Source organism: Aythya marila (genome assembly GCF_965140915.1).
Source record: "Aythya marila genome assembly, chromosome: 5".
NCBI lineage: Eukaryota > Metazoa > Chordata > Aves > Anseriformes > Anatidae > Aythya > Aythya marila.
Window position 1 is genome coordinate 41277520 of NC_139046.1, and position 72089 is coordinate 41349608.

General features: G+C 36.9%; 2 protein-coding genes across 2 annotated transcripts; both read left to right on the plus strand.

Annotated features, from left to right (window-relative positions):
* The first annotated feature begins 1299 nt into the window (after positions 1 to 1299).
* On the plus strand, positions 1300 to 6380 carry ACTC1 (actin alpha cardiac muscle 1). The gene is made up of 7 exons (XM_082761576.1): positions 1300 to 1451; positions 1808 to 1956; positions 3051 to 3375; positions 3961 to 4122; positions 4236 to 4427; positions 5520 to 5701; positions 6060 to 6380. Exons 2-7 carry the CDS (start codon positions 1828 to 1830, stop codon positions 6201 to 6203), a joined length of 1134 nt encoding a protein of 377 aa, XP_082617702.1. The 5' UTR covers positions 1300 to 1451; positions 1808 to 1827; the 3' UTR covers positions 6204 to 6380.
* A 19245-nt stretch (positions 6381 to 25625) lies between these two features.
* GJD2 (gap junction protein delta 2) lies at positions 25626 to 27476 on the plus strand. Its single transcript, XM_082762010.1, has 2 exons — positions 25626 to 26061; positions 26393 to 27476. The coding sequence occupies exons 1-2, from the start codon at positions 25991 to 25993 to the stop codon at positions 27234 to 27236; spliced, it is 915 nt and encodes a 304-aa protein (XP_082618136.1). The 5' UTR covers positions 25626 to 25990; the 3' UTR covers positions 27237 to 27476.
* Positions 27477 to 72089: the final 44613 nt, after the last annotated feature.

Consider the following 72089-nt stretch of genomic DNA (forward strand, 5'->3'; position numbering starts at 1 on the left):
GCCCCCTTTGGATACTGCTTAGAAATGAGAAGCAGTTTCCAGTTCTTGTACCTTTTGTTAGAGCCTAATCACAGTGCAAGGACAGCTCTTAAACTGAAAAACTCCAAGTTCCCCAAATCGCAGGTTGTGTTGCATTCACAGGCTCTTTGCTTTCAGCTCACTGAAGACATATACAATCATGTGATGGATGTCACGCCTTGCAGACATCTAATTAACTTGACCGGTGTTTAAGCAATTGACCTAGTTGACTGTGTTCCCCTCTTGACTTTTACATCCCACCCTCGCCTTCTACCCCAAACCTCGATTATTTTGCTTCTGTGTCTTACACAAGCAGGCACTGGGTGGTTCACATGCTGCATGCCCGAAGGACGCTGTACTCTGTGTTATAACGCAGCTCCTATGGGACACACGTTGACAACCTCTGCTTTTGCATACCAGGCCAAGCCCACTCAAGGGATGCCTCTCCTGTCTATTTTTAACTGGGGGGAAAAAAAAAAAAAAAAAAAAGAACAAAAAAAAAGAACAAAAAGCAAAAACCAACAAAACCTTTGAAGATACATGGATTTTCTAGGTTCCATGGTTAGAACAAATTATCAATGTGGATGTTTCAACAGCCGAGCAGGAAAACAACTGCCACATTACATTAATAACACCGCTCTTTTTTTTTTTTTTGGTCCAAGCTATTCCCATCTTTCCACCTCTGCCTTACACATATCGCTACGCATTACTGGCCCAGCGTGCATTTCAGGAGCAAACCTGGAGAATTTAAGTATCTGCATGTTAATGTAAATGAACAGCTCCTGCTTTGCGCTGTAGATGTTGCCAGCCCAAAGCTGACAGAAGCACGAGCTTTTTGCCTGCGTGTGTTCATCAAGGTTCAAAAGAAATTGTGTGCTCTGCTCCTTCCTGAGGAGACGTGCATCAGTGGGTACCACCAAAGTGGTAACTCTTGGGCTGTCGTTTAAACAGCAGCTTGGCCAGATTTGGGTTTTCACGGAGAAAAGAAATAAACGAAAGGCAAGACCCCAGCATCCTCAGCACCTGGAAGGGGACACTAGCAGGCCCACCTGGGCTGGGCAGCGGGAGGGCGCACAGCCCGGGGGCCACACACGGGAGCCTGCGGGCCACACAGGGGGGCCGAGGGCCTCCCTCATGGGCCTCCCTCCCTCTGTCGGCGTCCCCCCGGCAGCCCGGTGCCGGCCCTATTTGGCCATGCGGCGGCCGGGGCCGCGCAGCCCTGCGCCTGCCTTACATGGGCCGTGCGGCCGCACCGCGCCTTGCTCCATTCATGGCCGCGCCGCGCCGCCATGTCGCGGCGCCGGCCAAATAAGGAGACGGCGGCGGCCCCGGCCCCGGCCCGCCGCGGCCCCGGCCCCGACGGCAGCTATAAAGTGGCGGCTCTCGGCCGGGACGACACCCAGCCTCCGCTCGGCAGCCCCCCCGCCGCTCCGGTGAGTAGCGCTGAGGGACGAGGAGGCTCCCTCACCGCCCCCTTCCTTCCCCGGGCAGCGCCCGCCCCGGGCAGCGCCCGCCGCCCGACGGGGCGCGACGCTTCCGTTGAAGTCCGTGCCCCGGGGAGATGCCCTGTGTTAGCGGCCTGAAAGCCTCACGGGGGGGGGGGCTTTACGAGGCGGCTGATGGAGCCCCAGAGCGTGGCCGAGTCCCGCAGCACCCTCCCGGGACCTCCCGCTTCCGCCGCGCCGGGGAGGTGCCGGGCGCCCACGGCCGGTCGGGGGTCGGGGTTGGGGTCCGGGTCCGCGCTGCCGTGCCCGCAGGGGTCTGGAGGCGCCGCCGCGCTGTTTTGCAGGTCCGCGCCGCTCAGCTACGATGTGTGACGACGAGGAGACCACCGCGCTGGTGTGTGACAACGGCTCGGGGCTGGTCAAGGCGGGCTTTGCCGGAGACGATGCCCCCAGGGCCGTTTTCCCGTCCATCGTGGGCCGCCCCCGGCACCAGGTAAATGCCCGGCCCTCCGACGGCACCGGGGCTCGCCCCGCTCCCCAGGGGTCACCTCACCTCTCAGTTCTTCTGTCCTGCACCTAACACTCTGCCTTTCCTCCGCTCACACCTTGTACTCGCACTGCTGACGCCTTTCCAGTTCTTTCTGGGGCTTCCCTGAATTCCCCTCTTTGGTTCTCCGTTGTCTCCTTTCTATTGCTATCTCCCTTTGCCCCGGCTATTTCAGACTCATCAGCTTCCCTTCACTCTCACCCAGTCCTCTCTCCTAATGAGCCCAAACCCAGCATCATATAAAGCTGCTGCCCGCTCCATGCCTTAAGCCAGATGTGCTGCTGGTGTTAGCGCAAAGGTGTCTCTGTTGGCCCAATTCGTGCACGAAGCTGTTTGTATAAGGCCCTTCCCACCCATCTGATGCAGTGTCCCATGTACCAAACTCTTGAATCTCCTCTCTGATTGTCTGTCTCTGATCTTCCCTTCTTACCACCTTCTAAGTCTCCTTTTTTCTGTTCCCATTTCATTCTTCCCCTATTTTGTGACAAGTCTTTCAGCATATAGAAAACGGCACTCTTTGTCCTACAGTTTCCATGTTAAAAAGTTTGTCTTTTATACTATTATTTAAAACATCTGGAATTAATATTCTGTTCTTGCGAGTACTTTGCTGTTGAGCCATCATAGCAATAAAGCCATTTTGACTGTGTCTTTTTTCACTAGAAGACTTAATTCCACTCCCTATCTTTATGTTGATAAACTCTCTTTGTACATATCTGTATCTGTATTTTCTTGCTCATGATATTGTGCAGTTTACCATCAGTCAAACTTTTAGACCACAAGAGGTAATTGAAAATAAATGGTGTTTTAAACAAAAAGGGGGAAAATGCTTTCATCTGATTAAAGGAAAACAGATTTTGAGAGAGAACTTCAAATTCTGTTGACTTAATATTTTAGTGAAGCGCATTTTTCCTAAACAAGCTTTCAGTGGCACAAATGTTTGTACTTTTCTGGCAAATAGCATAGTTGTCTGAGGTGTAATTGTTTGGGCTCTGTAATGTTGTCTTCCTCAAATCATGCTTTTCTGTATTTTCTTCTTTTAGGGTGTTATGGTTGGCATGGGTCAAAAAGATTCCTATGTGGGTGATGAAGCACAGAGCAAAAGAGGTATCCTGACTTTGAAATATCCCATTGAACATGGCATCATCACCAACTGGGACGATATGGAAAAGATCTGGCACCACACGTTCTACAATGAACTCCGCGTGGCCCCTGAGGAACACCCCACCTTGCTCACAGAAGCCCCCTTGAACCCTAAAGCTAATCGTGAAAAGATGACCCAGATAATGTTTGAGACCTTCAATGTACCTGCCATGTATGTGGCAATCCAGGCTGTCCTGTCCCTCTATGCCTCCGGTCGTACAACAGGTAAAATAAACATACCATTTAGATTTTTTTTTCATTCAGGACCCCCAGCTCTCCCTTCCTTCCCACTCCAAACATGAAGAAAAAAAAATCAAATTTGCAGACTTTTTTTTAAGATTATAGTGACTAAAAATAACATTATCAGAAAAGATAGTGCAAAACAGTCTTTGGAAAGAACAGTCCATGGATTTGTCTGCATTGTGATGTGAACAAGAAAACATTACTATGAAGATACTGCAGTTAACATGAGTATTACACCAAAAGATGCCCTTTACTGGATCAGGACAATCGCTGTCACAAGCACACTTGGTGCTCAGTGTTGTAGTAGAAGGCTGTTCATATGGATTAGCTTAAAATCCATACAGAACAACTCTTTCATGGGAATGTTTGACCAAATGGGCAATGTCCATGTAAGCAAATGCAAAAGCAAATGTATGGCAGTAACTGCCTAAAACAGAATGATGCTGCTTTATGCTGCCTGAAAAATGCTATGTTTTGTTTTCAGTGTTACTGCTCACTGTGTTGTAAGGGTTTGAAGCATTTCATAGGTGATTGATTCTAACTGGTCTCTGACAATTTCTCTCCCAGGTATTGTTCTTGACTCTGGTGATGGTGTCACCCACAACGTACCTATTTATGAAGGTTATGCTTTGCCTCATGCTATCATGCGCCTGGATCTGGCTGGCAGGGATCTGACCGACTACCTCATGAAGATCCTCACGGAGCGTGGCTATTCCTTTGTGACAACAGGTCGGTCCTCCAGCTTTGCCCTTTTGTGAAATTCCTCATGTCTCCCTTGACCCATCTTCTTCCTCTAGTGTTTTGTTTCTCCAGACCTTGATTTGATTTCTATGTATCTACAGCTGAACGTGAGATTGTTCGTGATATCAAAGAAAAACTGTGCTATGTTGCACTGGACTTTGAGAATGAAATGGCCACTGCTGCCTCTTCCTCCTCTCTGGAGAAGAGCTATGAATTGCCTGATGGTCAAGTGATCACAATTGGTAATGAACGTTTCCGCTGCCCTGAAACCTTATTCCAACCATCTTTTATCGGTAAGTTTTCCCAGGAAATTCTCCTTTCAGTAGGAGGTATGAATGAATCACAAGATCTAGAAGGTGCCCCACTCCCCTTCTTCTTTATCTAAATTTGGCACAAAACCAAACTTAAATAGGGAGTTAGATTTTCTGCTCCCTGTTAGCTCTGCATAATGTGATTACCAGCTGGTAATTAGCTGAGCTGTGGGCTCTCATTGCAACTTTTAGACCAGGTTTTAGACTTACAATTTTTTAGTGAAAAAATATACATTTGTAATATTGTCATGTTGCTAATGACAAGAGCAGCTTTCAATGCTGTGTTTGTAAAGCTTACACTTACACCACTATTTGACTCCACAAAGAGGTAAAATGTCTGGGAGAGAGTAAGATGGAATGTGTATTTACACGAACTGAAATCAAACATTGACATGGCCAAGATGGCTGTCTTTGCTGCTTGTGGGTGCAGCTGACAGATAATAGCAAATGCTTACATTGTAAGTACTGAGCAACAAATGCAGTTGTTCATCAGCTGACATCTTACTGTATATCTAGTGTCAACTCTTTCAGGAAGCACCTGTTAAAATTATAAATTGGAATGCAACCTACAAACACTTGCTTCTGGTTTCTTTTTACTTATCACCAAGTACTTATAAATATCCTGGCGTATGTCTCAGTTATCTCTTCCCTTGATGTTTACAAATGGCATAGATTCTGAATTTCAGGTAGGCTGAAGAAAGGAAATTACTAGTGTCTTTTTTTAGTTCTACTTTGACTGTTTTCACTTTCTTATTGCCATTCTTACTATATTCAACTGATGCTTTTATTGAGACTGACAAAGACCAATACTCATGTTTTCTGTTATATATAACTTGCTCCCATCAGTATATAGTAAATGAATTTATCTTGTGTCTACCTCTTACTGTATGTTGTGCGTCTCCTTTGCACATGCATTATGATTCTTAACTTTTCTAAAATAATACTTGTACTGGTAAGTAATTTTGCAACAGAAAAATTAATAGAAGCTCATATTAGTAAAGAGGGGAAATACCAAGAATTCTTTTCACAAAGACCTCATGTATAATTTACTGATCTGCTGTTTTTCTTCTCAAGGTATGGAATCTGCTGGTATTCATGAAACTACCTACAACAGCATCATGAAGTGTGATATTGATATTCGTAAGGACCTGTATGCTAACAATGTCCTCTCAGGTGGTACAACGATGTACCCTGGTATTGCTGATCGCATGCAGAAAGAAATCACTGCGCTTGCTCCTAGCACTATGAAGATCAAGGTGAGGACTTTGTATTATAATATATGGATAAGGATGGGGAAAATGTCCTTGTCATTAAATTGGGATATAGGAACAAGTCAAAAGTGAGATCATCAGCTGATGGACAAATGAGAAGTTTTTCCTTTTAATCAACATAATTATATTAATGAGAAACAAATGTTGGAAAACAGGCAAGTTGGTCTGTAAATTTTCTTAAAGAATATTACATAAATTGCTTCAGCTGTTGAAGATCAGTATGCTATATCAGAGAGGCTCATACTTAAAGAAACACCTAGCAATTTGGTATGCTTGTGGTGTGGGCTGATTGTGCAGTAACGGAACTGTTAACAGGGGATTTTGCTGTTTCTCTTCATCCTAGATCATTGCCCCACCTGAACGCAAATACTCTGTATGGATTGGTGGCTCCATTCTAGCATCTCTGTCCACCTTCCAGCAAATGTGGATCAGTAAACAGGAGTACGATGAAGCCGGTCCATCCATTGTCCACCGCAAGTGTTTCTAAGCACTTTTCCCTCAATTTACTTCCCACTCAGGATGACGACAATATGCTTCTTGGAGTCTTCTGGCATCCCTTCCTGAACTCTTCAGTCATTGTACAGTTTGTTTACACACCCGTGCAATTTATTTGTGCTTCTAATATTTATTGCTTTATAAATAAAGATCTGGGACTTGCAACCTACACATGCTTCTTCTTCTTCTTTTTTTTTAATTATTTTTTTATTTTTTTATTTTAAGTGTTTAAATGGTTACAAAAATGAGTCTAAACACCCTGGGATTTGGAAACTACCGTCAAACCTGTCAATCCCTTCACTGCATGCGTCTTCTTAACTGATGTAGGCATGTTAGGTCGCAGTTTACTATTAGTATGAGTTCATGCTTCCTAGTTTTAGTTTTGAAACTTGAAACAAAAGAATAATCATTTATCGAGGCTTACAAAAGTAACCTTGAGGGTAGACCTAGTAAGTAGAAAGGAAACCTCTCACATTCACTCACTGGGTTTAGATTTTGTTGTTGTTGTATTAGTTACAACGTAAGTATATTAATATCAACATATTGAAAGCCAAAGCCTCTGAAAAAGAATTACGTTGATATGTTTAGAATGCAATTTATTGCATTAATTAGCTCAGTCCTTAAGAGTCATGCAGTTGTTTTCTGTGGGCTATAAATATTTATGACAAAACATTAATTCAAACTGACAGTTTACTCATCTTCTCCTATCTCTTCAGAGCTAGAGATAAGTGAAGCTTTTATTGTATACTAATGCAAAGAATCAAACTTTTGCCTTATAAACATACAATTTTTATTATTTTCACATCATCATTCATGTTTTAGGCAGTTTTTAATCCATGGTCTTTGCTATTCTTTGTTATTATTCATATGGCTTAGGCAGTTTTTAATCCATAGTCTTTGCTGTTCTCTGTTAGTATTTGACCCAGATACTACAATCATAAATCGCTTTTCGTGGACTTTTGTGTATTAAGAAATCTCTATGACTTAACTGTGCATTTTTTTTTAAATAAAGTTTATACCTAAAAGTTGTATCAAACTTCCTGTGTGAAGCTAAGCATGTGCTCAGCTAAAGGCCATTACATGTATTTAGAAAGATGAGATTTCATGCTGATTTTATATTGAAATGCTAATTAAAAAAAAAAAAAAAAAGGCTGTTTAGGCTGTTTACACTGCTGAAAGGAAACATTTTCTATTCCTCCCACTTATTCTCTGGAAAGGCATTAAAACTGGCCATTTGATATGATCTGCAATTAATCAAAACTGATTTTACCCTTTGACTACTGAAGATATGTTTAGTACCTGTGTCTAATTTACTTCCTAGAAAGCAGTTTACTGAGGTACCTTTGTAATTGCTTACTATTGGTCTGCATTTGAAATATTTAGATGCTTCTAGGTGTTTTTGTGTTTGGGCATAGAAGGTGGATGGTGTTGTTAAATAAATTTTAAACATAAATATGAAATACTTACCTTCACACTGCATACAATATTATTGAAATCCTTCTACAAGCAGGAATTTTCACAATATAATGCAAATTAATTAACCTGCAAATCTCTCTTAAGGCAAAGACAACATCTTCCAATGTTCTCAAGAAGTTTTCCAGAGTAGAGCATCATGTTGAAAGTCACATCATGGAGAAACTTTGTGTATTTTGAAAATATAGGAACTTCACCAAATGTTTGAACATTATTTTAAATATTTAAACTTAAATGAGATTTGCTAACGAGATTCGCCTGCTGTTGTTTAGAACCATTGCATTTTCCTTGGTCTGCCTTGCTAATTTGAAAGATTTGGCTGGTCAAAAAGGTCATTCTAGGTTTTACCGTGAATTAGCGGGGTGATACTGGACATAAATTGCAACTAATTGGAGCTTAAAACGTTAAGCAAGTATGCAAAGGGCATGTTAAGTTAGACCCCTTGGATTCCTGGCTGACTGTCTCCGACAGGTCAGGAATGGCAAGCATACAGCTGGCAGCACCTCTGGGGCTGTGGGTATGAGTTCACCCATGAACATGTGGGCACACGGAGGGAACTGAAGGAAGCCGCTAATTGCATGACTGGTGGAAAAACTATTTCCATGGACATTTTTGGTGATGTAATTTACAGTTTATGGAGATGGATGTGAGCACCAAGGATTCTGCAAAAGATAGCATGCTTAAGTATATGTAGGGTATGATGAAACAGTACCAGTGCCTTACCCTTTTTCTCTTATAGCATGTTTCTAGGTGTATTCAGTTTTAATGTGGTTATCCTGTATTTTGCCATTTTTCCCATTCAGCACAATGAAAAGTTGAGTAATTCAATGGAATATGAAATATGGTAACTATTTATGGAAGCAGAACTTGGGAATTTTTTAGACTTTTTAAACATAGATAATGCAATTGATCAGTTTGAGAGGAATTTGATTATAAAGTCACATAAGATAGGATTCCAAACTCTGTTAAGAGATGCCACTGCTGAATTTTATCCTTTGTTTACATTTAACAGCAAGCCTCAATTACAGTTGTATACATTTTGTATGGCACATAAAGATAGTAGAACAGGATACAGGAATTCATTGGAGAGCACCTATACAATAACCAGTAAGATTATTTCAGTAATTTGGCTAAAAAAGGCAAATTAAATAAAACACAGATGTACCCAAACCTGCCTGTGGTTATCTATACCAGATCAACCTACAATTCACCTCTGAAATATGGCAGAGATGGAGACATTGACATACAGTGAGAGTCTATTATTTCTGGGTTGACCATCCCCAGGCATGGAGACGTGAACATACATTACTCACTCTTTGAGTGCCTTAAGGTTCTTCCCTCCCCTCTTCTCCAGCTGCAGTTCCTGCCCCTCTACTGGAGGCTGCAGTCCCAGTAGGTGCTATCCCAGACCTAACTTTTGTCTGGTTATATTAAAGAAACTGTTTTGAATAATGTAGCCTTCTATACTGCTATACACTCCACAGTGGTTCAGTAACCTGTTGTAAAGAGACAAAGTAATGAGGACCTAATTATGTTTAAGTTGATGGCAGAGCTCACCAGAAATTGACTGCCAAGCCCTGTGTAGTCGTTCACTAGGCAGCAGAATTGTGAGAATAAAGGCTCACAGAGCACTTTTACTGTTCTTGCTGAAATTTTCTTTGGATGCAAGAGAGGAGCTTAAGGCGGTAGCCAAATATACAGACTCAATGCATGCATTTTGAAAAGCAGTATAAATACACAGTAAAATGTCTACCTGCCACACCACCATGTGTACTTTTACTCAACTTTGCAGCTCCTTTTTGCTTTATATGTAAAATACTAAGAAGATCATTCAGTGGAAGTCAGGCTGACTTGATTTTCAAGCTAGTTAAAGAGGCAATAAGGGCTAAAAAGTATTGAGAACTGCTAACATACATCAGGAAGAGCTAAGACAAAATTGTATGGTCTGTTCTGCAGCCAGAACAATATAGCCTGCTTCTGCTTTTAACTCAAGGACTTTTGGGTTTTACCACCATTTCTTGATCCACAGATCTTACAGAAAACTTTCCTTGTAGATCTTGGAGCATGTTGCCACTTAACGAGTATCGGTGGATAGGATTATGATCAGAACAGAAAGCTTGTAACGCCTCTATTAAGTATGTGCTAAGAATCCAAAGGCCGATGTTTCTGCTTAATAGGATGTCTTTTTGACAGGAAATAAGGAGATGTTTCAGAAGTCTCATGTTAGTGCTTCAAGGCTCTTTCAAAAAAATTGGTACAACAGTCATCATAAATTTGATAGTTGTCTACTTTGCACAAATCTTCTCTAAAAAGGCTGTTTTAGCTAAAGCTTTAAAAAAGCCAGCCTGGGGCAAAGCACTAATATGAAAATGTTTAGCCTGAACAATTGAATTCTATCAAGTGATAATGTTTTTAATGTAGAATAAGACAGTTTTATACTTAAAGACTTAGGTGACCATAAGTATATGTGACAGTCAGATTAATCTACGATAATAGTACAACAATAGAAAATAAATAGGGAACCCCCCTTCTCTGCTGGTTGGATAGACTGAATAGGAAGCCTGGGCAGCAAGAGATTGTTGCTTTCTTCTGCTGATAGCTGAGCCCAGCCCCATGAAACTAGATAAAGAAAAAAAAACAAAAAACATTTATAAGACAGGATGATTAGTAAATCTCACTCATTGTACTCAAGAAAGAAGCAATTCAGGCAGCTGACATGACACCAGTTATCTTTGCTATTTCTCCTGGGGAAGACTATGATTGTTGATACTTGTAAACTCAGCATACAGAAATGTTAATTGTTGGAACAAAATATTATGCTGATATATAGTTAAAAGATAGCTTTACTTTGTGATTAAGCTGTCCCATGTCAAGTGCATGAAATGAATCTAGGAGACATCAGCAAAAAAATAACATACCCGGTGACTCTCTTATTTTCCATCATGAGGTAATATAAGCTCACACATAGTGAGCTATGAAGAGCTTTGGAGTCAACTTCTGGGGTTTACAGCAGGTGATGTCAAGAAAAGGGAAGTTTAGAAGTTTAGGAGAATCAAGCCATAGCCTCATGTTTATTTAATAGATGCATTTTGGTATTGAATATTTTCAGGACATAAGTCTTCAAAAGCTAAATCTCCACTGCATCAAAAAAACAAAACAAAATAAATAATAATAATAATAATAATAAAAACAGAAAAAGAAACATTATTTTAAAGCAATAAAATTGTCCATTAGACGTACATTTTGTCTAATGATGTACTAATTGTCTATTAGATGTACTTTTTTTTATTTTTTTTTTTTGGTATGAAAAGCCCAATATTTTCTACAAAATTGTTTCTTTCAAAAGCCAGCGCAATATGCATTGCAGTGCTCTGATTCTCTGGTAAGCCAGAGGAGAGTAGAATTCTTGCAGAAATAGAAACCTCAGCAGATTTTAAGGATAAAACACTGAACAAGGCATAAGAAAAAAACAAAAAACAAACAAACAAAAAAAAACACCCACCACTTTTTACTGCTTTAGCTTGAATGATGTCTTGAATTTACCACCTAAACTGGGTGATCCTTCATTGTCAAGGGACAAGGGACTCTACTTGCAAGAAAACATTATTTTCCATCAGTTAAATCATGCCATTTTTGTGGTTGTAAATTTAGTTTGGGTTAAAGATTAAAAGGATCATCTCATCCTTTGTATTCTGTTACAGGCTTTACAGAAAACACCCCTCTTGTGCTAAACTTTTAACTCCATTATCTGATCATTTGTTCGATCAACGTTTGATCATTTGAGTAACAAATGATGTAAATTAATATCATTAGTCAAATGAGTTACTAGTTCAGAATTGTTTATGAAAACAACTTTATTATTGTACTGTTTCATTCATAATTAATACACTGAACTCATAGCAGATAGCCTGTGTGTATGCATAATGTTAACATTCTGTCATTCTTCATGATATAATCACAAAGAAATATGCAGGAGTAGTTTATTATTTTAATTGTAATTTAGCCAGTAACTCCCACCATAAAGGACTTAAAATAATCCAGTTACTTGAAAAACAGTTTTATCCTTAAATTAAGCTATGGAGAGATAAAATTACTAAGTTGTTCTTTTAGTTTACTGAAATCTAGTATGTGTTTCTTGCAGCTGGAAGTGTGAATCATGAGAAATACAATTTGTGGTTATAGGCTTATGAATATTTAATGATTTATTTGATCCATATTTTAAAAAATGTATTTGCAGTAATTAATATGTACTAGATATTTAATGTTTGTTATGACTTTCTAAACATCATAATCCATTAAAATGATATACTACAAGCTGCCCAGATATACTTTTTCATTCTGATTTTTTTTATTATTATTATTTATTTTTTTTTGTATTGTAGAAATGAAAGCCTTTAAAATGGTCTTAGGCCTTACAACACTTACTGGTGTGGAAATGATTTAATTGAATTGGAGCTATCTTGTGCAGCTCAGCTCTTTATGGTAACCAGGCAAACCGCAGTAATGCAGTAGCTTTTGGTCTCTTGCCCGTATATTTTGGCAGCTAAAACTAATGGCCTTTGAAATAGACTTATGTTGTACTGATAATTTTCCTATACATGGGAAAATGAGTGATTATATTATTGTTGGTGATAGCATTTTGCATTTGGCTCTGAGTTCTCTGAAATGTATGTAGCAATTATATGTATTTATATATATATTTGCACATAAAAATGTATATATTTACACATGTGCATTTATGTGCATACCAATATTTTCCCTAAGATATGTCTTTAATTTTGCAAAGAAAGAATGCCCCTAACTCAGAAACAAGTTTCAGAGACTATGTTTGTATGACATGGCATATGAGTATCCTCTAGAAATATAGCATAGGTTGGAGGACAAATATTCTATGCCAGACAAATTCAGAGACATTTGACTAAGACAAAACTGTGGATATTTTGTAGCCTGGTTCCTAAGACTGAAATTAATTCCCAGTTTGGTTTTCTGCTCTGAGGTAAAACCTCATAAATTTGGAATTTTGCAAATCAAAATTATCATAGAATCATATTCATAATGTGAAATGATCCTTCTTGCAGCCTGCGGTCAACAGGACACAAAAGTGTGCACATCAGATATAGCCGGAATATATCACATACTGCTGGAAGTGTAAAAAATGCCCAAAGTCATGTAGGGAACGTTTGTTTTGCCTGGTGTCACATTCAGTATTTTAAGATCTGCAGCACTAGTTTTGTAGACTTTTCCTTTCTGATCAAATATAACATAAGCAGTGGTCACCTGCTGGGTGGACAAATTTGTTTCTTCCCTTTCATTTCAACTGAGATTGTGAATTCTGCCATTGTATTGATACCTACTAGAAAAAGGAAACTATCTTTTGAACTTATTTTTCTAAATAAACAAAATACAAAATGATCAGGAATAGTACCCTGCAGGTTCTTCTTTCTGCCGTAAAGTGCACAATGGTTCCTCTGCTTGTTCAGTCCATGCACATTATACAAAGCAAATATAATATCATTTTAAGTGCTAAAAACACTATTTCTTTTAGAAGTAATAATATGAGGTGGTGATTGTCCAGTCTCCAAATAGGGTCATGTGGTGACGGGGAGACAGTGGGTGCTATTAAAAGCCTGACATTTATCACTCACAGTGGTTAAATTTATCATGGTGTTTGTGGCATTTGCCAATCTAAGTATAGAGAATGCCTCAAATACCGCAGAACAGATAACTGCTGCTGTGCAAAAACCTACAAAGTGCTGGTGGTGCAAAGTGCTTTACTAAACCTGGAGTGCTCTATGCTTTTTAAATGCATTGCAGGTATTGCTTACTAGGAATTTCCCAGTATGGAAAAAGACAGAGGTTGTTATGCTTTTTCTTCCTTTATCTTGCCTATTAAGACCAAAAGGTCTTTTGTATAGGAAATGTCTCGTTGTGTCTGTTTCTAGTGTCCAGAGCAATAGATATCCTAGCAGAGCTTGAGTGTTGTAAAGTTAATATAAATCGGGTCATGACACATCATTCACACAGAAAAAATGGAGTTTGCCCAGTACATGAAGATTAGGAAACCTTCAACTGGAAAATATGCTGTGTATTCTGTGACAAACAACCCAACATGAAGTCTTCTTGGAAAAATGGTCTTTCAAGCAGAGAGTTGTTGGACATAAATTGGACATAGCTTAAGAGCTCCATAGCTCTGCTTAAATCCCAAAGGACAGAACAGACATAATCAATCACATTGTATGCTTACTCTAAGACATACAAAATAAATAAATAAATAAAATAACCATTATTTTCTTTGCAATAACTGGAGAAAGGGCATTAAGGTAACAATGAGCAAATTGGAAATATTTTTTCTTCACCTAAAAAAAATATCTTTCATTTGGTGGTAGAGGTCATTAAGGCTTTGCCATTGTCTTACAGTGCTGAATTTCTGGAGCCCTGTCACCAAAATACTATTTACACTTTGAAAAAAAATAGTTTCTTGACTTATCTTCTCCAGGTTCAGAGGGTGAGAATGAAATGGACTGCTGCTCACAAGTCTTTAAAGCTGCAGCGGCAGTTCTGTCCCTGCTTGCTGGTGGAGGTGCTGTGGTGCTTAATAACATAGGTATTAAGTTGTGTAAAGATATTTTACTATAGCTTTAAAAATGTACCAAAAATTTGAAAGAACATAGCTATAGTTGTGGAGAAGCTGTTAATCTTTGGTCATTAAACAACACCATTAAAATGATCCCTTAATTGACTTTTACACTTTGTAGGACAGGCCTAAACCTAGAGTTATATTATGTCCCTGCCATGGAGCCATTAAGAGTGGGTCTTTGGTCATCTCTGAAGGTTTCAAATGAGTCTGGTTACAGCAGATGGCACTGAAGAGTATAATGAAACTCCTAGTCTGGGGACAAAAATTGTGTTTTACAGCTCAACCCTGTTGTCAGTTCTTGACATGAACTATTCCCTTCATTTGGCATACTCTCCCACATTCTGTGCTATTTCCACAAAAAAAATTTGCCTGGTGAAAACAGTGGAGGGAAGTATTCTAGGGAAAGAGGGTACTGTATCCAACATCAGTGCTTTTCATAACCATTAAAAATTTGCCCAACTCATAGGTAGGTTGACGTCTTTAAAAATCTCTTGAAGAGTAGAATATGGGAATGTGTTTTGCTTCAATAAATATGACTTTGGAAGATTGGAATTACTGAAATAACCTAAATGTAGAAAAGAATGTTTCACTATACTGTTCATTTCACTAAAAAAAAAAAAAATTAAGGGCCAAATTCTCAGCTTGGATCAATTGAATATCTGCTCTTTTTTTTTTTTGAAGCCAATTATACTGTCTAAAGCAGATGAAGGTATGACAAATTTCTCAAAGTTTGTTTGTTTATTTGTTTGTTTTAATTCCTATGCTGCAAATCTATGCATGCTTCTAATTAACCATTGAATATGGTGGCTGAAAAGAGTCAAGTGGATACTCTCTTTATTTTCTTAGAAGGGCACTGACTGGATTTTTTAAATTGTGCATCTTGTGCCAGGTTCTAGTGCAACTCACTGCAGGCACTGAGAATTAACATAAATGCTGGTGTGTGCAACTTCTGAATTGTTATTACACTCACCAAAATGCTGGAGGTTTTACATATTATATTAAATGCAGTGGTATACATCTGAATACACTTTTTCACTTCTGAGAAGTTTATTTTCATAATAAGCGACAAATTTAAGAAACACCTTGTGTTCTTTTAAATAATAATGTAATGCTATGCTGTCACAAGACCATTTATACATGTATACATTGATGTACCACTTTGTATTTGCCTTTTCTATTATGATTTTTCTTATTTACATATTCATGTAATTAAAAAGAAAAAATATTGTTATAAGCCATTCATAGCCATTGTGGCAGTGCACTTGGTTTGTTCCAGCCAGCTGCGAGCATACCGTGGCTCCATACCATCTCTGCAGGACAGTCATCTCGGCCCTGTGCTAATATCCCTGAGGATATTAGCACTTTCTAGTACTGGATTTTTTATTTTTATTTTTTTTTACAGTCAGAGGAAAGTAAAATTAAAAATCTTTAGGTATGTTTGGATATATTTACTCCACATATTTTTCTGACCAACCCTACCCAGTGAAAAAAAAAAAAGAAAATATCTATTATTTGTCCCATCAAAGAGAATCTATTGCTGTATTATTATTATTATTATTATTATTATTATTATTATTATTATTATTATTATTATTATTATTATTATTATTATTATTCTTTCTTTTTCAAGAACATCTTAAGAACTGAAGAAAACCTTTCTGTTTGATTTGGGAAGGGGTAACCACAAGAGGAGAAACCTTATAAAAGGGGAAACTCATTTCCTGTTCTCTGCTTGAGAATGTTTCTGTCAACTTGGCACAGTGCCACCAAATTTAGCTTAGATTCTTGGTTGCATTGTCTTTCACAGTGAAAAATGCATTTTGAATGGAAATGAATGGAAAAATGTATTTTCCATTCAACAGGAACTCTGCCTGCCTGGTAGGTCTGACTCATCCACCTGTCTAGTTGGTGTTCTTTGCATTAATTGATCTATCTTTGAGCTCATGTTTTCCCTCATGCCTTGTTTGCCTTTGTGGCAGTCATATTTGGATTTCACACATTCATTGTTGCCATACAATACTGCCCAAGGAACATTTTGCACTGACATTTCAGGTAGCATGACACTGGACTTTGATAATTAGTTGGTGTAATTAATCTGAATATGCTTCACAAATGTTTATTAAAGTCCAACAAGGACTTGGCTGTCATCTTTTTCTCTGACTGCACTAGCCTTCCTGTAAGCCTTTTTTTCTTTATAACACAATCTCTGCCCCAAAGCAGATCCTTTGCTCAAAAGAAGTACATGACATTATGAAATGTAGCAAACAACATTAATGAAATAAATCAGATCAATAATTTATCCATGTCTTCTTGATTTGCATATTGGCATATTTTTAACAGGTAAAATCTTTAAGTGTTTATCAGCACTTGCCTGATTTTTTGTCCACAAGTTACTTGCCTGTTTTTTTGTCCACTGTAATTCTAGGATGGATATACTTACGCAGTGAAATCAGGGCTGGAAACTATTGCTTTATCATCAGAAGAGGTCTGGAGTTTAAGAAAGTGCTGGGAAGCTATTTTGCAACAAGAGACCTTGAAATCCCTGTCTGAAAATGCTGAGTATTGGATAATTATATTATATAATTATATATAATTATAAATTAATATTTTAAATTCTTTTATGAAATCTAAAACTTAGAGAAGAAGATGGGGCCAACCCAGATATCCTCAAGACCTGCTCATAACAAAGCAAGTATTTGATCTGATCCCTAAATAAGTTTTACTGCTTGATTGAAAATAAATTGCAGCAGCTGTCATCACATTTTACAGTTAAGATTTTCCCTATACTCAGCTCCAAATCCAGCCCCCTAACTACCCATGCTGGTCACCTGGAGCCTGGAAGCTGTCCTGGTTTCCCAAGCAGGAAGGTAAACCTGCTAGTGCTCACTCTGCCTGGCCACGGTGAGGTTATGCAGTGCTCCCTCAAATGCCCTGGTCCTTCTGTTTTGTTGGCTCTCTGTAACCCATCTCTTTTTGAGCAGAGTGAAACTTTTGAGATGAGACAAATTGTCCATGGACTAGTTCTTAGAGGCTTCCTCAAGAAAGTCTGTCTCATCATGTGCTGAACAAGGGAATAGAGAGTAAGTCTGCATGGGGAAAGGGAGGCTTGTCGTCCCATGGCAGGAGGTCTGAACACAGACTGAGCGAGTCTGCACTGAGGAAACTGCAAAATGGAGTTATTCTGGAGGGTCTGACTGAAGAAAAAATAATTAATTAAATAAATATTTTATTTTATTTTATTTTATTTTATTTTATTTTATTTTATTTTATTTTATTTTATTTCATTTTATTTTATTTTAATTTTATTTTAGTGTCCAGCAAGTACAGACATACAAATGCCAGAGATGCTTCAAAACCTGAAAGACAGGAAAACCCAAATCATATTTACAATAAATCGTATTAACTGATGTAAAATAATAGCTGATAAAAATGTATGTTTGCATGCAAGTGTAAATATATTGCACTACTCTCATTCTGTTGTGGCCTTTAGAGTACAATTGGATAACATTTTAAACAACAGTATATACATTTACTCTTCAGGGGCTGTGTGAGGTGTCAAGCCTGACAGGAAGTGGATGATGGTGTCCTCCGGGTTCTCTGCCATCCTTTGCTGGCTGTAGAGCTGACCAAACTCTGGCAGGAGCAGTTTCCAGGGGCTGCCCCATCAGCTGGCAGGTACCTCTGTGTGCTGGGACCTGGCTGCCCACACTGGCCCCCAGCCTCCTGGGGATGCCATGAAGAAAGTGTGGGTAGGGTGAAGGGAGGTACTTTACATGCTGTGCTTCCCACTCAGTAGGAAAGATGATTTCATTTTGATTAAGGAAATTAAGGAACCAAGGTACCAAAACCTTTATTTTTATTTATTTTTATTTATTTTTTTTTTTCCCTAAAAATCGCTGCTAGTTTGGTTATGTTCCTCACAGGAATAGAGTCCCTGATTTCTTGAAGTGAAGTGTGAAAGAGGTTGCAAACAGCTACAAAGCAGAAGTCCTAAATCTAAATTGAAGAGTAAATATCTGGTTAAAAATGAGGTCAGATTTGCATAGGATTTGTGTAAATCAATGCAGCCCTAGAGCAACTGTGACCTATGTGAGAAATTACGTGGGCTTCTATGTTATCTAGAAAAATAAACTGTACCTTCCAGTACCATACTGACATTATGCATAATTATGATTTTTCTTTTTCTTAAAAGCACAGAAATAAATGACACATAATCTTAGATGCTCTACAACATCTTATGAATTTATTTTTTTCTCTTGTTTTGCCACAAATTCTTTCTTGTAGAATAGACAAAAATTCATGATTGCTGATAGATTCTGAGAAATATGAATTAATAGTTCACAACATGAAAATTATTGCAAAATCTCTATATGACTACTTCAATTTTGTGGGGAATAACAGAAGTTGAATACCATAATCACAATTTTTCAAAATTTAGGACTTCAGATTCATAGAACATTTTGAAGCTCTTAATTTGATTTTGCTTCATTTTGAAACAGAAACATAAAAATTTAAGGAATATCCTGGAAGACTTACTGTTTAGGAAAGGTTAACAAAAACAAAATCATCTTCACAAACACTCTGCCCAGCACTGAGAAGATGTGATGTGTTAATACCAGATGTAGAAGTGATAAAAAGTCCAGTTTAAATCCCCACCTGTGAAACTCCAGATGTGCGTGGCTTGGGTGGTTCTGGAAAACCATTTCCAGTTTATGAATCACTATTTTCCAGTGAAAATGTGCAGATCTGTAAACTGACTGAAGATTCTAGACTAAAGAGTTATCATCCCTTTGAATGTTTATAAAATTTAAATTTACTTGAAGAATTTCTTTTAAATATTACATGGACTGTAGAAAATATAATAATTCTTCTCTCAAACCTGTGACTATATATTCTTAATCCACATGAACTGAAGTCATTGAAAAGATAACTCAATGGCTTTTAACTTGGGTCTTACATGGAAGAAGGTCTAAAATCACGTGGAATTTGAATGCATCCTCTCCACGCAGGCCTTTTAAACTGTCTCAGCAATCTTATAGAAGAGGTTTCCTAAAAAAAAACAGGAATTCCTGTGGAATTTTCTGGTGAATATTATTTCATATTTATTTTTGTCAAATAGACACTAATCATAAAACATGCATATACATGCATTTTCATGTGTATATATGAGTGTTATCTATATTTTATATATCTGCAATGGATTGTATATCAAATGTATGGCACTCAACTTTATTGCAACTGTAAAATCATTGAATGACAGACGGGTTACAAAATTCTGCATTTCTTACTGAGCTCCTATTTGCCACTCCTGCTGACATAGTTTACTTTCAAATCAATCATTCGCCTGCCCTAGTTATTTCAAGGGACTGTTTCAGCGTGGCTTCCATTGGGATGCTTTAATGTAATGTGAATTCCCTTCTGAGACTGGTGAGGTAGGGAGGAGAGTGAGGGGCACCAGGATGCTGGAGACATATGGTGGTGTGACAGTCCAAACAAAGGAAAGCAACTCTGTCACAAACCATGTCACTGAATGGAAAGCATCTGGGAGTTTAGGGATGTAGCATTTGGATAAAGGAAAATGTAGATAAGGCAAGGCAAAACAGTAGATCTGAAAAAAATGCTTGTTGTAATACATTCATACTGAAATACTGCAGCATGGTTTCTCATACTTTTTCTTCCCTCCCCCCCTCTTTTTTTTCCCTACAGAATACAAGAAGAATCAAAAGCTGCTTGCAGTTCCAGAATACAGTACTCTCTTCAACTTATTTGGTCTTATTTTTTTTGCTGTTGCTATTATGAAGTACTTCTTTTCTAATCATTAGCATTTTGCCATTAGCAATTTTAAAATGTTCTGGTGTAAATAAAATCTTAAGAGTTTTTAAATCCTGTCCCCACAAAAGTCAGTGGGAATTGCTGTTAGTACCAGGAAAATTGACTACCATGGGACTGAGATATTATGATATAAATTATCATTAATGAAAGATGTGCATATTCTTCCCATCTTTAAAATGCAAGTGGTAGGTACTAAATCTGCTATGGAATCCTTTACACTGCTCTGTGTCTCAGGTGTTTTTGAAAGGTTCTCTTTCTTTAGTAAGTATGGAACCTTAAAACAGAAGATAAAGGGAGCCTACATGAGATTTACTCACAAATTTACACTTAACCCATCATAGGTCATAAAGCTGCAATAATAGATGTTTTAGCAGAATGTGTGCACTGTCTTGAAACTGGTGAAAGAAAGAGGAGAAAATCAGAAGACTGGGGACTGGTGATCTGGACCCTGGAATATTTTACTTTGTTTTCACTTCTGTCTGGAGCCTGTCAGTTTATAAGGATTTGGTTCAATGAAGTTTTCTTTCTACTAGCTGCAGCCTGTTTGCCAGCAAATTAGAAGCTATTCTCAGTAGTTTCCAAGGAGTGCAGACTCTGCTGTATATATGCCAGAAGTGTATGCCATTGTGATTCAGTATATATGTCCAAATTATTTCAAAGGAAATTAATTTGAGCTGTTAATTCATTCATAAGCTGGTCCTTGTGAACAGCTGACAAAACTTTACTGATAACATGCATTGGTGACATGGATCTGAGACTGATAATAGAGTTTTATTGTGATTATTAGGATAACAGAGTATTTTGTACATTTATGCATTTGGTAACTTACTCTTCTCTAGTATGGTGTATACAAATGCAGGCTGTCTTCCATTCTTACAACGAGGAACACAAATTCTTGCCTTGTTATTGACAGCTTTGATACAAACACTGTTGTCTAGATGAGAAGACTCTGCTACCTATGTCTTGGTACAAGTGACAGTGTTCTTGCTTTCTGTTGAAAGCAGATGACCTCTGACAAAGGTCACCAGTGCATCCAGATCTTGTACCTTTTAGGAAGTCTTTGTTTTTCCAAGCATAAGAAAAATGCACTCTTTTGGTGTGAAACACTCAAGTTGTTTTTTGAAGGAATCTCATATAAGAAAAAGCAGACAAGGGGATTTCTTTTTAAAATGCACACAGCAGCTGACTGCAGTGAGGATTGTACTCACAGTGAGGGGAGAATGAACACACAACTGTTCATTTTAATGAGGAAGTGTAGGTGGAAGCAGATGACCTAGATGATTTTATGAATAAAAGATATAATCTGATGCAATCATTTCATTAATACACACATGGCGCCAAATGAAAACAGAATGTAGCAGATGGCTGTGAGAGGTCTTAGATAGGCGTTTTCAGTTTAGTAGCTAACTACTTAGATTTTGGGGATTACACCAAATGCTATCAAAAATGAAGCATTCATCATGACAGCCTTTGAAAGAAAGTACTGCAGTTTTATAAAAGTAATGCTGCAATATCTCCCTTTGTGACACTACCTAGAAAGTGCAATCACAAGGCTGATGTGGGGCAATACATTTCACATAAAAAATTCTAAAAGGAAAACCTATTATTTACTTAAGTAATAGCTTACAATTGTCCATGAACAGCTCTTGCTTTGCTCTCAATTTGCTATAGTTGGTGGAAACAGTGTTTTATCATGTAATCATGAAATACAGTCAATCATCATGCAGTTTTTAAATCTAAATATAGCATTCATTTATTTGCTGTAATTATGGATCCACTTTGAACAACTGCAAAACAAAGATCACCAGGGAAGAACCTTGGTATAGTACTAAAAATGCAGAGATTTCTTCTGAGATAAAAATATTTGTAAAAAATAGTATAAATATATATCTTTAAAAGGAGGTGGTATGTGGGGGGCACTTCTGTAAGGTCTGGATCCTGTTTTTACATGAGTTCATCTCAGCATAGAGAATAATGAAGTGGGGGAACACTGTTTTCAGTACATGATGTGACAGCGGGTAGGAACAGGCCAGGTGGCTCCTTCATCCCGCCCCAGTCACGCCAGCCACACTTGGCTGCAGGGAGTCTGACACCGGAGCCAAATGTGTCAGCGGGGGGTCCCCATGTGCTCAGCTCTGTGCTTGGGGAACGTGCAGCCTGAGGGATCCAATGGCTTCCTGCACCCTTTACAAAACCAGATCAGAGCAAAAGGGCTGGATTTCTTAGAGAGAATCCGTCCCATCACTTCTTAGAGACAGATTAACCTCTGTTTGGCATCTGACTGAGGACACACACAGTTTTTATTCTTCAAACCTAATCCAAGATCAGCTCTGTCTATATTATTTTAACATGAATTAATATTGAGGCAGGGTCATCTCTGAACATATACAGAAGCTGGAGCTCTAATTTCTTTTTGTAGAGGCTGTTTGAGCTCCTTTGTTATTTTGACTTTTGTATGAAATTTTTTTGCTAATGTAAGTGGAGTTTGTGAAGATTGTGTAATGAATATATATTCTTATGATAATAAGAGTATTCCTGCTGAATTTCATCTGTAAAGGAAGCCTCATTCACTTCAAATGCAAAGCAAAACAAACAAAAATACACCCTCCAACTCAAAAGCCTATGCTGGCAGTGTGAAGCTGACTTTGTTTCTTTTGTATAAAACTGATAAAACCATTGAACAGAACAGGCCTGACCCTGTTGCAAACCAGTATTGTCGCTTCAGTAGGCAATAGTTCTTTGTAAGCCATCAGCTTTGTAAAATATAAAGCTTTGATAATCCTGAATGTTTGTGAATGAAATAGAGGCATGATTTTCTAATTCACATTTCTAATGTGAATACAACACACCCATAGCATTCTTGGCAGCCTGCTGCTCTGCAAATCCTAGCTTTATCACAGGCTGAAGCATTCAGGGGAATGGTGTAAAACCCAAGATGAACCTTGAGAAGCTGAAAATCTTCTTATGTTGGTAACTCTCTCTTACAATTATGACTATACATAGTTTGAGCACTTTGTGATTTAGATAATTTGTCAGACAAGTCCACAGGTTGTCTTTATACATGTGGTGAATAATGGGAATGCAAATAATGACCTTCTTCATATGCTTTGCATTGCTACAGTAAGCACTTGGACAATATCACAATTGGTTCTTACTACTTTTATTTTGACAAATACGTAGGGGCACAAATTAATGACAACACTTCTTAGTTCCAGAACTCCTGCAGGTAAGTTCGTGATGTATCAAAGTCCTTTGAGTTTTCCAGTCAAAACTTAAAATGTGTGTAAGCATCAAGAAAGAGGTTCTTGGACTGAAATTAAGTGTTTTTGTTTTGTTTTGTTTTGTTTTTACCCAAACTCTCTAAGGTCTGAAGTTCAGTAAACTTCATTGTGTGAGGCCAAGCATCCTCCATGTGAATACGGTTGTGGTAAGACATATGAAGTCACTGTTAGAAAAGGAGAGGTCAGCAATTTCAGAATGAGATTGAACTGCTGCAAGAGCAGGCCTGAAAGTGTTTAACCATATTTAAATCAAAAACTATTTTATAACATTGCTTTTGTGTATGTAGCATTCATTTATGGTATCTCTCCTTCATGTTTCCACAGCTGGGCTACCAGTAGTAAGTATAACTCATCACATATAGCAAACACTGATTGTTCATTAAAAGGTCAGTGTTTGATTTGATCAGAATTAGATTCCTTTTTATTTACTGGTCATAAAAACTGAGATATGTGGGTGTTATATCCTGATGCTAGAGAACAGCTTCCCTTTGTAGGAATCCTTATACTTGACTGTTGACCAAAATCTCATCTCCTTTCTTCAGTAATTTCTGTCAAGGGCTTTCCCTCTCTGTTTGGTCTCCTAAATAGGATTATCATCATTAGCTTCTTAGCATATTCCCTGCCCACTCTCCTACACATGCATTACTGCTTCCTTTACTGACTTGATCTCTTTCATTTTCAGATCCATCTCCAAACACAGACTTTGGGGTAATGTTCAGGGTAGTTGGATAGATACTGGACTCCTCTTAAAAACAAAAGAAACAGCCTCTTCTTTTTAATTATGGTGTTGCTGCAGCAGCAGGTTATGCAAAATCTGTACACACAATGCAAGAAATGTGAGAACCAGCTTGAAGGAAGAACAGAGTCAGGTTTTAAGAAAAAATAGTGGTTACTCAGTGTCTCCAGTAATTCCCAACAGTATGGGAAGGAAACATTCCAGATTATTGAATGCTTCTTAACAGACTCTTGATTGGGAAAGAAGGCAGATTACTAATTTCTGGTAATGAGATATTCATTGACCTCTTATTTGATATTTTCCCAGCTCAAAGATTTGGGGATCCAATCAGGCATCTGACCCAGCATTATATGAATCAGAGACCATCTGCACACACCAAATGAAAAGACAAATCTTGGGGTGTCTAAAACACACAGATGACCTTTGCTCAGATGAAGCTTGGTCTCATCTATTTAGAAAGTACTTAACATCATTAACACGACACAGAATTGGTTGATGAGAGAGCTGCAAAAAAAACAAAGGTCTACACTGTTTACTGTGGCCTGAGCAGTTCTTCTTTGGAAGCAGATTGATTTTACTGAATTTGGCAATAGGAACATAGTGAGCAGACTGACTTGAATTTTTCTTATGTTAATTTTAATAAGATCAGTTCAGCGAAAAGAACAGCAGGTAGGAATCTGTAGTTGATCTTTAAGGAAAGGTAGAGAATACACTTCAGGCTTCACCACCAGGAAAGTGTCAGTTCCAGTTGGTGCCAGTGCCTTATGTGGGGTTGGTAGTGTCTCAGGTACAGTCTGTAAAGGGTACCGGTAAATATATATATTTTAAACACAATATAATATTTTAGGGGAATATGTAGATGGATTGTATGGTAGGAAATTCTTTAAATTACTTTATTCTCATAGTGCTTAGGGATGCTTTGTGTGAAGGTTTGGTGCCTCTCCTAGCATGAATTCAGCCTCAATCTGGGAGCTGTCTGAAATGGCTATGTATCCGCCCCATTTCTCCTTAGCCATTCTTCTCTCTGTAATCGGGTGAGAGTTAACTGTGCGGTAACTCCACTCTCTTCCAAGGGCACGCGGCTCGCTAAGGTGAGGCCACCGCTGCACGCCGCCGCTCCTTGCCAAGCCCAGGGAGGGACCGGAGCCCGGCAGCCCCCGGGAGCCCTCCTGCGGCTGGGGGTCCCAGCCCAGGGCTGCCGCCGGCTCGGGCGGCTCTTCCTCTGCCCGGCTTCCTCCTCCTCCTCCTCCTCTATTTATTCCGCGTATTCCACCGCCTTTATTTATTTATCTTCGCCGGAATAATAAAAATGAGAAAATCCGAGCGCTGCTTTTGGCTGCTCTCCACCAACCTGTCAGTGACGCAAGCGGAGACTACTTAAAGGCAGATTAGAGGCAGCAAGACATTAAAAGCCAACCTTCCTCCCTCCCCACCGCCGGGCCGCCGCGCCGCGCCGCCACACGAGCATAGCGGGCCGGGCCGGGCTGGGTCGGCCGTCGCGGGGCCCCGAGCCGGAACGAGCCGGGACGAGGCGGGCCAAGGGAAGCCGAGCCGGGTCCGGAGACCTCGGAAGGCTGCCGCGTCCCTCCGCCTGCCCGCCGCCGGACTGCGAGCGGTAGGGGGGGGGTTGCTCTTTTGTTCGTTTTTCGTCCCCACCGCCCCCTGCAACAACAACAACGACCAAACACAATTTTATTAAAAAAAAAAAAAAAAAGAAAAAAAAGAAAATAAAAGAAAAAAGAAAAGAAAAGGAGGGGAAAAAAAGCAGGAAGAAGTGAAGAGATCCGCTTGCCCAAGTCTTTGTCTCCGGATGAACAGCGATGGGGGAATGGACTATTCTAGAGAGGCTACTGGAAGCTGCCGTGCAGCAGCACTCTACTATGATAGGGAGGTAAGGGCAAGGGCCAGGGGAGACGGGAGACGCGGGGGTCCCAGCCGGGCAGGGCTCGGTTGGAGATTGGAGTGTGCGTGGGGGCGCGGGGCGGGGGGACACCACGCACGCCGCCGTTCTTGTCCCCAGGGATCCCACGGGGGTCTCCCGGCGGGGCAGCCGGGTGACGAGCCGTGCCCTCGGGCCGGGGGTCCCAGCCCCGGTACCAGTCCCGGTGGCGGTGGCGGTCCCGGGGGTCTCCCCCTTTTCGCGAAGCCGAGGCGCTCCGTGCGCGCTCAGCACCGGACAGCTCCCGGGCGGCGGCGCGCCCTGACCGGCTTGTCTGTTGCAGGATCCTGCTGACCGTGGTGGTGATCTTCAGGATACTCATCGTGGCCATCGTAGGGGAGACGGTGTACGATGACGAGCAAACCATGTTCGTCTGTAACACACTGCAGCCAGGCTGCAATCAGGCTTGTTACGACCAGGCTTTTCCTATTTCGCACATAAGGTACTGGGTGTTCCAGATCATCATGGTGTGCACGCCCAGCCTGTGCTTCATAACGTACTCTGTTCACCAGTCTGCTAAGCAGAGGGAACGGAGGTACTCCACTGTCTTCCTCACCCTGGAGAGGGACCAGGAGTCAATGAAACGTGAGGACAGTAAGAAAATCAAGAACACAATTGTCAATGGGGTGCTGCAGAACACTGAGAACTCCACCAAAGAGGCAGAGCCAGACTGCTTAGAAGTGAAGGAGATCCCCAACCCTGCCATCAGAACTACAAAATCAAAGATGAGGAGGCAAGAAGGCATTTCTCGGTTCTATATCATTCAAGTGGTCTTTCGAAATGCCCTAGAGATCGGATTCTTAGTGGGACAGTACTTCCTGTATGGATTCAATGTCCCTTCTATGTACGAATGTGACAGATACCCTTGCATTAAAGAAGTAGAGTGCTATGTTTCTAGACCCACTGAGAAGACTGTGTTCTTGGTGTTCATGTTTGCTGTCAGTGGCATTTGTGTGGTGCTCAATTTGGCAGAACTGAACCACTTGGGCTGGAGAAAGATCAAAATGGCAGTGAGAGGAGTACAGGCAAAAAGGAAATCCATATACGAAATCAGAAATAAGGACCTGCCAAGAATGAGCATGCCTAACTTTGGCAGGACTCAGTCAAGTGACTCAGCTTATGTGTGAGGCTCTGACAGACCTGAAACACGGTGCCAGGTGGAAGAGACCCAGACACTATTAGAGAAAGGTACATTGCTTAGGCAAGCATTTTATCAAACCACCAAGAAAGCCATTAAGGTATTGGATCTGCACTTACTGAACTAGCTGCAAAAATGCAGTGCTATTTAAAAGACTGAAAAAAAAAACCAGCTATAAAACCATGCTTGACCTAGCCTTACAGCTACTACTATTACTACTTTTCTTTCTAACAATTGGGTGGTACCTGTTGGAGCGGCTTTTTTTTTGGTCATCATTAGGATGAGTTCACAGTTTGGACTGTCTGACTAATTGTTGTAAACATGTAGAATGTTCATATTAAAAATCTGCAAGGATACTCTATATGGGGTGGGATGGGGTGGGGGAAACTGTTGCAATGTGCAGATGTAAGCATGTTTTAAAAGGAGGGTAATTGCACTGTAAGGAACCTGACCACAGCTCAATCAGGACATCTGCTTTCACCGATCTCACAGATGTCTGATGTTATTTTGCTTGTCTAAATCACAGAGTTTATTCCTGGTGTGTATTACTAGCTATTTTCTAACATAGTTTGTACATCAGTTAGTTATGCTAAACAATAAATGCTGAATATAATTTTGCCATTTTTTGTTTGCCTGTCCACACACACACCAGCGACCTTAATCATCATAGATTAGATGTGATCTACAAAATATATCAGTACTTTTCAGTTCATTCCCTAATATGTGCATGAATAAGATGGAGTTGGTTTGTGCCAGCCAAGTTATGTATTTACCTGCAGTTACCTATGACACACATACCAAAGGAACAGAGTACATTGCTTTTAACTGTGATTATATCACCTTCTCTCTGCTCTTATTTATATAAGTGCCATACTTGAAACATCCAACTCTGTACTTAGTCAAAAGGTTGTCTTGGGATACCAGCTGGAATAAAGTGATTTTATACTCTCCTATGTTTATTTTATGCTGTTTGTTTAGTCATTGCAGTGATGTAAGCTAAAATCTCTATTGATAAATAAAGTGCTTGCCTTTTTTTTTTTTTTTTTTTTTTTTTTTTTTTTTTTTGGTAAGCCAGAGATTTGTTTTTCTTTACTATTGCATACAATTGCAGAAACATGCAAGGTCAAAATAATTGACATAGAATTCTTCAGGGTTTAAAGTGTCTTGTTGATATTCTGAACTCTAAGTGATAAAACCTGGGAAATCAGAACTATTCATTATGTCTGTTTTCCTCCTTAAGCAAGCTTTCTCTGTGTTCAAAGCCTGATCCAAAGCCCACTGACACCAACAGCCTTCTTTCTGCTGACGCTAAGGGCAACACAATTGGCCACCAAGGTCACTCTGGGAATAGCCAGAGTACATTTAACTTGTAAATGAAACAATTGCAGCTTTTCATCAGGGAATCCAAACAGTTACCTCAGCTTTTCTGCCTTATAGCTGATTCCAGAAATATACTGTTCCTGTCCCATCAACTTACCTGTAAGCCACTGGGGCAGTCACAGATAAATCTCTATTAATAACAACAATTTTAATAGAGTCTAATAAGTTCTACTTAAGGACCTTATTTAATTCTCATTGAATTCAACAGCAAAAATCTCACTGGCAACAGTAGGACTTGGATCAGGACTCAAAAAACATACAAGTGCATTCCTAACTAAATGCTATCAGCCCTTTAAAGAAAAGGGCCAAAATGGTGCTGGAAAATTTGAGGATACTTTATAATACATGAAGGAGACAAAGGCTTAGATCTGCAAATGTTCTTTTGATTGTGTTTTATTTCAAGCCTGACAATGGATTTTATGTGTTTTGGCCTGGAGATAATGCATACAAATCTTTTCCTTTTGAATTACATTAAATACTTTAAAATTTTGTTCTTGTGGTTTGCCAGCATTGTCACATTAAAAAAAAAAAAAAAAAAAAAAAAGTAAATTAGTTCTTAGATAGTATATTCATTATCATTTTCATTTGTGGGCTTTTTTTCTTCTGTTGTGAAACATAAAAAGACTTTGAGAAATGTCATGTTTTTAAACATTTTTTAAAAATATTTTTCCTTATGTATAACATGAATATTTTTTACGATTTGATTATAGAAATATAGAAACCCTTAAAATGGATTTCTCAAATGATCCTCTGCAATATAAATGCACAGTGATATTGCTAGTTGACTGCATGCTCACTGGAAAACTGCATGTTATTTTTAGAAAGACAACATGGCAGCTAAAATCTCCATCTGCAATATAACAAGCTTCTAAAGATTACTATTTGACACACAAATCCAAGCCTGATTTTCATTTTGCAGAGTCCTGGGGTGCTTTGCAAAATCTCCTTTGGAATATATATTGAAGAGGAAAATGTTTGACAGTCAAAAGCATTGTTTTAATGTTGAAGAAATAGGAGATTGTGTGCAAAGACCTTGATCCATTGCCAATTAAATTTGAAGGAAAAAACTCATGCTGACTCCACTGGGCTTTGGTTCAGGTTCATCCTGTCAGGCAGAAATCCTAATACAAGTTATTTCCTGTGGCTCAATAGCTAGTGTTCAGTCAAGCTCTAGTGAAGGCGTAAATCTTGATAGCTGTAAGGTTTTAATACCTTGAATTTCTTTGCATAAGACACAGAGAGGATCTGTTTATAATAGTCAATGCTGGTGACGCAGTTCATTCAATTATTTTATGCAGTTACACATTTTGTACTCCAGTAAGCTGAGATTTTTCAGTATTTTCATGGGAGAAGTATATAAAGAAATGCAAATTTGTGCAACAGGATCTGTGATAAAGAAGGCAACGACTCATATTTTGATCAACAGAAATGCAATCCTCCATATTTTCACTAACTAGAATATGGCTTTTTGTATTTCTGAAGAGAAATGAAATGGTGTCAGGAGATCAAGTGCTATAGTCTTCCTTTTCAACTGCTGTTTTTCATTTTTACCTACTACCTATTTGTTATGAGTAAGAGAGAAATTGCTAACATCTTTTTTGTCAATGTATCATGTGAGAGTCATACGATTAATGCTAATGGACTGTTTACATGAAAGCTGACTATTCATTTACAGAATAAATGCTTTAAACCTATTACAGCAACGGAAAAGTGTGTTAACTGAACAGAACCGAGAGAACACTAAGCTGAAGGACATATTACTGGCCACTTAGATCTTGCTCCTGCCTCACTGAAATTAATCAATTTTGCTGTTGATATCTGTGGAAGAAACAGGTATTAAATATGATAATTCAGTTTATCTTTGTATTATTGTACTGTTTTAACTCGTGGACAATAGTGTATCTCATCTTAAATGCAAACAAAAATTATGAACACTAAGCTTTTATGGAAAGCTGCAATGGGATTGAATACACAATTGATTCTATGGAATTTCAATATTACTTTCTCTAAACTGACATAAAATAACAATATTAATTTTTGTGTAGTCCTGATCTTGTGCTCCTTAAATCTGCATAAATTTCTAAAACTTTTAAATAATATTTTTTGTCTCACTGGGTGTATATATGTTGTAATTACATTCTATAAAAAAGTTAAGGTTAGTGAAGAATATTTTTCATCCACAACTAAAAGAGCACTTACATTTCTCTGTAAGAGAGTAAACAGACCAGACATTGTCCATTTTCTGGCTTTGTTTTGTTTGGATATAAATGTTCTGTGCCCCCTTACTCCTTCAGTGGAAAAGGTTAGATGTTTTTTCTTGATGTGCAAATGTAGGAATGGGTTCAAAAAGGTGGAGAACTATGAAGGAGAAAACAGGCATGAGTTTTACCTCATTTAGGATCTGGTCTTGCTCTTTATGAAATGATGAGACTTCATTTTCTGTGGGACCAAGACAATTACCAGCTGAGGGAAAAGTCTCATTATTTCCTGAGACTAACAGTGGGGATTACACTATTTTTGCATTGCCCACCCATCCCTGGACATTCTGGGAAACTTTATTGTAAGTTTCTGAAAAACACGCTAGGTTGGTGTCAGTTATGCTTAACACCAGATTCTAAATCTCATCCCTCTCCCAGTGAAACACTGGTATCCCTGTGAAACAAACAAACAAACAAACAAACAAACAAAAAAAAACCAGAATCACAGTAGGAATTGCTTCATATTACATCCATTAAAATGCACTAAAGAAGTCAGTCAGGAGTCAGCAGCCTGTGAAATAAGTGCAATCAGATGATACTTCTCTGTATCTCTGTATTATTCCACAGAACTGCATTGATAATAAACCATACACATACATACATCTCTCACACACATATATAGCTAAATATACATATAAGTGCAAAATTATTAAAGGAAGTTAAGGAATTTTCCCTGAATTATGTTAGTATATTATGGATTGCATTTCAGAGATGGATACAGAAGAAATGACATAATCAAAGAGACTAGTTAAAAACTAAGTGCAACAATCTGACAGCATTTAACATCAATCACCCTTTTCCTGTGAAATTCTGGAGCTATAGGTTATACTAATTGCTTTAGCAAGTTTAACTGAGCAGCTGTGTATCTAAGTTACAGTTAAAAAGAGGCTTGCCTTCATTACATTAAAATCTATCAAGCTTTTTCATAGTGATGACTGAAATACAGCATTTATTAAATCCAAAGCTTGTGGAAACCGACATATATAGTGACTCTCTGATTTCCCCCCAAAGTGAAGGTCTCTCAGATTCAACAGAATGTGAAAGTAAGCTAATTTTGTACTACTCTACCTCTCTGTGTGCATGTGGTGTGGCTGGAAATGAAAAGGAAAGTTTATCAGTATTTGGATAATAACATGCATCCTGAAGTGATTTAGCAATTTGAGACTTTTAGTTTCTTTCACTGAAAACCAAATTTCATTGCATATGATTTCTCTATAAATAAATTGCATGGACCAAAATCAAAGGTAAGTTTCTTTTATTATTATTATTATTATTGTTGTTGTTATTATTATTATTATTATGTTTTATCAAGTTTCTGATGCAATCACAATTGTTTTATTTTATTTAAAAAAAAAATCAAAAAATTGCTTGTTGAAATTGATCCAGTCTTTCTTTATTTAAATGTTATTAATAGTTAATACTTTGTGTTAAATCTGTTAACAAAAAATATTTTTTTGGAAGACAGCAACACTAAAGCATTATTTGCATCAGTAAACAGCATTGCCTCTGGAAGAAATTTCCTTGTCAATATAAGCTTTATGTGTTAAATCTACTTTATTATTTTTAATAATAATAATAATAATAATTTTTAATAGCATTGGGCAAGGATTTTATGATACTACAATAACAGATAATGAAGAGATAAGATTAAGAAAAAGGAACAGCTAAATTGTGGAAAAAGTAAGGATTTGAAAATGTTAAAAAAAGGGTGGAGTATGGGCTTAATATTTTTAAGCCCATAAAGTTTAGGGATAAAAGTATATTCAAAACACTTTCATGTGATTTCTTGCATTATGTATCATGTGAGATAATCCATTCTAGAATCAATTTAGCAAATATTATTCATCCTTTTCTTTGAAGAATCTAAATGATGCATTACACTGTCCAAAGTCATCACGATTACTGATATCCCTGGGGCTACTCCTAGCTCTAGTGAACTTAACATATCTGGAGGTGTTTTGAAATGCACCACATTCTCCATCACTGGTCCCTGATGAAACCATGTTGTCATCAGAAAACTTGCCCATCAGAAAATAAACTATAAGTGACACAGATATCCAGCAGGCATAGGTGGGGTGATCAGACTTAAACTTTGCTTTAAAAGGTGAGTTGCAATGAACATGCATTAGGAATAGAATTACTACATGGTCAGAAGAACTTGAATATAAAGGGGCTTTCATGTTTGCTCTGCATGCAATGTTCTAGAGGTACAGGCATTTTGAAAAAAAGATAGCTTTTTACAAATTTCTTAACTTTACCTTTAAAAAGCCTCCCTTGCTCTAGCAATGTCCTTTATACAAGAATATGTGAATCTCTATGTATGTTCAGCTTCTGAGAGAAAAGACTCCACATCTGACATTCTTAAAAGTCCTCAAGTAGGACCTGAATAATATGTGTTTTATATACACAATACATTTAATTCTTTACCTCCATTTTCTCATGTGGAAGTGGGAATATAGCTATAAGAGCAGGAAAATAATTTGTTGCATCTGCTATACACTTTGTACTAATTTCTCAGAAGTGAAACACTTAATATTTATATTTCTGTCCATTGAGACTATTGAGGTTTCTCTATAAATGGGGTGGAATCACATTCTAAGTAAAATATTATGTGTACAATTAAGAAAAAAAATCTAACATTTTGACATTTATTTTGCAGCATACCTTATTGTTTGTACGTTTTAATTTCTTGCAGTGCAAATTTTCTTGATGTAGTCTTTGATTTAATACTTGGTATTATGTGTCCAGAAAACTGTATTATTCTAATTTTTATTTTGTAATCATCATCATTAATTGAGATTTTGTGTGTATTTTAAGGTACTGTAATCCTTAAAGAGTATCAGCAAAAGTAGTCATTATTTTGTCCAAATTTGCATGAGTCAGACAATTTTGTATCACAGGAATTGTGTATTTGTTGGTTTGTTTTATAAAAACAAACAGAAGTTCAGCTTCTATCACTGGGCTTTATTTATCACTCTAATTATTATGCATTTTCAAGAAATTAGGTGTCCTGTGTTTATTCATGCCATTGTCATTGTATTTAAGTGGAGACTGAAGATTTTCTCTGCCTTCAGCTGTGTGATATACACCTCAGATTTTGGCTTTCTTTTAAATTAGTAAGACCAGTGTATGAGTAACCCAGGAAATCAAAATACTCAGTGGGATACATCAGAAAAAGAAGTGAATTTTAAAGTGACTTTGATCTTAGGATGTACTAAATAAGGTCAGTTTTATGGAATAATCACACATAAATAAGTAGATATTGTTATATGTTGCACAGTATTATTAACAAAAAGGCAGTTAGTGACTGCTGAGGGACTTTTATTTGAAAATATTTAGTTTTTTAATTTTTCAAATGGTTGTATCTAAACACTCTAAACATGATGTATTAATTAGGATTGTGAAGTTCTAATAGTGAAATTGGTGCACCTTCTTAATTTAAATTTCTGAAGTACAGACAATAAATACATCTCTGTTGATAAAAGACTACTTTGCTTGTGTGCAACTTTGCCTTGCTGGCAGTCAAGAGAGAATGGACTTTAATTGTACAATGTTTATTACACTGCAGTAAGAGCATAGACAGATAATACATTTCTAGTATGATTTATGAATTTGGCAGTGTGACTCATTAACAATGTGCTGTGTGCAGCTAAACCTTGGTGTGTTAAATAGAATATATTCATCCATCTCTGATGTTTACTCAACACCATGACCTTTCCACTGTATATTAATACAATATTTTGAATTCACTTTAAGCTAATTAAACTTTGAGCCCCTCCTGTACTCTTTCATGAAAACACTTCTCAGGGAGAAGTTAGCTTGTCAGCATGAGCATATGGTTATCTAAACTTAGCCTATTTTATTGAAAAGGTGTCAAATTCGATACATTGAGACTGTCACATCTTTGGACTAGCTGCTTACGCTTTGCAGTATTACACACTTAGTGATACAGTGAGCCAAGTAGCTGTGCATCATTGGATACTTTATTCCTCCTAATCCTGTAAAGCCTATGAATTTCTTCTCTGTTTGTTCCAGTGACCTTCTGCTTTGAATAAGAGACAAAAAAGAGAGCCTGCCAAAAGCATAAAAGCATGGTCAGGGGCATGGTCAGGGTATCCAGCTACAGTAAGGTCAAAATGTGTAAGGTTCTGAAACAAAAATGTAAAAATGGAACAATGTTTAGATTATGGATCATGGCCAAACAGGACTTTTGCTCAGAAATGTCCCCTGCTACTGCAGTATAAGGCTATGAATAATACTATAGGGCTGTGACAGCTACGGTAAGGCTGCTGCACTCCCCTGTGCAAATATTTAAATATAATTAGCACCCCAGTGGCCACTGGTCTGAGTGCATGTCTTGAAGACACTGTATGGCCTACATGCCTGTTAAAAAGAGTTAAAACCCCTGTTTGTTTGTTTGGTTGGTTGGTTTTCCAACATCACTCTTTATGCAATTACACACTATGAGGTAAATGATATTCATTGAAGCAAATGTACTTTCTTAAAGTTCATCCTAGGACAGTGGATTGTACTCTCACAGGTCCTAGAAACACAAAATGGACTTGTCTGTTCATCAGCATAAGCAAAACCATGGGGGTGGGGGGGAGAGAGAACAGGAAGAGCTGGCTTTGCCAGCTTATTTTGCAAAAGTAGTCAGTCACTTTGTACCTAGGATATGATTTCTTTCCTCAAGTGAAAACATCTCACCGTAACTTGAGTGCAAATTGGCCTCCCATTTGTTAAGAAATTCAGCCCTGACACGTCTTCTGCAGAGAAGTGGAACTGAAAGTTGGAGCTGGTGACTTCAAAATCATCTCAGCTGGTTCTTCTGAAATATCTGTCAGCACCCTTATATCAATTTCTCAGTAAATCAGCTTCTGTCCATGGCATGTGATAAATTGCTTTTCTGGGTTGAGACATTTGGTTCCGTAGCCCTGATGCAATAGTGTTACTAAAATCAACAGGAAGAATATTATGGCTTCTGTACAGGTAAGTGGTTTTATGAACATGTAGGGTTTATAGGCCATGAAAAGAACACAGGTTTTTATCTAAAGTTTTCATCTTAAAGGTGAAAAACTTAGCCTTTTATCTACATTGCAGTTTCCATAGTTTTATTCTTATTGACAACTGTGTTACTGAGAGTACATTAAAAAAATAATTAAAAAGAATATGAGAAAGTTTTGACTGTCTCTGATTTATACCATCATATATATGAAGGTCCTGTTGCTTGTGTTTTGGTTTCATTCATTGTATTAATCTGATTAATTCCAGTAGCAGTTTGCATCTCAGTCCTTGCTCTTGTAACTCAGTTCCTTTTTCTACAACTCAATGGTTACTGACAGGCACAGAAGAAAGTATTTTAACTTATTAAAAATCCTCTCACAAATGCTCTGTTAGAAACTCAGCAATCATCTACTTGAATATTTTTTCACTGTTTTATTACAGGTGGCAAGTCTGAGTTTACCTACTGCTCAGAAGACAGCAGCTCACTGTCTGTCCTCTTGCAAACACGATGCAAGAAGCACAGTATAAACTATACAAATATGAGGACATAAACACTTGCATAAAAAGGTATACGCAGAAATGTTGGTAGTTTTGGTTGCCTGTGGTGGTCTGGACCTTGCTTCCCTTCAGAAGCATACAGATGGATATATAAACTCAGCTTGGACTGACATTTTCACCATATCAATTGAGAACACAGCCTGGCACTGTTTTTACAACTAAACGTCATAAAAATAAAATTCAGATTAAATTTATTCTGTTGTGCAATTGCTGCAGCTGCATGTCAATATGAACAATATAACACTTCAAAATGAATATGACAGCTGTCTTTTTCTTCTTTATTCCAGTCACATTTTTGGTCAGCTTGTTAGTTCCCCACTGAATTCATACACATGTAAAAATACTTGTGTTTATTGTGAAGATCTGAGGCACTGTCAATTCCCTTGGTGTTTTTATGCTGCCTTTTCAACCTTCACAAAAGGCAATATTCTGAAAGATCCTTTTCATTGAGCAGACATGTTAGGCCTTCATTTCCATGGGGACTGTTCTTCGATAGTTGGTTAGCCATAGGCCTATTTTAACTGCATTCAGGTGACATTAAAAGGTAATGACAGAAACACTCATCAAAGAAAGTGTGTGGCTCAACCCCATGGCACAGCAGAACATCTTGTTGTCACAGCGATAAGAAATTCAGTCACCTTTAATTTAATGATTGTGTAGCTTCTGCTGAATTTAGCAGTTACTCCTATATACTGTTACTCCACTGACCTGAATGTACCCTGAGAAAACTTATACATCTCTGTAAGACATCTCCTTCTTCTGCCCCTTGCTGTCACTCACTGTGAGGATTATTTATATGCTGCATACACAGGTATGCTCACACACTGTTATGAGCCTAACCACGGTGCCAGAGAGCTAGGAGCTTTTAGTGTCTGCTGACTGACATCCTCCTGAGGCTCAGCTGCCCAGGTTTAAATAAACTCAAGTTTCATTATACTCCACTGAAGGCATTTTAGGAACCTCTATCCTCTGATCTGTGGGTTTTTCATGAACCTTTGGATTTTGGTGGAGCTACAGTGTCATAAAAAAGGGAAAGGTGAAGCAAAGACTCCTCCCCCCTCTTTACTAAAAGCCCATGGTGGACCAAGACATATTAACTGAAGTTTTATGGAAAAAATACTACATGCTACATTACAACAGAAGATGAAATAATAATAAGCTCAAAGAAGGATGTTCATTTGTTGTAGCAAATTTTAGTTGCTTCTGTATGTTTTATTCTCTTTGTTTCCTTCCTTGAACATACGAGAAAGTAGTTGCTAGTTTTTTTAATGCAGCTTTTTTTGTGTCATTTGATGCCTTATGTACAGGTAGCAGTCTGTGGATGATATTGAAAATAATTACAAGGATAACTTACACAATATCAGTAAAATCAGTGGCTGAGTTAAGAGTAAAACTTAGGAAAATTCAAGGACTATTGATTAACTTTAAAGTACCTGTCTATGATTTCTAGTATTCTGCTCTTAATGGTGGGTAAACCCTTGTTCTTAATTATTCAAAAGAATCATAGAATCATTAAGGTTGGAAAAGACCTCCAAGATATCTGGTCCAACCATCACCCTACCACCAATGTCACCCACTAAACCATGCCCCTTGGCACCACTCCCAACCTCTCCTAAGGGATGGTGATGCCACCACCTCCCTGGGCAACCCATTTCAATACATGACTGCTCTTTCTGAGAAGAAATATCTCCTCATTTCCAACCTAAACCTGCCCTGGTGCAACTTGAGGCCATTCCCTCTAGTCCTATCACTAGTTATCTGTGAGAAGAGGCCAACCCCCAGCTCCCCACACCTTCCTTTTAGGTAGTTGCAGAGAGCAATATCTAAGCATCCATTTGATAGCTGATACACGGGCTACAAAGGTGAACAATAACAAAGCTGGCAAAGATGAGTTACTTAAAGTAAATGACCTAGAACTACATGGCTAAATCATGTTAATATAATTCAAAATCTTTTATCTTGTAACAAAGCAAAATGACCATGAGACTACCCCTGTTTTTTTCTGAAGAGCTGAGAGCTGTTTTAGAGATGTTTTATCTAATTGGTCTAAAAGCTTCCCTAATGCTGTTGACAAAGTTAAACAGCTTTATTAAGATCTGGTATTCTGAATTAGTTTTTCAAGTTAAGAGCTTGTAATTAAATGAATTTCACACTTCCCCCACTCTCTGTCTTACAGTGATGCAAAAAAAGGAGTGAACTGAAAACAAAATAGCATCAGTTCTTTCAACTTTGAGCTTAATTCTTTATGCCTACACAGGTGTTTATGACTCTACAAGCACCCTGTGAAAATAAGGCAATTAACCCATACATCTGTGAAAGGGTATAAGAAACAGGGAGCACTGACTAGAGTGTAGAGTTGTCAGCTGGTTTTGGATGAGGGACAACACACAATCCTCAAGCTTCCTAAAAGGTGTGCAAGTAGGAGGTTAGCAGAAACTCTGTGTTAGGAAGAGAGATACTAAATTCCCTGAAACACATTTAATATACATTTAATGTTATGTTCTTCCTGCATTATGAAATTTGTGAAACTTCCTAGGGCTTTTCTGCATGGAGCCAGCACTTGGCACTGTTGAAGCTCTTTTAGTTTAGGGCACAGAACTTGGTTTGAAGTATGCCAGTTTATAAGTCTGGAGGGTCTGACCACTATCTAAAACCCAGGACAAAAAGAAGCTGTTAGAATTTCAGCTCATTATTTGGCTCTAATCCTTTAAGTCCAATCTGAGGATGCTTATAAAACAGCAACATGTAATTCATTAGCAATCCTGAGAAAAAGCAGATGAATAGAAGTGAATCTCATTATGCAAAAATCTTGAAGGTGAAAGAACTGGGGATTCCAAAAATATTCTCCATATGTAGTGCTGTGACACCTGATTAGAGCTTGATATCAGGGAGGAAAGTGAGATATACAGCTAATTGCAGCCTTTTGGCTTCTGAAATGACTTCATTCAGTGGATTACTATTTCACAGCTTTGCAGATCCATTTTTTCTAACCACCAAATACAGTTTGGTTCTAAGGGGAAGAAATATAATCATTTTTTCAGTAAGAGTGAAAATCTGTTTTCATTTTTCAAAGTCACTATTCATTCAAATGAATAGAAAGGATAATCTTTCCTTTAACACATATTTCTATTTGAGATGTAAATTCCAGATAATGTCTTGCTTGTGCTTGGAAGGAACTTCAGCCTTCCTCCACTCATAAAAAAACAATACTAAACATATTCCCACCCCACAGCACCTCTTCAATGTAGGTCATTCTACTAACCAATTTTCTTAATTGCTTAATTTATCTCTCACCCAGGACATGCCATTTAATACTGTTGTATATGTCATGTTCTTTAAACTGTGTTTTTTTTTCTCTCTTTTTTTTTTTTCTCTTTTTTTTTTTTTTGTCAACTAACTGTGTCTGTTTGTGAAAGAGATATGAATGCTATTTGAACATCACAGCTCATTCAATAAGGTGGTATTTGTTATAAAATAACAATGGAGTCTTATGAAGCTAGAGTTTGTTTCAGGGTACAAGCTAATTCACAAACATTGGCAGCTAGATGCCATGAGCACCTCTGATCAGACCAGGAAAAATTTGTGTGGGAATCTTACTTCTTGAGTTGACTGGAAGATAATCATATCATTGTTTAGTAAGAAATGTCTGTGAATGTTTATAATTTCTTTGACAAAAATCTAACCTGCTGATTTAAATACCTGCTTTGTTCTACCATCAATTACAAAAAAATGATGGCAGAAAACAGAGGACAAATGGTGAAAACAAGTTATTAAGAAACAGTTCTAACACTGTTTTGTTCTTTAGAAAAACCTTTGCATAATGAGGCAAAGAGCCAGAGTACTACGCAAAAATTTCATTTGCTTGAATTTTGAATAGTGTCACAGAAGTAACATTATTATATCCATATTACAGGGATAAATAAGGTGAAGAATACTGATGTCTATCCTTAACATTAACATAAATTTGTCTGATTTGCTAATTAAACCATACCGTGATAAAATCAGAAAAGTCTGTAATGTAAATAATATACATATTGAATACAGCTATCATTCACATCTGATTATTTTGTGAACATTTATACTTGTACAAACCTAATGATTTTCTGCTGGTTATTTCTGGGTACCTTATAGTAGAATTTGGTCTAGTGACTTCATCTGCTGTCACAAAAAGTAACCAGATTATTTTGATAGGAAAGTCCACAGGGAGTAAAATGCATATATCAATATAAATTAATTTGATTTAAGTACTGCAGGATGGGATTTAATGATTAAATGCACTCTGTTCTCTGGTAAAAACAGGTACCAGATGGTATGCATAGCAAAATATGTTTGCTCTATACCTGTGGGTTTTGAAGTAAAATGCAACCTTTCTAACAGCTGGCATACCACCTCAGGGCATCTGAAAGTGCATAAAGTGGACAGATATTATCAGATTACAGAAGATTATGTTGAGTAATTTTCATCTGAATTTTATAGAGATAGCAGCATGAAATAGGAACTTAAGCAGCATACAATACTGTATGCTGCCAATACTTCCATGCACCGTTTCATATCTAATTTGTAGATTGCTGGCTGTGCAGTACCATTTTTCTTAGAATAGATACAAATGTCATATATAATTTATTCTGTAGTTTCCATTGCCAGACAGAAAAAAAACAACAGTTATCTAACAACGTGTTGACATGCTGGCTTATATATAAATAATAAATACTTCTGTACAATCTCCTAAGGGAGCTGTCAGAGAAGAAATTCAGCAACCTACTGTATCTTTTCTTTTTCAGTAGGGGTGATATGTATAACATTTTTTGTTTCATTCTAATACAGGAACTGCATAAGTCTATTATTATCAATAACTCAATAGAGTTAACATATATATAAAGCTATGTTTGAATTGTTGGGAATATTTGCAGTGCACAATATAGTACTCATAATATTGTAGCAGCCAAAAGCCTAACATTGTTGGGTTATTTAGGGTTTTTAACAAGGCTAGTCTTCATCTTAAATCTTAAGCTAGTTTAAGTATCTCCTCAGAGCACTTTAGAGTGTTATGAATCTTTTATTTTTGAACTGGTTAATTCTTCAGGGTATTCGTTTCCACTTTTAAAGTTTCTAAAATATCCAAATTCTATAGTGTACAGCATAAAGTGGTTTTAATCATGTGTTTGTATGAGTTGACACTTTTCGTATCTAACATCTGCCTGAAATATATATTCTTTTTATTTATATATATATATATATTATTTTTTTTCTTTCATTTTTCTTTCTCCTTTAAATTGGGTGAAGCATTTCTTCTGAATAAGGAAAGTTGGAAAAATAAACTAACATAGACTTTTCTATTTTATCTGACCTGGTATATTGTACTGCTTGATTAAATATTTTATAGTTGGAAGTGTGAGTAAATAGGGTGATGTTCACACTGGATTGAGTTTTGACTCATTTCAAATGAACAACTGATGATTTCAAATGTTCAGCTAAGAACAACTAGCTGAGAAAGTACCAAATACAGTAGTGGGTCTGATGCTACACTGGGCAGCCCTGTGGAAACTCTTTGTATGCCTGGTGAAGAACATGTATTTCAATAGCTATTCGGATGACTTGTGATCTGCTGGTGGATTATGGTCTGAATATCCTCAAAAGAGCCTAACAGAAATATTTATAGATGGGATAGATGCTGTCTTTGTCCTATAAAAGTGTCTTAGATGTTCTGAGAAGTGGCTGAGATAACGTTAAGCTTTCATGTTTTCAGGCATTGAAAATAAGGTGGGAAACTCTAAATCACTAGACTCTGGGTATTTAAAGTTGATCAAATACTTAAATGACAGCCTGAATAGGAATATTTTCATTTAAGAGTATGGTTACATAACCTGCCATAGGACAGCCTATGAGTTTGGATATTTATTTAGCTACTTTTTTTTAAAGTTTCATAAGACCTAAAGGCTGCAATGTGTTTCTTTTGTCAATTTTATTCAATGGAAGATTTTTTGGGTGCATCAATATGACATTTGCAGGAATTACTGCTTTATAGGAACATTTTTCATATATTCAATCTGAAAAATCAGAAGCCTGAAAAAAATATCTCAGCTTTAGGTATGTATTTCCTGGAACTTAAATCTTACTCAGACAGGCTGATTTATCCCTTCTCTACCATCACTATCTAAAATTATATTTAACAGGAAAAAAACTATATTGCAAAACTATATCTGTTTCTGCCTTGTATTCCCAGGGGCTGATGTTTCTTACAGTTCAGTTGATAGGATTTATACAAGATATTATAACAATACCTGTGTTTCTAAAAATGATCATCCACCATTTGCAATAAATGATGTGCTATTCTCAAATGAATCACTGTAGCTTAGTTCAGCAGATAACCTAATGAATTTAGAAATAAATGTTGCACTCATAATTTTTTTCTTGATTCAGTCTCTAAATGAAGCAGCAACAGTCTCTTCTTTGTATGAATACTTAAAATTAGATAGCAGAAATTCATTGCTTGAATACCACCAGCCTATGTACCTTATATGTATAGGCTGCAGAATAGTCTGTAGTATTTATAACTCCTTTATGCTTAAAATCAAGGCTGTTCAGCATGAAATATGGTTCTACTGAGTCAGTTATTTAAATCCTGTTTTTTTTTTTTTTTTTTTTTTTTTTTTTTTTTTTTTTTTCCAGTTTAATGTAAAAGCAGAGGGAGTGACAAGAACATTTTCTGTCCATCATCTCAGCTGGTAGAACGGGCATTGCCAGCTGCAGCAGCCTGTCAATCTGGAAACCTCCTATTATGCTGAGAAAATTTTATGGTCAGTCTGACCTTGCTGTTTCTTTGGGGCAGGTGGACCTGTGGGCCAGAGTGCTGCCTTGCTGAATCACATACATTAGTTCTGTGTGAGCCACTTAAAGGCCCTTTTTAAAACATTGCTTATTCAAGCAAGTGAAGTAAATAATTAAAAACAAAAACAACAACAAAAAAAGATGGGTGGATGAGGGCACAGGCAGGTCAGTAGACTAAGTTGTTCTTTCTTGATGGGAATTAAAAGCCCAGTGGGACACAAATAGGTAGTGTGATTTAGTCTGTGTTCCTCCTTGGTGTCTCCTGTCTTTCTCCTGTCTCCATGAGAGCATGTTGCTTGCCTATTTGACCAAGCTGATTTATTTCATTTCATTTCATTTCATTTCATTTCATTTCATTTCATTTCATTTCATTTCATTTCATTTCATTTCATTTTTTATTTTGGGGTTGGGGTGGTAGGGGGAGATTGGGTTACTTAAATTGCATCCTCACAAGCAATCTTCTGATCCTGGCCAGAGTGATGTGCTATCATTTCTGTTCCCAATGGAGAACTGCAAGGTGGGTTAAATTAATCTCACATTGATTGCAGGATGTACTGTTTCCTCTGAACTGTGAAGACTTGCAAGTATGTAGGAGTTCTGGTCTGATGACAACAAGTGATAGAAGAAGGGCAACTGAAGAGGTGATGGCAACTCCAGTGGAAATGTGTCCACCCTTCAGGTGGGAAAATATCTCATTGGGGAGGAAATGTTAACTTAAACTTTTTCATTGCAATTGTGAGACCATGGCCTAGGATTCATGACATCTGTTTTATCGCTATCTGGAAGAAAAATTACTATTACTTCATAAATAACTGTCTGCTACCTTCAACTTACTAGTTTAAAGATTGTCAGAAAACGTGAAATGTAGTGAAGGTGGAAAAAAAAATCCCAGCAATGGGATTTTTGCGGGCAATGGAATCTCCATCATTGCACTTCATGTCAGTGCAATTAACAAGGATGCTGTACTTAACTATTGAGTTAATGTGCTCTTGGTACCTCAAAGAGCAAAGGTATTATGGACATATTTGGGGTAGGTTAGGTTTTCCACATCTGTGGTTAAAGAAAGAGAAACTCGATTTTTATCTCAATTCATTCTTCTGTGTAGAAATAAATTAGCATGTCTGTGAATTGTTAATAATTGATGACACAAGTGCATATTTACAAGAAAATTCCCACTTCATCCATTATCTAAAAGACATAAAAATATCCTGAGATAAGAGTATAATAACATAGATCTGTGGCAATTCGGCTGCTTTGTAATAAAAACAGGAAGATCAAGAGCAGAGGAGTGATGGTCCTTATAAGCAGACGTCCTCTGCCAGCTGTCAAATAACAGAAGCACTGTAGGTTCAGATAACCTGAAATATTCTGTATTTATGTATTTCTGGATTTATATATTTGAAGAAAAAGTTAAGGTACTTTCTTAGAACATGTGAATGTAATGCTTCAAATTAGGTCTTCAAAACAATATATTTGTCATCATTTTGAATTTAACATCTAGACTTAATAACAAAAAAACACACTACTTATTATAGTGATCCAGAGATTAACAAAAGCAGTGGCTCCCAGAGGTTTCAAAGAGGATATGTAACATAATAAAGAATAAAGCAGAAATGCTGTTCATTGAGACAATAAGAAATTCCAGACCACAAAAATCAGATTCCATTCGTGATTTCATGAAAGGTTGGAAGCAATGGGCTGTGAGTTGCACCTCAGCAGCAGGCACATTGGGGCACTCAGCTTATGGTAACTAATGCTAAAACAAGGAAAAGAAGATAAATATGCGAGATTCCACATGTGAGCCATATTAACAGATCGTGTAAAATTACATTGTTAAAGTGTGCTTAATCTCTGAGTAGCCAGGACATTAAGAACTTGAATGTTGATGAAATACAAGTCTACCCGTAGAAAGAGTTATTTTCATTCTTCCTTCCTGTAATGTGGCAGGAAGGAATTTAAAAGGGAATTTTAATAAAGATTTATTTAAAAATATATATAATTGTTGTGTTAGTTTTTATTTAATATTTCTGTTTTAAATATTTAACCTTGAGAAATAACACAAGGGACTAAACTCCATACAATAATTTAATCAGAAAGCAAAGGGGCAAGTAATACGTAAAATTCACGCTCAGCATAACAGCTAGTCCAGGGCCAAAAAGAAGATGATATAAAGTCCTTAAAATCCCTTGTTTACGTAATAAATCTTTAGAAAACAGATTTGTTTATTCCATGGATCTTTGGGGGAAAAAAAAGAAAGAAAAAAAAAGCTGATTCACAAAAGCAACAGCAATATTATATCTCTTCTACAGTTTAAAAATATCTTATGTGCTATTTGACATTTTCAATTAACTCTTAAACCCTCTTTATAAACCACACTGACTGAAACAGATGAATGTGTAATTCAAATAATGGGCTGGATCTTCTCCCTGTTGCAGTCAACTATACTTTTTTTTTTTTTTTTTTTTTTTTTTTTTTTTATGTTTCCCCCTGTATAGTCTTCAAGAGACTAGGATCTTTATTTATAGATCACCTGAAATGACCTTGGCTAGGCAGTGTCAGAGCCAGAATAGAACAGTAAGGTATGTATTTTGCTGCATTTTTAAAAGCACAAAAAATAGCTTAAGAACTATTGTATTTGACAACATTATCACTTAAATTGTTCTTGGTACTTTTATCACTGTGATCTTCAAAAATGATACTTTCTCTAGGTAAACTGCCTAGAGACACCCAATATCTAAACATGAATGCCATGCAAAAAATGTTTGTAGCATTGTATATTGCTGAGAAAATAATAGTGGTGCGCAGGCTCACTTCATTAACAATAAATGAAAATCTCTAAACATTGAGAACTCAAGGTAAAGATTTAATTTGAATCTAGTACTGAACATGAAATCATTTAAGGACCTGCCAAGTGGTGCGTGTACAGTGTTCATCAAAGGCATTACACAGGAAATTCTCTTTGTGCTTGTCAACAAGCACTCTGAAAGATATTTGAGACAGGATCTGGCAATCCTATAAGAACTGTTACTTGTATTTGACTGAGTGCAGTGGAAATTTCCCTAGGTCCATGGTAAAGTATCAGTGACAAAAACTCTAGTGAACTGTATTGTAGAATACCTCATTAACAAGTGAAGCAAACTTGCTAACACTGGGTAGAAGCCTCAGTGCTGTTCATACACATTACACTCACCAGGAATCATCAAGAAAAAAAAATGCTGCTTGGCTTTGACTTGCTAAGCTCTGTTGAGGGTAAAATTTATGTAGCTTGAGGGGTAAATCCTAGAAATCCTCTCAAGGCTGTGCAGTGTGTCAGGAAACAACTTGCCTGCTGCTCAATAGAAAACTTTTATATGACCTGTTGGTATGTGAACATAAATGTTGATTGTCCATAGCTGTGGTCACAATGATATGGAACTCAGGAATGAAAGGGAACCAAAAACTAGATCAGCAGTTAAAACCAGACAAAACTAAAGCTCTCCTTGTGCAGAGATGGAATATATGTTAGAGTTCATAATTCATTGAATTTACATTTTTTATTTTTTTCATAAAGAGATATGGAAAGTGTATAGAATTCCTGTGTTACATGGTATCTATGGAATAACTTTGTATAGCTTACACTACTTCAAAATTGTACGAATCATTTAAATATATCACACTGACTAAACAAAGCTACTGTCATGCTCTGACTTACCATATAAATGTAATAAATAATTTTATGAGCAAATTCTGAAAATACTATCATTTCTTGTGTTTATGTATGTTTAAAAGACACATAACAAATGAAAACAAAGGTTTGTAGATTACACAGAAAATATTTTTTCTTTATCTTTATTTTGGGATGAGAGGCATAATTTTCATTTCTGGCTTACTGGAGGAATATTACTTTTCTCTTGATCTCTTAATATTTTTCCATTATTCAGGGTAGTTAGCACTGCTAAGTCATTCCTTTTAGAGCTCAGGGCATTTTCACAAGGTAAAAGGAGGTTCTGTCACTGAGTTCAGTGAGGTTAGCCATAAGGCATAATTGATTACTTTCTGTTTATTCTTCATTGTTCCGTACCTGGGAATTTGTTTGGAGTCTGCAGGAGCTGGAATGAAGTCTTTGGATTAGATTTGGTGCTTTACAGTCACCATATCCTTGATTGACCCCTTCTGTTCACAGACATTGAATTTCCTTTTCAAAGAAATTGCTTCAAGTTCTGCCCTCCATCTTTTCTTGATCTTCTGGTTTCTGTCTCTTTCATCAGTAAACATTCCAGTTCAGCCTCTTTCAACACCCACTTCCACAACTGTCTCCACTCCCTACAGCCCTCTACACCCAGAATTACTTTTGAGCCTGAGTATGTTATTTGCTTACTTGTACGTCAAATAATTGTCTATGATCTTTGACAAAATTTTGCAATTGAAGTAAATTTCTGCTAGCTGTTGAGGAGAGGAAGAGAAAGATAGTATGTATCTCAACCTGATATAGTGTAAATTACTTTTCAGAGTCAGCACACAACCATGTCTTCTTCTGGGCCATGACTGTGACTTAAAGTTGATCTCGCTCTTCAATAGAACAACAATAGAAATGGAACTTATACTAGCTATAAGAAGAGTGATGAATGTCATCCTCCATTAGAGTAGCAGCATGTGCCACCTCCTTAAAAAGAGGTGTGGAATATGCTTGGCTCTATCATCTGTCCATACAGCCTGTAAATAAATGTGCACATCCTCTGTTCTCAAAATACTCTGAGTCACTCTCAACCCCCTGGGGGGAGGGTACAAAACCTTTGGTACTACTGTTGACCTGGGACACCACCCACTTCTATTTACTACATTATTCAACTTTATTTTATCCTGCACCATCATGCTTGGACAAGACATTGCCACTCCTTTCAGATTCCCATTAATGTTCTGATACTTTCTGGCTCCATTAATATGAATAAATTAAAAGCCTTAGACCAGCATCTGTACTCTTTAGAATACGGTGTCTACATGTTAGGTGACAATTGGAAATGCTACTTTGAAAGTTTAATTCCAGAACCATTCCAATTTAGCAGTGCCATACCTGTCTAACCCAGGGAAAGGCAGTATTAATAGGCTTATGCAATCAAACTCTCTGTCTACTGAGACATCTAGACCTAACCACTTTTGACTCCTATCAGTGACTTAAATAAATTTGAAAGATAAGTAACTTTCAAAGAGAATTAAACTCTAAAATGTTTTAAGAAAATTAGTAGCAGGGAAAGCAGGAGAGCAAGACAGAAAGCAAAACCAAATATAAGCTCTCATTGAGGACAAGCTCAGCTGTCTTATTCTCTATTTAAGAATAACTCCATGGCCTATCAATGCAAATGTAGCTGCTAACAAGCCACAGCTCCTGCTGTCTCTCTCCCAGTGGATGTTTCAAAGGGAGACAGAAAGGTCTGTAATTATTATAATGAGGTGAGCAACAGGGAGAGAGACAGGGATAAAAGCATATTTTCTCAGTTCTGCTGCTCCTGGGGCAAATTGTCTTTCCTGCTTTTTAGGTTCCTATCTTTTGTAAGAAATGGATTATTTCTGTGACTTGTTTCTATCACAGTTTCTCTTACAATTTTAGGTGCCAAGTTTTTAGGTGTCAGTATCTGTTTCACTCATCAGAGATTTCATGCAGACATCTTCTTTCTGAGTGATAGCTCTAATATGTCTGCAGCTACAAATAGAGATAACATTCTTGTGATACCATGGCATAGTAATCACTGCAATCCTGGACTGCATGCAGCTGCTGTCATGATTCTTAGCTGTAAACAAATGACACTGTTTCTTGAGGACACAAGATGGTGTCTTAAGCTATTCTTATTTATTGCTTGAAAGTGAATTTTAAGAAACAACAAAACGTCTTGCAATGTACAGTAGACACTCTGCAGATAATGCAATAAATTACTGAAAATATAAATAGCTGAAATAAAGACAGAATTTGATCTGGTTTATAAAAAAGCAAGAACTAATGATGTTAAATTCACTCAGAAGGAAATTTTCTCAAACTAGAAAGGAGAGAAGCCTAAAAAGGAGCAATGTAGCAAATGGTGCAGAACATATAAACGGATAGCAGCGATGTACTAATAACATGCTTTTTATTAATAGTACTAACAATAATGCAGCATCCAGAAAGTTTTACATCATTTTGAATCATAAGACATGAAAACTAGCTGCCTCAAACTCTTTTGGTGATTTCAGCTGAAAAAAAAGAAATACAAAAAGGTTGTTGAGGTGAATAAGGGGCAAGGAGACTCTATGCAGACAAGTGCCAGTGCTTGTGCATTCTGCAGTGCTGCCTCCTGTGGCCAATGCCCCTGGCAACTGTGAAACTGCAGAACAGGGCTGCCTTTATCTGCTTTGATATTTTAAGTCGTTTCTGTATTAATTTTATGATGGAGGATGAAGATAATTGAAGAGGGCAACAGTGATTTTGAGAGGACACAGGGTCAGATATTCGCCATTTCTTCACTATGTAGAGAAGAAATCATTCTGTCTTTCCATTTGGCTTAAAACAAGGGAAAAAGACAAATGTAAAAGTATTTTCAAGTATTGTCTGCCTTCAGCTATAGAAAGGGTGATTTGAATCTTAGGATATATTTTTAGAATTTGTTTTAGGTGTTTTGTGAAGCTTTCACAGAGGCCAAGGAACTCAGACCTTTATCCAGATTGGTTTAAAGACCTGGATAAGTGGCTAGAAAGCAAAACATAGCTTTAAGACATGATAGTTGTACCTGATATATCTCTTAGTTTGGCCTGAATGCATTTCTATAGGTAACTTGTATCATCGTGGAAAAAAGATAGGCTAAGCTAAAAATCTCCCGCTTTTAGCTACTATGTTCTACATAGGTGTTAATTAGCAACCTTGTTTTCAGAAACACAAAACTGTAAAATCTTGGTCAATTTTAGCTGTGAGAATAGGGCTGCTAGGAGTCACAGCTACAGTGTGAGCATGTTGTGGTCACTGTCATTCATTGCCCAGCTGGATCTTGGAAAGAAAGCAACAATTTAATGTGTGTTAGAGATTCTGCTTAATAGCTGTGCAATAAATGGCTGAAAAGCAAATTGTTTTAATAAAGAGGATTTAAACACCTATAACAGTTTCTGTGATGATTAGTAAATATGTGGTTACCCATCTGCTCTGAAAGAATGGCTGGCATGGCATTTTCTGTGCACTTTGCCATGCAAACCAACAGGAGCAGCTGAAAGCTGAAAATCTTGGCTCTGCTAAGCAATCCACAATGGAGTTATGGAGTTGTGGAATGTTTTTTTTTTTTTTTTTTTTTTTTTTTTTTAGCCATCCCAGGCAGCTTGGCCCATGAATTGATAGCAGGTGGAAAAAACATTTCTCTTTTCTCATCTCTGAACATAAGAGCCTTGTTCAAGTGGAACAAAAATGCGGCCTCACACTTTTACTTTAAAAGGTTATATTTAAAACATCTTCCACAAGGATGACAAAGACAAAACAAAGACAACAGGGATTGTGGTTCCTGGACTATGTGTCAAAATATAGCAATCTGTGGCCAAAAATACTGGGACAGTAAGATTCCTGTCTGTGTTCAGTAAAGGCAATCTCTCCACCTCCACAATGAAATTGTGTATATTTTTAACAACTTTGCAGCTGCTGTCATCCTGAATAACTCTTGGCTGCTGTTTAGATTTGCTGATAAACCTATTCAAAGAGGAGGGGCAGTGGTAGACTTATGAGGAGCCTAAGGAGAAGCAAAGGCATGGCACTCTCCCTCCTTTCACCCACGCACAGGATGATTTGGATTTCTTCGTAACTTAACCCAGTGGAACACAACCATGTTGTGGGCTTGGGGTTCAGACTGGTTGCTTTTTTTTCAAACACCTGCTCTGCCCAAGAAGATTCTTCTCTTTTCATTATCAGTAGACAGTGCAATTAGAATGGAATGACAGATGGATTTATTTAATAGGAGTTTATTATCCAGGTTTTGATTTGAAACACAAACAAAATCTCAGCCCACAGCATTGAGTTTGCTTGATTTTGACTCAGATTTTATGCATTAGCTTTTCCTTGTTGAATAGCTTATGGATAGATCAGAGTTTCTAAGCCCACATCTTTGAAAGGAGTAAGTGAACAACAAGCTCTCTGATGTCCCTTAAAGCCTTACATCTTAACATGTGTTAACATGATTGAATATTGATGAAATGAAAATGTTCTATATACAGGAAAAGTGAAGGAAATTTAGCTAAAAGGTACAGCAGGTAAACCAACACAATAAAGCAAGTTGTACCAGATATAAAATTGTGAATTCATGCAATAGAAACCTTAGAATAATTTAACAGACAGTAATTAATATAGTCCTATCAAGTTTACTTGCTATTTTATGGCAATCCAGCTAAAAACTGTGGCATTCTATTCAAGCAGTACATCTTCTATACTTGATGATGAATTAAGATATTGTCTCCATTCTAAAACCAGATCACTGTGTCAGTTTTGCCTTTGTCATTGTGTGGCTCAGCTGTAGCTCTTGTGTGTTCAAACATTTCTCTGTAGGATGCAGTTGGAGTCAAGGATCATATTGACAGAAACATATGTGGAACCATTGGCCATTAAATCTCTCAGTCAGAATTTTCTGGCAGACACAGATGTAAGTTGTAGCAGGCTTTCTGCATTCTTCATAGAAACAGAATTCCAGTTCTATATGGGTCTAAAAGCACTGAGTAGAACATGACAGAATTCAATAAAGGTACTTGGATTTCAAATACCTTTTCAAACATATTGTTATTAACCCAGTTTTTCAGTAGTGGTTATTAAACAGGGAACCAGGAACTTTCTGATGGTGCCAGTTGTTTCAGTAGTCTTTCTTCTTTTAGAGATGCCAGAAACCTTACTTTCTGAGTCCTTGCTGTTGCGAAAGATATTTCAGTTCATATAGGAGTGCTGTATTCTTCCATACCACAGTTAGTGTTGTCTGTGAACTAAATCCCTGTATTTAAATGCTCAGTGGTGAAACCTTCCTCCATGCAAAATACCAATTCATGTCCTAGTTAAATCTTCTGTAAAGTCTTATGCTTATCCTTATGTCTTTCCGTGGTATTTCTGAGAGTCCTAAGGGCCAGGATTCTTTTTTTTTTTGACCCTGAAAAATCATTAAGTATCACCATGAAATGGTGATTTTACTTAAAAAAAAACACAACAACTTTGCATGCTTGCCTCCCACTTAAATGACTGAAATATATTTATGGTGAGATCCTGGCCTTATTTGGTTTGATAGGGCTCTTCTTGCCATTGAAGGCATCAGAGTGACATTTGATCAGGTTCTGTGTATACAGCATAACTCTGGGAGCTAGTTGAATACCCTTGCTGCATTAGCTGTATTAGCTCTGCTTGAGCCAATAACCTCTGCATGTCTGTGAGATGAACCATGGTGTCTCTGAATGGTTGTGCATTATGTAATGTAGAAATAGAGATTTATAGAAATACAGATGTTTGGTCAGATTCAGAAGCTGAGTGATTATTAAAATAGGTAAATGGTACCAAGTACAGAATGCTACTCTGCTGAAAACTCAAGGATGGGGTATGAACCTGAAAGGTAGAGGACCTCTCAGCAGGGAGATGTTTTGGATTTACATTACTATTTATGTTTTGTGAGCTGCTGCAGAAGGAGGTCACTTTGTGTGGACTAGCTTATTTGCTGTAATCTGTGCTGCAAATTTAAAAAGCCAAATAGGGATGTTTTCAAGGTAGCAGCAGCTGAGTGGGACCGGGGCAAATTTCACTATGACACTGCACACTACAGAAAGTCTGACATTGGCTTTAAATGGAGCAAGAAGAGGCTGAGGACTGGATGCTCTGAATTAGTGAATGTTATGCATGCTTAGAATGAGAGTGGGATAGCAAAGTAATATCTTGAAGTGCATTGGCTTGTTCATTTGTCAGTCAGAAAGGAGAATTTGGCTCTTCCTGGACATTTATCACTGGGCAGCCTGGTGGTAATGTCAGTTACAAAACAGAGCAGAAAATGTGTTTTTCTTCCTCTACAGAATATTTAAACAGTTGCCAAGTTGCCATTTCTTGTGGGTGGCAGTGCTCAGAACTGTACGCCTTTCATATAAATAAACCAATAAATAATGAAAAAACTGTTTTAAAGATTTTTTTTTTTTTTTTTTGTGGGTGGGGTGTGGTTTTGGGGTGGCACCTCATGGCACTAAAGACAACAGGTATCTTCATACTTTTCTCTCTCTTCTTTAAGGTGGCTTTAAAGTACCTTTTCCACAGTCTCTACACCAGCTATTCAGAGAGGAAGAACTGTTGGAAGAGAGCCATGTCAGTCATATCAAAAGAAAGAGAAGCAAAAGAGGGCCCCAAGCCAAACAGTTGCTTCTGCAGTTGGCCCAACAACTGGGTGTTAAGTAAAAACTGCAGTTAAAAACGGTGCTAGGCCTCAATTTTCTGTCCATGCAGGTCTTGGCCTTTTCCTTTTGTTTCAGATGTCTTTGATTTCTCAGCAAACAACAAAGAAGATACATTATGCTTCTATGTTAAAATTTTTTGATAATCTGGACGTAGTTTAAAACAATAATAATTATGCATTTTATATACTTACACTATAAGTGTATTTAGATATATCTGCTTTAATTTCAGTGTAGAATCAGACAAGAATTTTTACTTCTCAGCATGACTAAAGATATATGTGGCTAATACTGCATGTCATTAAAATTTTTTATTCTATTTTATTTTTCGGATAAGAGAATATAAATATATGTACATTGACTCTGAAACTTTTCAAGAGTTTCCAATACTCTGAAAGTGCTGAAGCTAGATTGAATTCAGTAGAGTAAATTTTCCTCTAACCCTGTTCAGAGTGCATTTTTTTTTTTTCTCACAGAAGTAATTAAATCTTTGATTTCAAGGGTGTACATCTATGGCCCTGGTTCAGAAAAGTACATAGTTCATACTATCCCTTTTGAACAAAATCTGCCTTTAAATGCCACTGATGTTATACATAAAGGTGCTTCATCTGGCCCAGTGTCTGGTCCACTGTTTCTAGCTAAGCAAAACAAGGAATAATAGGTCACCAGATTGTAATTACTCATGATGTGTTATTCTCCTGAGGTCTGATGGCTCTGTACACAATATTATCAATTAAGGTACCTCTCCCTTTAGAATCCAAATGTTTTGTACTAAAACAGTCACAACTGCACAGAAATCTGCCATGTTTCTATACCATTTTTCAAATACTTAGAGTTAATTTTCAGCTTGTTTCAACAATCAACAATCTCCCCTTCTTCCCCCCCAAAACAAACAAACAAACAAAACAAAAAAACCACCACCACCACCACCAAAAAAAAAATAAAATAAAATAAAAATCCACCGCAAAGCCCCACAACCTTCTGCACACTGCAACATAGGAAAAATAATCTAGCCCCTAGAAAAAGCTTCATCCAAACTGGTTGTCACATCGCTCAGAATCCAAAGCTCATTTCTGCATATTGCATTAAGAAGAACTGCCAGGACCAGTGACACAGAGACTTTTAGATCCATCGTGGGGTGATGATTGGAAAATAGCTAAGACCCTGGTCTTGTATTAAGATGTGTGTGGATTGATGGGCCCCTAAGCCTGCAGTACACAGCTTTGTGTGCATTGTGCCATTAAAGGATTTGTTCATCAGGAACAAATATACACTTACTGTGGTAAAGGCATTACATGTTTGGATTAAAAATATTTTCTCTTAAGACAGAGTTGTGAAATTCATTCTTGCTTGTTTCCAGATAAGGTTCTTTTATGTATTACCAGCCAATTCTCAGAGGACTGAATGTCAAATTCATTAGAATGGGCTTATCCACTGAAAATGAGTGAGGAGGAGGATATGGACTCTCTCCCTTATAGAATTAGTAACCACACAGTGGTTTGCAACACAAGCTCAGAATACATGATGCTGCTGTTTGGCCTAATCTTTTGGGACATGACAAGTTCCAGGGTATTGATCATTTCAGATTAAATTTAGCTCTTAAATTTGAATTGGTCCCTCCAGCTCTGCTGTCAGATGAATAGCAGTAAAAAAGAAAGATCTCTTTCCTTCTTAGGTAGGAAATAAGCAGGGCTCTGCCCCATCCCCCAAGCACAGCACTGTTACTTTCACAGCGTTAACTGCATGATGACTGTGGGTAAAATGATATTTGAAGTACTTGGACATTTATGCTGGCCATTTCCTTTTGATTTTGCAAAACAAATGTAAATGGTTGGGATCAGACATCTTGGATGACTGAATTAAAAGACATTTTGATGAGAGAAATAGATTTTGTATGTACTCAGACCCCAAAAATATCTAGTTATTGAATTCCAGATTTATTCAAGTACGCCTGAGAGTGGAATTTGGCCCACAGTTTCAAGCTTTTAATATTGTGGCTATGCTTTATAGAAAGTAATACATCTAGATGTAAGAACACAGTGACATATTGTCCCCTTAGGAAAGCAGGAGGAGGACCGTGTGACTGGTCAAACCTGGGGCTTGGTGCACACCTCATGTGGTTTAAAACATGTCATCTAGGGCACAAAACCCCTGTGTATCAATGCCTGCAACTAAAAAGCAGAAGAGATTCCTTCAGCAATTTACTGAATGCTCAGTCTACCCTATTCTGATGAGACACTGACACAGAGTTTTGATATTTAATACATACAGACACATTGCCAAGTTTTACTGCTTGTTAGTTACAAACTATCAACAGGGAAACAATCTGTCTGTCAGATACCTTCCTAGGTGAAACTAGCTAAGCTGTCTCACTTATAAGTGCCATAGCAGGGTAGGTGTTTGCCACTAAAATTGGTAAGCGACTTAGAAACAGGACTTAGTCTGTTAGTAAATAAAGTAGCAAAATAGTCATAGAAGTGGGCATCTTTCCAAGGTACACGTTGCACAGACTGTGAACACAGTAATGACAGCACACGGGGAAAAAGGTATAACAAATCCCCTCCCCTGCTTTGGTCCCAGCTCCCACTTCCCCAGCTGTAAGCATGGCTCCATGTCACATTCCCCAGCCTCATTCACTGCCCCACAAACAGCATGTCTTCATCTTGTGGAGTGCTTCCAGAGCCTGCCTCCCTTGGCATCTGCTGTAGGAAGACAACATGGTCACTTCACTGGCACTCTACAAATCCATTATTTTACACACCCCAGTGGGAAGGAAATTGATTCAGGAAGATATTTATAGATAATTCTGATTGCTTCAAAAACGAACAGATACGAATTAAACAGGAAATTGTTCTACCCTTCTTCCTCTCCTGAAAAAGATCTGTATTGCAAAAAAGCAAGCTTTCAAAATTGTGGGCTGTCAGAATAAAAGTGCCCACACATTTTTTATTCTGTACCTCTGTACTTATGCATTATGAAAGCAAAATTCATCCTGGGCCGTTCCCACGGCCTGTTCTATACAGGTTGTCAGACTGGATGATCAAGACGGGCCCTGTGAGTTCAGTAACCTATGCAACTCTGATCTAACATGACATGATCACCCACCATCTTCCCCTCAGCCATGCTGACTGCAGTGCACCAGGTAGATCCGTGCTGTGTCTGAATTAGGGCTGAATTAGTTAGCTGTCTCTGGGATAACTGTTCCATTTGTTGTAGAATTTGAGAGATATATAAGGTGGGATGGATAACCCTTCCCCGCCCCTCCCCCAACCCCCCCCCAAAAAAAAAAAGGAAAAAAAAAATTGAAAGAAAAAAAAAGGTCACTCTGGGTTCTATCCTTGAATCTGTTACATAGTTTTTGTATAGTGTAAATTTAGACTGGGTGTCCACATGAAATTATTATTTTCTGAAGATATAAGTTGAATTGCTGAGCCTTTTGTTTGGAATACTGGGCATTTAAGGGTGCAATTAAAAGCAAAAACCTATGTTTTGTACACAAATGATGGTATATATTGACAAATTCTTTGCACAATTGTTTGAAACTGGATATCTACATTAGTGCAGAATTTTGACTTTATGCACCTGGTAATAAGGATATCAGCTCACCAAAATGGTACAAAGCTCAGTAATCATTGTAAAGAGCTGCAAGATCTCTACAAAGAGAACTACACAAGGAGGTAAGTAATTGTGTGTTCAAAACAGAGATCAATCGGTGTGCAGTAAATAAGAGTACTACACATTTATTCATGAAGAAAAAGCAACACAGGAAATAGCTGCTCGTTCCTCTACTGCACTAGATGAGAAATGCTTCTATAGAAAGTAAATCTAATTTATGAAATAACAATTAAACGCTTATAAAAATGGTCTTATTAACTTCCATACCTATTTTATTGATGTACAAAGCCAGATAAAGTCTCAATTTTTCAGCTCATTTAAACTGTCAGATGAGTGCAGATAGCTTGTATCAGACAGGGATCTTGACTAACCATTTAAATGCCAGAGAGCACTCTACACTATGCTTTAAAATCAATAATTGCAGAGTATAACCAGAATAAATCAAAAAGGATTAAGGTACAAAGCAACATGAAGCAGTTTATTCTCAAGCCGAGTTTTGGGTCTAAAAGTCATATTCCTTGATATATCATCTGAAGAAAGCTGATCAAAAATGCCTTCAAGGTAACATACCTAGAATTTTAGAGTTATATAATTCCCTTCCCGCTACAAGCATTTCCCTCGATAGATGAGCAGTGTTTTTGAACCTCTACAGTGTTGTATGTCAGACCCCTTGGCTCATGCAGGTGTGAAGCAATCCAAGGGAAATGACTGCAGTCTTACAGCACATGGACACATATGGGGATGCAGCAATACATACTTTTGAATCAACTGTATTACTGAAAAACAGATGGAAAAACTACATCTGGTTAAACAAATCCTTAAACTGGAGGGGTTGCAGATACTTGTAGGATACTTAGCCTTTTCAACTTTTAAACCTTCATTACAAATGGAAGCTCTCATGACCAGAAGCTAAGGTCTACAGTGTCATTAAATGTAGTAGAAGACTAGACCGAGGCAACCAGTCATTAATATAGACAATACTTCAAAAAGGATTCACATATACCCCTTGCAGAGAAATATTTTCCAATTGCTGTATCAGATTTATGAATTTTAGTACAAGGATTAAAGCACAGTTCTCTGGGCAGTACAGTCACTTGTACGAGTGACTCAATATTCAGTTTAATAAGGGGATAAAAATTTGATCTGCTAGCAAACCTAAATTCTCTGTTGTAAATGTGAGACCTTCTGAGATGGTAGGAAGGATCTGATTCTTTATACACTGAAAGAATAAAGAATGATGCTGTAAAGCCATAACTGTTTTTCTTTCTCTCTCTCTCTCTCTCTCTCTCTCTCTCTTTTTTTTTTTTTTTTTTTTCTCCTGACTACAAGAGTCACCAAAGAAGGGTTTGGGAAGGTGCATCTGATTTACCATCACATTTACTACACTAACATCAGTTTGACAGGTGTGATGCATCAACACAGTATTATGAGCTTAAGATAAATTATAGCATTCTTTTTCATCAAGCAGCAAACTGCAGTGGCATATTGCACAAAGCTCAGTGTGTTCAGTCAGTAGGCATTTGTGCCTGCTGCTTAAAATAGAATGTCTTTCTATGATGGGTTAATCCCTCTTTGGCTCTGATCCTGGGTAGATTACTAGTTATAGCATGCTATGTAAGACTGCTGTGTAAGGCAAGTATTTCACTTAAGTCACTTACCACATTCTCTGGACAGTACAAGTCTCTTGTACATCTGCTAGTAGTATGGGGAATAATTTCATTACCCTTGCTAAAATTTCCAGTGTATAATTTAATTATTATTTTTTATTAGAATGTATTTATTTCTTGTTAGAAGGCATTAGAATGAACAGTAGGGAGGAAATGTCTTTTTTTTTTTTTTTTTTTTTAACTAGAAGTTCACAATTTGAGCACAAATTGCATTTGGTCATTCTATTTTTTTCTACTTTTTTAATTCTGAGGGTTTAAACTTTATGACAAGGCTGCAGTGATAACTGTGGTCTACTTTACATTCACCTGAAGGTCAATAAATATCAGAACTTGGCAAAGAAAGAAGACACATTCCTCAAACATTTCCTGCAAGAAAAAATGAGTTTATTTTAGCTGAGTTTATGTCCCTGCTTGAAGGATACTCTCATTCACCTTCAATTAATTGAATTTTCCTGAAATGAATGTGTGTAGAAGCCAAGTGATAAACTTTAGGAAATACGCACTTTTATTTCCCTTAGTTTTAGTGCCAAATAGGACTACATTTATAGTTCTTGATTTTTAAGATGGGTTAAACACTGATCTTTATCAAACCATCCCATTTTGAAGTGTTCTAGCTTGGCATCCGGATCACTATCTTCATGTACCAGTCAGCAAAATGTTGTTGATTACAAGTGTTTAATCTGCCAGAGCTTGATACATGTTGGAGAATGGAAATGGCAATGTGCAATGGCCATGACTAACCAAGTATTCTAGATATTGTGTGGGAACTTCTTGAGGAAATGTTGAGACATTAGAAAAATTAAACATTGATCAACAGAAGTGAAAATGACACCCTACAAGTCCTCATTACTATTTATAAAGATCATTCTTGATCTTTTATTTCTTGATCTTTTTATTTCTTTCTGATTAATCTGTAAATATTTGTGATCAAAAAGGAGAAAATCTTGTGAAAGAATCCCATTGATATCTGCAATAAATATGGGTAACTAAAAGGAGTAGGAAGAGTTTTTATTTTTTGGGCTCTAATGTCATTGTTATATTTTCTTATTTTCATTTCTATTGTATTTGGGGTTTTAAAACAAAATGGGAATGGACTGATCTAGAATATTTGTCAAAAATAGATAAACACATTGTGAACCCAAATCCATTTTAAAATCTGGTCAACATATGTCTTTTGTACATAGATCCAAGCTCACTGTGCTGGAAAAATATTCAGGCCAAACAACTGTGAGCTTTGACCCTGAAGATATGCAGTCCTGCTAACACAGATTAGACTGCAGAGAAAGTCCTGCTAAAAGACTGGCTGTGAAGACTGTGGGACTTCCAGGCTAAACAGGCTCATATAGAAGCAGCTCAGGCTTTGGTATGGCAAAATCAACTTTGCCAAAGGAAGAAAATGAGTTGTTAAAGTAATGCTCTTATTTTTAGGCATAAGAAAATGGGAGATAATTTGCATAGATGATTAATCATAGATCACTTTCTCTGCCAAACTCACGTCCCTTTTAGACATTAGAAAAAGGGTCATAAAGCAAGGTAGTTTGCAAAAGTTTCTATCAACAATTATTCTAAGAAAGACACAAACAAAAATATCAATGAAATTAAATAGGCCAGAGATTTATATTGGAATATTGAGTTGACAGGATTAAAGTTCAATTTCTTGAGAAACAAGGTGGGAATTCAAGAATAATATAAGACCACAATATTGAATGCTGACATGCACTTTTCAAGGTCGACCAGAGTATTTGTGCTACAGATATTTGCCAAAATCAACAGTCCCATATCACACCTGTCAGAAGCTACAACATAATTGCTGTGGAGTGAGTCATATTAACATCCATGCACTCAGCAAACTGAGCATTTATAAACAGGTCTCTGCTCTCCCTGCTGGTAATTATAGTTATTTGTTCAATTTGTTGCTTTGCCTCAATTTTAGTTAATGTGACTTATAAGCACTTATCTTGTACTGGAAAGACAAAGGAGAGAAGCGACTCTGCTGATGGTCTGGGCAGCAGTTCAAAAATCCTGACTTTACAGTGACAGATAGAGATGAGTCTGACTGTCAGGAAAGAGTACAGGATTGCAGGGCAGGGTGCTGCCAGTTGAAATGGAAACCATAACATTGAAATTAAATAAAACATTAAGATTTTAAAGAAACAAATCATTTCCTTATATATTTATTTTATTTTATTTTATTTTATTTTATTTTATTTTATTTTATTTTATTTTATTTTATTTTATTTTATTTTATTTTATTTTTTATTTTACTTATTTTAATTTTCCCTTTGAGTACAATAGTAAAGGTTTCTGTAACAGTTTCCAATATAGCCAACTTTGCCAACTGATTTACACGATCAAAATTTCATTTTCAGTTGTTTCATTTTGCAACACCCAGTGTTATAGGAATTAGAAAAATGCATATTCCTGTCAATATATCACATGGGAAATGAGACAAATTATGTTCTTATGAACTTGGTTACCTTTAAGTTCATCCAATATTTAGATGATGACTTGTATTTTCTGAGCAGCAGATGTTCAGAAATTGGAAGACACAAGCTGGCCAAGAAAGCTGCCTCAGTAGAAGTGCAGGTTATATATTCAGCATGGACAATCTGTTCTTCAAAACAGAGCTAAAGTGATTTAAAAGGTTCATCAAGGTCACTGAAGAATACTATACAGGAGTGCTCCAAAGCACCAGCTGTCAAGACTGTCAAGTCTAGCTAATGAACAGTGGAATTTGTAAAAAATAGTACTAATACTAATTGAAAAATGAATATCTTGGAAGTCTGGTAGGTCACAGCTATTGATTTTTTTTTTTTTTTTTTTTTCCTGTGATAATATTACCTACAGAGCATGCAACAATGACTGTCTACTTACAGTAGTAGCTAATCAATTGCCGATGCCTTTCATACAAATATCTGACAGGTCTGAAGCCCTCTTCAAGCAATGTGAAGTTCTGTTGCATACTTCACAGATGATGGATCACTTTACTTTTGTAATGAATTCTGAACAGCGACTTAGCCTCAGAGAAAGAAAGTGGTCTGTCTCCAAGAACATCTTGCAATTTGTTTCTTAGGGCTTTGTCCAGGCACTGGTGGGGGTCTGTATAATCTGTTAGAATTAATTAATCTCTTTCACAACCTGAATTTGTGCTTTGGGGAAAGGAATGGAGTCTTTTTTTATAGAAGACAATGCAGGTTAACAATGTATTTTATGAGGAGCCTAACAGCAATTATGTCTTAGGTATGTAAGGGGATAATGTACTAAATCAAGTTCTTCCCGAAATTCAAAAGATAAATATATAAACTCAGGATCCTGACGGGATTTTGATTTGAGGTAAGCATTGTGTTTCCTGTTCCTATAAAGACTAAGGATTTTTAGTGCAAAAGTTGAACTTGGAGCATAGGCTGAATTTAAGCATTTTAAAGTAGGGTGTCTACAGGCTGAGCACCTAAAAAATGGTGTGGCAGCTGAGTTGGAGGTTAGGAGAATTGCAGTTTTGAATTTAAGTGTGTAATTGAAAAATTGAAAATTATGTAACTGTAGTCATGTCTGTGCAGGAGAACAACTCAGAACTCAACCTTACTCTGGACCTAGCTCATGGTCTAACTAAACACATGGCACTGAGTTTAACCAAATTAACAAACTCCACTTTGTGGTTAAGGAATCTCTGAAACCGGGTGGTACATGTCACCTGTGTTCCTCTTTGAATTCACTCCCATTTTAAAATTAGAACTTATATACCACTGAGAATGATATCCATGTCTAAATAGCCCATCTCTCAAGGATTATGTGATACGAATAAGAAGCATCCTCAATTTCAATGCAGTTTGTAGACTTTGTTAAAGAGAACAACATTATCCCACAAACAGTATCCAGAACTTTCATGAAAATTTTATAGGTCACCAGTCTGGGGCTTGATAGTGCAGAGATTGCAGTTTGTTTCCACCTCTAATTTATGTAATTCCTTTAATTCATTTTTAAGACATTTATTCTAGAAATTTAGTATATAGGGATCACAGCATGCAAGGGCTATTTGTGATCTATTGTCAAGCATTCTGAGGTTTGTGAATGTGGGTCTATCTCTAGCATCCAAGGGGTACAGATCCTCAGAGTTACTTATTAAGTTATTGCAATAGCAACACAAACTTCTCATGGCACCAGCTGGACCTCCCTTTGATACTTGCTTCTGCTTTTACTGTGCTGCCATAGCAAATAAATTCATTTAGTGACAAGATAAAATTATCCAGATTCAAGCTGTGTTGGAATATTCCCCATGGTATCTTTTAGTGCATATTTCGCAATTCAGCCTCTTAAGGAAAACTCTGGGTTTTGAATTGCAATTACTTTTAATTAGCAAGCAATTAAATATGAAATATGGCCTGTTGAGTGTCCCAGCTGCATTTATGGTCTTAATTTTTAGTTTCACACTGTGAAGATTGTAAAGTTTGTTCAGCAACCAAATCTTGAAGCTGACAGTAGCATTTTTTTAACTGAGATATGCAGTGTATGCTTTCCCTATGTCAGACCAATGAATGAATAACAAACTTCTAATTGTTTTTATGTTACTCCAAAACTCTCTGAGAGTTGTTTTCACAAGATGTTGTTTACAAATCACTGACATATGCCTCATCTTTAGCAAAATGAAGAATAAATGGTTCAAGCCTCAAGGAATTTAGGATTTAAATATGTCAGTTCAGAGTACACTGAATGATCCAGGTGTAGCCAGTGTAATATCTTTAGTACTATCTTATTCACATTCATATTTTCAAGTTAACACAAACCAAGTAACCATTCTTTCATATAAATGAGATGACCAAAATGTTCATCTGAAAGATATTGAAGATTTAATACCTTTCAGTCCATTGGCAGAGCTTTAATTCTGTTACATTGCACAGCTGCAAAGAATATCATAAAAGTTGGCTTTTATTCAGTCCACTTTTTAGAACTAGCTCAAATATTCCAATTATATCATCTGAACTTTGAATATTTACTCTCCTCATCTTGTTAGAGAATCACCTTCCTTTCATCCACCAGAAATCCTAAGATGGCCATTGGGACTGATTTCACGTTTAGTATTTAGCCACTGTTATTGCCTCTTCTCCTAAAAGCGTGTAATTTGTGGCAAGCAGTCAGGAGCAGAGTTAATACAGCTGCCCTGAAGTGTAGCTTTCTGGTTAGGTAAGAATGCTGCAGAAACAGGAGATCTGTATGGCTGAGAAATCTGATTGTAGAAGTTAAAAACAGCTGATGCACCAAAAGAGTCAGTTTTAATGTGGGACTTACATAGCATGGAGCATAAGCCTGTTAATGATTGTTGAAGCATATATGTATAGGAAATTAACCATTTGGAAGCTTGGCCCAAATCATCTCAGTCCCTGTTGTAAAGGTGGAACATACACAGAAATTACCTAGTGACTAGTCAATACAACAGAGAAGCTGCTTTCTATTATTTTTTTTTTTCTTTTAAATGATTGTATAATGACAGATTTCCATTTAAAATTCCTTTAGCTGTTTAATGAGGTGTCACGTACTATGTGCACTATATAAAAAGTGAAGGTTTTGGAATTGTTTGAAAGTGAGTGGTATCTTACGATTAATATAATAAAATAAATAAAAAACAAACAAACAAACAAACAAACAAAAACCAACACGCTTGACTTAAGGACACAGTCTTGTTCATAAAACAGTAGTTTTTTCCATGAAAAACTTATTTCATGATGCTATGCAGCCCCGTCTATCTTTACTGTTTTCAATGATGTGGTAGGACACATATATTGTATAAATGCTGTAAGCTTCGAGAAAATTTATTTCTGTTTCCTTTTCTATTAAAATTTAAAAAATGCTATCAAACAATTTTGAGAAAATTTGGCACACAGATACAAATATATTTATCTCCCACTTCAGAGTTTTAAATTTTTGATATAAAAGAGTTGGTGTTTAAAAAAATGAAAAAATGTTTGTAGTTCTTAACAATCCTCATTATATATGCATGAAAAAATAAGAAAATGTAAGATCAATAGATTGAGCAATATATATATATATATTATTTTTTATTTTATTTTTTTTTTCTAGAGGTGAAATATTTATTGATGGAAGGAAGGAAAGAAAAAGTAAGAAAAGAAGTCTACCTGACTATACATCTCCATTTTACCAATCATTTATTAAGATCACAGCTTCAAAAATCACTAACATACATCCTTAATTTACAGTAAATACTTAATTCTTGTAGACTTAGGTGGAATTTGAGCACAAACTTAATAAATATGAAAGTTTGAGTACAAACTTTTTAAATATGAATGTGATAACTCATGCTCAAAGCAAAGCAAATATTCAATGAAGACTAATCAGTGAATGTTTATGAGGGTGTTTCTGGTACACCACCCTATTTGTCAGCCATGATTAAAAAGTTTGTATTTGCTGTAGTGTGTTCTATAAAACCAATTTCTTTTAGGAATATAATCTCAGTTTAACATTCACAATATAGACCAAAATTACTTATCTTTCATGTATCAAGATCCTCAAAGACTATTTGGCTATGTCCAAGGAGGAAAGAAATCCTGATAAAATGCTGAAGCGAAATAGTAAATGATGCCTATGTGAACTCTGTTGCTCACTCTTTGAAAATAAAAGAATAAATAGAAAAAGGTTTAATAAATGTTTAATGAAGGTTAAATAGTGCCATGGTCATCCTACCCTACTTCTTGCAGAAGAAAAACTCTACAAACCTAAGAGGATTATATTAGCATTAGGATTCTTTTTGCATTAATAAGCTTAAGAGGAACTTGAATAGAAGAGGAGTTAGAGGAGAATATTCTGCACCCCACCTTGAGTCTAGTTTTGGAATCCCTTCCTGCAGCAAGCTTAAATGATGCAGTTTGGAAGACTCCCTTTTGTTATTAAAGCTAATTAGGCAAGGCTCTATTTAGACAGATTTAATGCTTTGTTACTAATGAAAGAAGATCATAATATTCTCTACTGGCATACAGTTATTGCTGCATTATCTTAGTCAGTCAGTGTCCTTAAATTGCAAAGCTATTCTGTGAGTGTATTTTCTCAAAAGTAATTATTATAGCAATAGTAGATAAGGCAAGAGAAGAGTATTCTGGACTGAGATCTACTTTGCAATGATTATAGAAAGTCACTCAGATATTCACACATAAAGTTCTGCTGTTTCTGTTTGTCTAAAACATATTTTCAGGCATGGCATGTAAGCCTTAATGGTTTTCCACAGCTTCTTCTTGGTGAGAGAAAGTTCAGAAGTGATATTAATCCAGCATGCAAGGTTGAACAACGAAGGGTTTTTATGGATAAACAGATGTTCAGTCTTACATGGGATTTTGATTTTGATCATTCTAAGGAAATGGAAAAGAAATATTAACTTGTCAGACAAGCCATTTATCACCATGGGCAAAAAATACTGGACCCAATCCCTGAATATTTTATTTTCACTTCAGCAGAGGAATCTCAAGATCCACAATGCTATTTAGATTATTTTGAAAACAGTTTACCTGAATAAAAAGTGGAGGTGTCAGTTCTCATTTACAACATTTCAAAATTTGTCAAAAAACAGAACTGGTCATGTGAACAGATGAGAAAAAATCAGAGCTCTGTAACACAATAGCAGAAACACATAGCTTTATTTTACAAAAATGTGGCAGAGATAAAATGATGTTTCTGGTGGTAAAGAATTTGTCGTTTGAATATTTTGATAAAGAAATACTTAAAAAAAATTAAGTAGGCCACAAATAGAGTTTAGACTTCACCACTTTAATGAATAATGAATTACTAATATTTTATCACTGATTTAAAGATTGTGTCACAGTCATTACAGGGCAAGTGCTTATTTTGTAAGGCATTACTTTAAATAATATGTGAACGAATAAACATGCAGTATATTAGATACTTTCTTTTCATTAAGGTTCATACTTAGTTTTCTAGATACAGATTGTATCTCACTGATATATGTTATGTCTCAAAATTACAGATGGAAAAACAAAGGGGAAAAAAAAGAGGGTGATATTTTCAAACCCAGTGGCCACATATATGCTTCTATATTGATAGTTATTCTCCCTCTCAAAAATGTATTTTGAGTTTAGATTTTGTTTAATACTAAAAGTAGAGTTTCTATAATGGTCAAGAAAAATCTTGAGTCAAGACTTCATTTTTAAGTCTATAACCTAGGGAGCATAAGAGACTGCAACGAGACTTTAATTTCCATGTCATTTTGAAAATGTAAATTACTTTTTAAAAACAAAAGTCTTTTGGAACTTATACTTACAAGTGAAATACTTTGAAAATATCATCCTAGACAATTTTTTTTTTTTCAGGACTCCTAGCATCACAGTGATGCCTAACTATCAGATATTTCCATTCTCAGTAACATGTTCCTTGCTTTATATAAAAAGTCACTGCACAGAGAATGCAGGTCACAATTTTTATCTTTTACAGGGTAACATAGACTTTAACAATCAATAATTGTAATTTTTTTAACATCAGTTAGAAGAGCAACAAACTCTAAGTGACCACAGCAAACAACTGAATAGAGCCTGACAACTCATAGACTAAAAGCCATTAATGGTTAGAAGACAATGTAGAATAACAAAGAATTCAATAGTACAGCCATTAGAGCTGAAGTGCCCAAAGCCTTATTTGTTTAATGTCTGCCTAAATAGTCAGTCTAAATTGTTGAACTAACAAACCTCAAAGATGGAATTAGGTTGGTTGTCACATCAAACACAATGTCCTCACATCCCATTTAAAAAGGAAGAAGAAAAGAAAATTAGCCAGTCTCTATGACAGATTTTCCAACTCCTCACATAAGGAACATAGATACTGATGCATTTGGCCTGAATTAGGTGAGTTACAGTTATTCCTTGCACTGTAAGAGAGAGAAAAAAAATAATCTGTTAGCATCATTAGCCATAGAATTTTGTCTCAAGACTCTGAATCATTCAGTGTTTTGTTGCTGACCTTGCTTTTCTGCCTGTCTGCATATCTGAAACTGTGTGCTGATCTTAGGGGGGTTATTTCAGACAAAGTGAGCTTGCCAGGCTCCCTGTTGAGCAAGGCTGTTAGGCAAGACAGCTGCATGACATTTGGTTTAATTTGTTGACACTAAAAATCCCTGAGTTCAGCTCTGATGGAAGACAGATCATATAATACCCTGGTAAAGGAGTGGGAGCATGTTTAGCATAGCAGCTTCTTACCAGGGAACAGTGTGCTCATTCCTAAATTAACAGGAAATCAGAGAACTTTGGTAGTTAATGGAAATCTGAACTACGCTTTGCATAGTGCTTTTTGTCCAGTGTTAATAAAAAGAAAAAGAAAAGGACATACAGGTCTAGATGCTAACTAATCATAAGAAAAGGAATGCATTTTTTTTTCTTTTTGACTTAGTTTTTTTTTTTTTTTTTTTTTTTTTTTTTTTAATGCCTTGTAAGTAACTGAAAGAATGTTTAATTTTTAAGGTTTTACTTTATTATTCAAAACAGATATTGCAGTGAGTTGCACATCCAGAAAAAAAAAAGTTTAGCGTGCGTGTCAGCCCAAAAGACATTAAACAGTGGTTTTCTAACTTAAAATAAAAAGGTATTGCTATTTTTGGTGTGCTACTTAATATCAGTAACATGAAACTCTAGAACTGCATGCCAGATAAAGTCCCTCCTAATACAGAATTTTATTATTCTTTTAACCTTATCTGTACATGTATTTACTGAAACTTTGAAGTTGCATGCATAACCTGAGAATAGCTCTACTTTGTTTTACATATTTAAAAACCTAATACTATTCAATATGTAGGAACTCCAGTAATCTGATATCTTTTTAATATATTTAATGAGACTTAAATATCAATGGGCAAACAACAATTTTATATTATTTCTGAGGACTTTCTGAAGCATACCCATCTAGTTCCTATGGAAAGATCTAATAAAGACTACAAGTCCCAAACAAGTGGGTGCAGCAAACAAATAGGACAGAGAAGGGAACAAAGGTGATAAATTAGGCACAAAAAGGCTGGAAATGTGAATTCAAAGTCAATAGTGTGGCTTTGTGGATTCCACTGCCTGGTTTGCAGCTTTCTGAATGTCCTGTAGCAGAAAGAGGTTTCATCAAGTATATTGTGTCAAGGGTTGTGTTTTTTTTTTTTTTTTTTTTTTTTTTCCTTCTTTTTATAATTTTTCATCAGGTTCTTGAAGGTTCATAAAAAAATAAATAAATAAAAATAAAAAGCTGTATGTCCCAATCCCCCAGGGTGACTCTTGCAGCCATATTTGTATAGAGAGGTGATCCCTGAACACCGTCCACCTCCTGTCCATGCTCTGACAGCTGCCCTAACGTAATCAGCCAAACATCTAAGGATCTAACATACAGAACAGAGCCAAGGCTCTTGGCCCGGGTACCTTTTGAGCCTCCATGCTAAGAGGCCAGGGTGTGCCCTCATCTCAGGTGGTCCAGAGAGGCTGAAAGTGAGAGGATAAAAATATAAAGAAATAGGGGTGAAAAAAAATGAATAATCCTTCTCATAATAAACCTTCCCTCCCCCAAAGCAAAGTGATAATGAAAAATCATTAAAATGTGAAAAAAAGAAAGATCTAAAGGAAGGAAGCTGTCTTTTAAAATTAGGCTTAGTCTAGTTCTGAATGGCTTAGATGTCAGGAGACTGTAGAAAACATAGTTCAGTAGTAGAAGTAAAATTTCATAGTCAGAATTCATGAAAAACTGATAGTGTTCCTAAATGTTTTCCTGAGGAATTGCAGCACCTGAACCTGGCTTCTATGGTTGGAATATTGGATGGTTGCCCTTGAAAATCCTGCCTGGTTCATTAGGTTACAGAGAGATGCTCAGAGGTTAGATAGATAGATAGATAGATAGATAGATAGATAGATAGATCATCACTGCAACTTTTGAACATAGGAAATCAGTTTCAATGAAGGCCTTTAAAATTAACTGGAATTCAGTGTAGTGAGTACATTATTACTGTACCAGAGCAGTGAGACATGCACAAAAACAGCTTTGGTGAGAAACAATAGAAACCTCTACAAATGATATAACACAGAAAAGCATAATTAAAAAGAAATACTGGATTCCTCCCTTAACTCTATTTCTGTAGCAGCTGTAACAGCTGAAGTATCATGCTGGAGACATTAAATACGCCTAGCTCCTGAATCATTCTATATGTAGGCTAGATTTACCTAGGTCACAGTTGTTTGTTTATTTCAGAAGGTGATGAAAAGAGATGCCACACTTAAGATTTAATTTTGACAGAAAAAACACACCACAAAAACCACTCATTAAGTTGAAGCATCAGCTGTATGGTCTATTTGGACACTTAGGGACTTCTAGCTGTGAAAAAAGCTGGGAAAAAGCTGGAGTAGGTAAACAGTTATATTCTCCAACTTACTGATTTTATCCTTGCATTGATCTTCGTAGCTATCTATGGTGTATGGTACAAAAAAAAAAATCGAGTATTTCCTTTCAGTATATCCCTTCCTCGGTATGCTCAAAATCAACATTTTGAAAATTAAATGAAAGACAATAAAAGTTGATTCTTGTCCAACTAAACAAAGCAGGGGAACATGAGCAGTGTTTTGAGAATGAATACCTTAGCAAAGCCAGCAAATTGGAAAGTGCCAATATTGCTCCTCCCACCACAGCTATGCATCTCCCTACACAGGAGTTAGTCTTTAAGTAATAACTCACAAAGCTAAACATCTAGTGTAATGATTGTAATAGTTCAGAAAACAAGAAACAGGTTGATCCAGAGGCATGTGATTTCTTTTCAGTATGCTTCCTTCTCTTGGAAAATATCTGGGAAAGGCATGGGACTTCTGCTTAGTTTCACACAAGCACTGCTTAGTTAGAGCAGGTGCCAAATGACACAGCAATTTACCTTGCAAGAATCAGAAATGCTGACAGGTGATTAATGTTCTGCCAGATTTAGGTGAAACAAGTCATCCTTTGTGTGTATAACTATGCTTTTCTAAAAGAAATAAGATGTTCAGTAACTTCCCTTCTGTCTATGTGTATATAGCTATTCTTTTCTAAAAGAAATAAGATATTCAGGAACTTCCCTTCTGTCTATGACTAGATCAACTTCAGAGGGAACATGTAGTGCAGTGTGCACAGGAATGGACCTACCAGAGGTCAGAACAAAGATACACACATCCGAGCAAACTGTCTGTGATTAGACCCAATGGCAAATGCCTGGGGAAGAGCAAAACCTGTGGGATTTGTTTGTTTGACTGCTGAATACAACATTTCAGTTTGAACCTATTAGCTGAGGTTCTTCGCAGTTAACAGAATCGTCAGCAGAGCTGGTGGAATCTCAGTTTGAAGCAGATGTCCTAAATAGGTAATAAGTTTTTCCTAAGAAGTGTTTTTCTTTCTCCCTAGAAAACAAAGACAGCAAAGACAGTCTGGAAAGATTAGCTTAGCTATATATATTTATATAATGAATGCTGGGAAATGAGAAGAATGCCAGAGTGTTTAATGTCCCCTATTCCTTCTGTAAATTTGCCCATTTGTCTTTTCAATCTAGGTGAACAAATCCATGAAGAAACTCAGAGTTACTCCTAACTACTAATTCTGTGAAGAAGTACTCCCTTCTGTTTGTTCTGAATCTGTTACCTGCTAGTTTAATTTATTTGACTTTTATGGTGATACGCTCTTAAAATGAAATCAACTGATTTTATGAAAATTCTTAATGGCAGACTTAAATAGCATAGAACTTTGTGAGCCTTTCCTTCCTTTCCTGTATACAGGAGCAGGACGTGCTGTGTCATGGGGTAGCAGCTGAAGGAGAAACAAAAATAGGACTGAATGATCTGAGTAACAACTAAAGAGTTCCCAATAGCACCATCGTGTTAATTTGACAGCTATGGCTGGAACACAAAGAGCAAATGATAATTTGCTCAAAACTGATAAGATTTTTCATAAAATGTTGTTGTTTTTTTTTGTTTGTTTGTTTGTTTTTTTCTTTGATACAGAAATATTCGAGGGACCATACTATTTGCCAATACCATTTGCTGTATGTTTTTGCTACAATAATTTCTTACACAGACACTGTGAACATTTTAAGATTAAGAAATGAATTTTATTAAGAAGCAAAAATGAACTTGTCTGTCACTACAGACAAATAATTGTGTCACATAA

Excerpts from the sequence above, each read along its gene's own strand:
- ACTC1 (XM_082761576.1), top strand. The coding sequence starts at position 1,828 with ATGTGTGACGACGAGGAGACCACCGCGCTGGTGTGTGACAACGGCTCG. Across the intron at positions 1,957-3,050 it reads TGGGCCGCCCCCGGCACCAG|GGTGTTATGGTTGGCATGGG; the intron begins GTAAATGCCCGG and ends TTCTTCTTTTAG. Across the intron at positions 5,702-6,059 it reads CTAGCACTATGAAGATCAAG|ATCATTGCCCCACCTGAACG; the intron begins GTGAGGACTTTG and ends TCTTCATCCTAG.
- GJD2 (XM_082762010.1), top strand. The coding sequence starts at position 25,991 with ATGGGGGAATGGACTATTCTAGAGAGGCTACTGGAAGCTGCCGTGCAG. Across the intron at positions 26,062-26,392 it reads CACTCTACTATGATAGGGAG|GATCCTGCTGACCGTGGTGG; the intron begins GTAAGGGCAAGG and ends TGTCTGTTGCAG.